Genomic DNA, 72,089 nt, shown 5'->3' with positions numbered 1-72,089 from the left:
TCAGTAAGATTCATACATACATATATAGAAAATAGCTACACATGCATGCATAAAAAAACATATACATATATCATTTAAAGTAAACAAGATAGCTGAAATACAATACAACATATGCATGAAACGTGCTGGCTCTGTTATATTAAGAAGTGAAAGTTCCAGTCATACAATACAACCATGACCAACCACTAGTTCCGATAGTGGAATGTTACAATCACTGCCACCTACTCCTCCAATGAGATATACTAGCTCTGCACAGTGGAGAAGCTAAGGCTCATTATAATACTGTCCAAGATTTCTCTAAGATACTCCTATTGGAAGCTTGGATGACCAGAAGCCTTTACAATGAGTTATGAGGTTCTATTTATAGCAAAGGGTGGGGTGGCCCTTGACATTCCCCTTTGTGACCATTCATCTACCCTCATGACTCTTCAACTACTCTATGACGGTTACATTCAACTATCGACACTTGAACTTCCACTTGATGAGACGTTCCATTCAATCTGCACATGTACCCATGTGAGTTAAAATGGATTGATCAAGCCATGCAAGACATCACTGATGCTTGGACCGTTGTGATGAGACCAACTCTTTGACATCCTTGTGATGGTCGATGGTGGTGAAATGATGCCAATCTTTCTCATCCGTGATGGTGTCCATGCACTCAATGGTGACATCCTGCTGAAAGTGAACTCTTGCCTCTGTTGCATCTGGGTACACTGATATGGATGCTCTATCCAACTCGTCTGATAACACGCGCATCATTGTCTTGATTGCAGTTGGACCAACAACATACTGATGCATAGTGTTTGTGCTGATCTCCAAATGTGTGCTGGTGACCATGCACATCAACTTGTCAAAATACATGTTCAACTCCAGTTGGACTTGCTTCTTGTCTTCGCCTCGGCAAGTGTGCCAAATGGGTGGGATTGCATGTGTGCACATAATGACATCAATGCTGCTGAATTCCCTTGCATGCGATCAACAAAATTGCTCACCTTGTATGCTCTGTGCCAGTTGCTAGGATGGATCTATAACTTGTACAGGGACATTTTCATCTGTCTGTTCATGTTGTGCCCTTGCTGTACTTGTTCCTGTTGCAACTCATTCTCTCGTTTGTATAGCTCCTTTTCTTCCTTGAGTTTCCGCTTGAGCACCTACAACTCCTTCTCCATTTCTCTCTCTTTGCCTTAATGTGATCCTCTTGTTGCGCTTTTGCCTCATAGCCTCAGTCTCCAAAGTTTCTTTCATCACAAGTGGATATGCTTGAGCTTGCAACTTTGTTCCACCTCTATGCTGTCAAAAACCTTCCTCTTGCACTTGTCGCATGCAGGTGTGCTACCTTCTACTACTGCTAATGGTGCTGCTTGCTGTGATGCTACTTCCATTACATCTTGATAGCCTTGTCCATAAACAACTTGATGTCTTCATAGGTATTCAAGTTCTCAGACACTTGATCGACTGCATCCCCTATTGTGCTTTGAAAAGTGTTGTCGACTCTGCTCTCTTGTAAGCCATTGTACCTGTGCTTCTAAGAGGCAAACGAACACTTGTGATACTTGGAGACATAACAACACTCATGGCAAGAAATTTGTCATTTGAAAACCAAAACAAACTGAAGGAATGACATGCAACATACCTGTGTTATTGTCTGTGAAGATTGCGCAATTTTCATCGGGAGGTAGGGAGATTGACTACCAAAACTATGCAAGGCACAACCTGGGATGTGAGGAGGCTGACTGATTGCTAGAACTGTGCAATGTATAGCCCAACATGGTTTGCTGAGGACTGAAACTGCGCAATTCGCAAGTTCAGTTAGCAGTGACATGCAACCAACAAACTGCATTGCGCAGTTTTTGAGGCCAGCAGGACACTACCTCCAAGAATTGCACAATGCAAGCCTGGAGGTTAGTGCTGGGCTAGACTTGCGTAATTTCTAGAGGGAACACATAGCCTTCACTTCTGGAAATGTGTAGTGCTAGCCGGGCAAGGCACGGTCTAGGCCAAGGCAGCCTAGACCGGTCGATGGGCGACTGAAAACATGAGAAGTTTGAATGCATGATGAGATGAGTGCAAAAAAGAGTGAATGATCATACATGAAAACAACAAGTGCAGGATTCAAAAAATAGGAAAGCATGCATGTGTGTGAAGTGAGTCGCCGCAACAGCGACCATCCATGCAAAAACAATGTCATGCATGCGACATCAGTGAAATGTGAACGAAAACTGAAACGATGCTTCTAAAAGATAACATACATCAAAATGACAACAAGTGCTCACTAAAATCAAGCAGACAACACTCACACAAAGCGAAACACAAAAAGCGACATAAACGTCGCGCAAGACATGAAAAGTGGGCTTACCCCGAAACAACTGAGATGAATATGCTGACGACTCCTAGATGCAATGTGGGTTGTCATAGCTATAAGGTCGATGTTAGGAATGAGATCAACATCGTCCGGTTGATGAGTTTTGATAAAATCAAGGTTGTGACGAGCATGCCACAAATCTAGGAAAAGCGACACTTGGTAGGAGGTTTTTGAAATGATCCTTGCATGTAACCTCCAACTGCTACAAATAGATCCCTGAATCAAGGGATGCATTTGCATGCTGCATAGGGAAAATCAGTCCATGCATGAAAATTAGTTTTGCTCGGTCCCGGAGGGAACCAGTCAACCTGGAGCCACATGCATTGGTCTACGAGCCTGGGATAAAAATATGCACAGTTTCTAGGCTAAGTAGAGATGGTTGTCCTAGAGGGATTGCACAATTTCTGGGAGGAATAGGTGATTGTCTCCTAGGATTGCACAATTTCTGGGTTGAGCAGCTGTCCTGGGTCAGATTGTGCAATTTTCTCAAGGAAGCCTATCTAACTGCATTGCGCAATTTCTGAGCCCAGTAGACTTCCTTGCTGATTTGCACAATTTTTGCTAGCTGCTGGGTTGGCTGTCCTAGAGGGATTGTGCAATTTCTGGAAGCAGAAGGTGACTGCTGCCCTGAATTGCGCAATTTATGGGTTGAGAAACTGCCCTAGGATGAATTGTGCAATTTTTGAGAGGAAGAATGTCATGAAGAATTCCATAATTCTGGAGCCTAGCTAGGTGTCTAGCTGGGTTTGCACAATTTCTGGAGGGAAGGCTAGTTCCCCTCCAGATTTTCAAAATTCCCAGAGGCAGCTGCTCAACCAACAACTCACACTATGTCCGGTAAGCAGCCTGTGAAGGAGGTGGAACAAACTTGCATGCACACACTGACAAGACTCTATGAAATAGCTGAAGTTGATGTGCTTGACAGTGCACGACATGTTTATGAGGATGGTTGGTAGGGAGGCTCCAAAACGAAGCTAAGGAAAAATTTTGTAGGGTGGTTGTAGCCGCTACAACACTTGGTGACACACGAGTAGAACTCCAATTCTCTAAATGGACCTTGTTTGTGAAAAGCAAGTCTAACACCTTTGGAAGTATTTCTCAGTTCTCTATTCGTCTTGGTTTCCACACTTGCTTGATTGTAAGATGTAGCATCTGCCAAGCCCTTGGTTGATTGACATACATTCCAAGCCAAGCCAACATAGTTGTTTTGATTGGGGATGAGGGGTATATTGATGCACAAGCCTTATGGTTGTCAAAGTTTAAATTTTCATCTTTGGTGCTGCTTCACTGCTAGTAGGCCTAAACGGTACCCCAGTGGAGTCACGCAGGAACACAAGCATCACTCCGCTTCCAGCGAGCCTGGTTAGTACCCTGATAGAGTTACTTGTATCACCTCTCTATGCATGAAGCCTTTCTCTTCTTTCGCCTTATCATTTTCATTTTTGAAAATTTTCACTTTTCATTTTTTTCATTTTTCATTTTCATAACTCTGCATAGCACTTATTCATTTCAGAGGCAGAAGAGGGATCCCAACTTATTGAGAGTAGAAGAGGTTGTTCTTCTAGAGAAGTAGTTTATATATACCTCTGATGTTCTTGTTAAGGTTTTCCCTCACCTTTCTCTACTTGACTGAGATGACAAGGATTAATCGAAAAACAACTGACTAGAGTAGGTGTGATACTAGTTTGCACGTAAGCATTGTGTTTTCACCATGCTTCACTGAATCAAAGAGTACGTATTTTCCATTGATGTATTATGGAATGAAGACAACAATTTCTTACATAAGAGGAAAGATGACAGATAACCAAGTATTGATAGCTGTATAAGTCCTCTTGTACTTTACCCAGGTTTGTTTCAAGAGTCGCATACAGTCCATGCGAAAATAACCTACGGAAAAAAACAAGCAAACAAACCAAAAAGCAAAGCAAGAATCAGAAGAAAATGTGTATGCAAAGTGAGTAAGAAAACAAACAAGCAAGCAAGCAAACATACAAAGAAAGCAACAAACATGCATGCAAGCAAACAACTCAAAAGCAAACACTACTACTCCGAAGCTTACAGTGGATGGGTGGTCTCATGTGAAGTGATACTTCCAATGAAGCCACCAGTGCATTGGTCAACCCATGTTGGTGAAGGCATGGTTTGCGAACATCACAGTTGCGCAAACCAGAAAGCATGAAAGATATAATGATGAACATGGACACACTCTGAGCTTACAAGCATCCACATAACAAAATTGAGTGAAAGCGCATGAAATGCACTCTGTCAACTTGCCATGGTGCTGTGCTACACTGCGTGAAGATGTTGAGTGTATGCATTCTCTTGACTGTGACATGAAACCAAACGTGAGAAAGGTAGACCACTTATGTTGTGCAAGTGTGCTTGCCGTGTAAGATTCCTCCAACACATGAGTGATGGTATCATGTAGTTCGAGTGGAGGAAGTGAAATCTGAGTGTTGGATTGATCTTGAATGCAAAGCAGAGAATGATGAGGAGCCTTGCATGTTTCAACAATTTCCTAATCGGAAGTGAAACCAACCTTAGGACAACGAAGACCTCCAAGTGTGTGTTGGTGACCATGCACATCAACTTGTCAAAATACATGTTCAGCTCCAATCGGACTTGCTTCTTGTCTTTGCCTCGGTGAGTGTGCCACATGGGTGGGATCACATGCATGCACATAATGACATCAATGTTGTTGAATTTCCTTGCATGTGATCAACAACATTACTCACCTTGTATGCTTTGTGCCAGCTACTAGGATGGATCTGTAACTTGTACAAGCACAATTTCATCTGTCTGTTCATGTTGCACCCCCTACTGTACTTGTTCCTGTTGCAACTCATTCTCTCGTTTGTGTAAATCCTTTTCTTCCTTGAGTTTCCGCTTGAGCACCTGCAACTCCTTCTCCATTTATCTCTCTTTTCCTTCGTGCGATCCTCTTATTGCACCATCGCCTCATAGTCTCAGTCTCCAAAGTTGCTTTCATCACATGTGGATATGCTTGAGCTTGCAACTTTGTTCCACCTCTATGCTATCAACAACCTTCCTCTTGCACTTGTCGCATGCAGGTGTGCTACCTTCTACTGCTACTTATGGTATTGCTTGCTGTGATGCTACTACCATTACATCTTCATATCCTTGTCCATGAACAACTTGATGTCTTCATAGATAGGCAAGTTCTCAGACACTTGATCGACTACATCCCCTATTGTGCTCTGAATGGTGTCTTCGACTCTGCTCTCTTGTAAGCCATTGTACCTGTGATTCTAAGAGGCAGACGAACACTCGTGATACCTGGAGACATAAAAACACTCATGGTAAGAAATTTGTCATTTGAAAACCAAAACAACTGAAGGAATGACATGCAACATACCTGTGTGACTGTCTGTGAAGATTGTGCAATTTTCACCAGGAGGCTGGGAGACTGACTGCCAAAACTATGAAAGGAATAGTCTGGGATGTGAGGAGGCTAGTTGATTGCTATAACTGTGCAATGAATAGTGAAACATGGCCTACTGAGGACTAAAACTACGTAATGTGAAATTTCAATCAGCAGTGACATGCAACCAGCAAACTGCATTGTGCAGTTTCTAGGGCCAGCAGGACACTACCTCTAAGAATTACGCAATGCAAGCTTGGAGGTTAGTGCTAGGCTAGACTTGCATAATTTATGGAGGGAAGGCAAAGTCTTTTCTTCCGAAAATGCATATGCTAGCCGAGCAAGGCACTGCCTAGGCCAAGGCAGCCTAGACCGGCCGACGGGCGACTGAAAACATGAGAAGTATGAATACCTGATGAGATGAGTGCAAAAAACAGTGAATGATCATACATGAAAACAACAAGTGCAGGATTCAAAAAATGGGAAAGCATGCATTTGTGTGAAGCGAGTCGCCGCAACAGGGACCATCCATGCAAAAACAATGTCATGTATGTGACAATAGTGAGATGCGAACGAAAAATGAAACGATGCTTCTACAAGATAACATACATCAAAATGACAGCAAGCACTCACTAAAATCAAGCAAACAACACTCACACAAAGTGAAAGACAAAAAGAGACATAAACGTTGCGTCAGACATGAAAATCAGGCTTACCCCGAAACAACTGAGATGAATGTGCCGATGACTCCTAGATGCAATATGGGATGTCAGAGCTATAAAGTCGATGTTAGGAATGATGTTTGTAGTGTTCGATTGATGAGTTTTGATAAAATCGAGGTTGTGATGCGCATGCCACAAATCTAGGAAAAGCGACACTTGGTAGGAGGCTTCTGAAATGATCCTTGCATGTAACCTCTAACTCCTAAAAATAGATCCCTGAATCAAGGGATGCCTTTGCATGTTGCCTTGGGAAAATTAGTCCATGCATGCAAATCAGTTTTGATCAGTCCCAGAGGGAATCGATCAACTTGAAGGCACATGCATCAGTCTACGAGCCTGGGATGAAAATATGCGCAGTTTCTAGGTTGAGCAGAGATGGTTGTCCCAGAGGGATTGCACAATTTCTGGGAGGAATAGGTGACTGTCTCCCAGGATTGCACAATTTTTGGGTTGAGCAGTTGTCCTGGGTTAGACTGTGCAATTTTCTCAAGGAAGCCTGTCTGAATGCATTGCACAATTTATGAGCCCAACAAGCTTCCTTGCTAATTTGCGCAATTTTTGCTACCTGTCCCAGAGGGATTGTGCAATTTCTGGAAGCAGCAGGTGACTGCTACCCAGAATTGCACAATTTCTGGGCTGAGCAGCTGTCCTAGGATGAATTGAGCAATTTTTGAGAGGAAGATTGTCATGAAGAATTGTGCAATTCTGGAACCTAGCTGGGTGTCTAGTTGGGTTTGCACAATTTTTGGAGGGAAGGTTGGTTCCGCTCCAGTTTTGCGGAATTCTCAGAGGGATATTTTCAACCAACAACTAACACTATGTCCAGAAAGCAACTTGTGGAGGAGGTGGAAAAATGTTGCATGCATAGGCTGACAAGACTCTATGAAATAGATGAAGTTGATGTGCTTGACAGTGCAAGACATGCTACTGAGGATGGTCAGTAGGGAGGCTCCTAAACAAAGCTAAGGAAAAATTTTGTAGGGTGGTTGTAGCCGCTACAACACTTGGCAACACACAGGTAGAACTCCAATTCTCTAAATGGACCTTGTTCGTGAAAAGCAAGTCTAACACCTCTAGAAGTATTGCTCGGTTCTTTGTTCGTCTTGGTTTCCACACTTGCTTGATTGTAAGATATGGAATTTTCCAAGCCCTTGGTCGGTTGACACACATTCCAAGCCAAGCCAACATAGTTGTTTTGATTGGGGATGAGGGGTATATTGATGCACAAGCCTTATGGTCTTCAAAGTTTAAGTTTTCATCTCTGGTGTTGCTTCACTGCTAGTAGGCCTAGACAGTACCCCAACGGAGTCATGCAGGAACACAAGCATCGCTCCGCTGCCAGCGAGCCTGGTCAAAACCCCGATAGAGTTACTTGCAACAACTCTCTACACATGAAGCCTTTCTCTTCTTTCGCCTTATCATTTTCATTTTTCACTTTTTATTTTTTCCATTTTTCATTTTCATAATTGTGCATAGCACTTATTCATTTCAGAGGCGGAAGAGGGATCCCAACTTATTGAGAGTAGAAGAGACTGTTCCTTTAGAGTAGTTTTTATATACCTTTGATGTGCTTGTTAACATTTCCCCCCTCACCTTACTCTACTTGACTGAGATGACAAGGATTAACCCAAAAGCAACTGACTAGAGTAGGTGATACTAGTTCACATGTAAGCATTGTGTTTTCACCAAGCTTCACTGAATCGAAGAGTACGTATTTTCCATTGATATATTATGGAATGAAGACAACAAATTATTACATAAGAGACAAGATGATAGATAACCAAGTACTGATAGTTGTACAAGTCCTCTTGTACTTTACCCACACTTGTTTAAAGAGTCACACACGGTCCATGTGAAAATAACCTACGGAAAAAAACAAGCAAACAAACCAAAAAGAAAAGCAAGAATCAGAAGAAAATGTGTATGCAAACTGAGTAAGCAAACAAACAAGCAAGCAATAAAATACACAAAGAAAGCATCAAACATGCATGCAAGCAAACACTACTCTTACTCCTAAGCTAATAGTGCATGGATGGTCTCATGTGAAGTGATACTTCTAATGCAGCCACTAGCACATTGGTTGACCCATGTTGGTGAAGGCATGGTTTGCGAACATCACAGTTGCACAAACTAGCAAGCATGAAAGATATAACGATGAACATGGACACACTCCGAGCTTACAAGCATCCACATAACAAAATTGAGTGAAAGCGCATGACATGCACTCTGTGGACTTGCCATGGTGTTGTGCTACACTATGTGAAGATGTTGAGTGTATGCATTCTCTTGACTGTGACATGAAACCAAATCTGAGAAAGGTAGACCACTTACGTTGTGTAAGTGTGCTTGCCGTGTAAGATTCCTCCAATGCATGAGCGATGGGATTGTCTAGTTCGAGTGGAGGAAGTGAAATATGAGTGTTGGATTGATCTTGAATGCAAAGTAGAGAGTGATGAGGAGCCTTGTGTGTTTCAAAAATTTCCTGATCAGAAGTGAAACCAACCTTGGGACAACGAATACTTGACATAACCATCAGCTTAGGATGAAGTGCCTCAACAATCTGCGGGGTTTCGACTTCGTCAACAAATATATCATCGTAGACTAGTGTTTTAGACATATTAACAACGATTGAATCAACATCATGATCAAATGGAGAAGTAGAGAGATCATGACAACGAAGATCATAAAATTTAGGATGTTTGTCAGTATCCTCATGATTTGATGAATTGGGCAGAGGGGTAGATAAGAAGCAAGGATGTTCACCCTTTGTGTTTTCAGAAATGATAGATGATAGATTGGATGGATTTTCAGAGGAAGATGTGTTCTCTCTGCAATGTAATGATAGACTGATATCCGACGTGTCCTGTGAACGATCAGAACTAGAAACATCTGGAAATGAGTTTTCATAGGGGAAATCAACAGTGGCAGAATCACAAGGGATGTCATGATAGAGCAAATGAGGCGCGGCTGGAAGGGAGTCACCCTTCACCATGGGTTCTTCTTTAGATTCCCACACACAGTCATCATGAATGATGGCGCAGGTTGGTTGCATAACACCAACTCCATCGACAACTTGATCCTCATTCACAACAAGTATGGAGTCTGGAATGGAAGAGCACAAGATAGTACAATCCAGAGGATCAACAGAACGTGGGGACAGAGGTTGAGAGAATGAATCCATGTGAAAACCAACAGGCTTGCAAGCTAAATCTACCCAGATATCAAGAGAAGGTGGGGCAAGAGGATGTGAGAGTTCAACAGATGTGTGTGCATAATCTCCCACATCAGTCTGTGCTGGTGGAGTTTCTGATGAGGTGAAGGCAGGCAGTTACTTGTGATAGCAATTGTTCTTGCTTGTGATTGTGCAGCTCCATCACTGAAGTGTGTTGAGCAGGGTTCGAGTGATTTCAAGAGTTGTGGTTTTACGGATAAGTGAAGAAGATACTCAAATCTTCCATCGAGAAATTCCCAATCAATTTCATCTTCATGAAATCGGTATGCAATATTACAAAAGTGTGTGTGAAACTGTTCAACAGATTCATCAAGTGATTTTCATAATTCCAAAATTTCTTTGTTGAGTGTTTTACGGTTAAAGTGATTGAAAGCACGGTCTATCTCTGCAACCATATGAGAAAGAGAATGAATAGATTTTTTAAGCAGCGTGGCACACCAGTGCATTGGGTGCCCTCGAAGCATGTAGACGAACAACACGCAAGTCATGTATTCTTCAAAGATTCCATGTCTTTCACATGAGCCTACAACGTCAACCATGTGCCTAACCAAGGCTAAGTAGCCTCCACCATTGTATGTTTTATGTGACAAATTATCCGAGAGATTTTCCAAGATAATGAAGTCGTTTCCATATTACATACACTCCGGAATAGAAAATCTGTAGTTAGTCATGATAGATATGTAGGGATTCAAACTAAATGTGAGGACTCAGCTTGTCATCTGGTCCTCCTTCTAGCACCAAAATTTTGACGATGCTGGACCCACCAACATGTCATAGGATCTCCTCGGTAAGAAGTCCCAACTAGACCTCAGGTCGTTTGGTGTAGGAGACCCAGCAATGGGTCGTGTAATATCGCCTTGACCGCGATTGCGCACAAAGGCAAGTAAGATGTCCTTGTTGGTAGCAAGGATGTGACATATGTAGCAAGTCAAGGAAGGTGCATGAGTAGTTCTAACACACGGAGGGTGAGGTGAGTGTGCCCCTTGGAAACCTGTGAAAGCATGAAGTTAAGAAGGGAACACGTGAGCAAAGTTGCATCACAACATGGAAGGCAAGTAAGACAGCAATCCAAAGTGATGATTAAACCAACAACACATTTCAGTAAGATTCATACATACATATACATAAAATAGCTACGCATGCACGCGTAAGCAAATAGATACATATATCATTTAGAGTAAACAAGATAGCTGAAATACAAGATGACATATGCATGAAACATGCTGGCTCTGTTATATTAAGAAGTGAAATTTCCATTCATACAATACAACCATGACCAACCATTAGTTATGACAGTGGAACATTATAGTCATTGTGGCCTGCTACTCCAAAGAGATATACTAGCTTTGCACAGTGGAGAAGCAAAGGCTCGTTACAATACTGTCCATGACTTCTCTAAGATACTCCTATTGGAAACTTGGATGACCAAAAGCCTTTACAATGAGTTATGAGGTTCTATTTGTAGAAAAGGGTGGGGTGGCCATTGACATTCCCCTTTGTGACCGTTGATCTACCCTCATGACTCTTCAACTACACTATGACTGTTACATTCAACTATCAACACTTGAACTTCCACTTGACAAGACGTTACATACAATATGCACATGTACCCATGTGAGACAAAATGGATTGAGCAAGCCATGCAAGACATCACTGACACTCAGACTATTGTGATGAGACCAACTCTTTAACATCCTTGTGATGGTCGATGGTGGCGAAATGATGCCAAGCTTGGTCGTCCGTGATGGTGTTCGTGCACTCAATGGTGGCATCCCGCTGAAAGAAAACTCTTACCTCCGTTGCATATGGGTACACTAATATGGCTCCTCTGTCCAACTAGTCTGATAACATGCGCATCATTGTCTTGAGTGCAGCTGGACCAACAACATACTGATGCATTGTGTCTGTGTTGATCTCCAAGTGTGTGCTGGTGACCATGCACATCAACTTTTCAAAATACATGTTCAGCTCAAGTCAGACTTTCTTCTTGTCTTCGCCTCGGTGAGTGTGCCAAATGGGTGGGATCACATTCATGCGCATAATGACATCCATGCTGCTGAATTCCCTTTAATGCGATCAACAACACTGCTCACCTTGTCTGCTCCATGTCAGCTGCTGGGATGGATCTATAACTTATACAGGTGCAGTTTCATCCGTATGTGCATGTTTCACCCCCTACTATACCTGTTCCTACTGCAACTCATTATCTCCTCTGTGCATCTCCCGTTCTTCCTTGAGTTTCCACTTGAGCACCTGCAACTCCTTCTCCATTTCTCTCTCTTCTCCTTCATGCGATCCTCTTGTCACAGTGTCACCTCATAGCCTCAGTCTCCAAAGTTGATTTCATCACACATGGATTTGCTTGAGCTTGCAACTTTGTTTTGCCTTTGTGCTGTCAACAACCTTCCTCTTGCACTTGTCGCATGCAGGTGTGCTACCTTTTGCTGCTACTGATGGCACTGATTGCTATGACATTGCTGCCATTATATCTTGATATCATTTTCCATAAACAACTTGATGTCTTCGTAGATAGGAAATTTCTCAGACACTTGATCGACTGCATCCCTAGTTGTGTTGTGCTCTGAATGGTGTCTTCGACTCTGCTCTCTTGTAAGCCATTGTACCTGTGCTGGTGAGAGGGAGACAAACACCCATGATACTTGGAGACATGGCAACACTCATAGAAAGCAATCTATCAGTTGAAAACCAAAAAAAACTGAAGGACTGACATGCAACATACCTATGTGACTGTCCATGAAGATTGCGCAATTTTCACTGGGAGGTTGGGACATTGACTACCAAAACTGCATAATTTATAGTGCAGGATGTTAGGAGGCTAAATGACTACTGGAACTACACAAGGGAAATTCCATCCTAGCATGTTGATGACTGAAAATGCGCAATGCGCAATTTCAATCAGCAGTGACATGCAACGAGCAAACTGCATTGCGCAGTTTCTTGGACCAGTAGGACACTGTCTCCAATAATTGCGCAATGCAAGCTTGGAGGTCAGTGCTAGGCCAGAATTGCACAATTTATGGAGGGAAGGCATAGCCTTCGCTTCTAGAAATGTGCAGTGCTAGCCGGGCAAGGCACGGTTTGGGTCGAGGCAACCCAGACCGACCGACGGGTGACTGAAAACATGAGAAGTCTGAATGCATGATGAGATGAGTACAAACAAGAGTGAATGATCATACATGTGAACAACAAGTGCATGATTCAGAAAATGGGAAAACATGCATGTGTGTGAAGCGAGTCACCGCAACGGGGACTGTCCGTGCAAAAATAGTGTCATGCATGCGGCAACAGTGAGATGCGAATGAAAACTGAAATGATGCTTTTACAAGCTAACATACATAAAAAAGACAACAAGCACTCACTGAAATCAAGTAGACAACATTCACACAAAGTGAAATACAAAAAGTGGTAGAAACGCCGCACAAGACACAAAAAACGGGTGTACCCCGAAACAACTGAGCTGAATATGCCGACGACTCCTAGATGCAATGTGGGTTGTCATAGCTGCAAGGTTGATGTGAGGAATGAGATCTGCAATGTTTTGTTGATGAGTTTTGATAAAATTGAGGTTGTGACGCGCATGCCACAATTCTAGGAAAAGCGACGCTTGGTAGGAGGTTTTTGACATGATCCTTGCATGTAACCTCCAGCTGCTAAAAATAAATACCTGAATCAAGGGATGCCTTTACACGCTACCTTGGGAAAGGCAGTCCATGCATGCAAATCAGTTTTGCTTGGTCCCGGAGGGAATCGGTCAACTTGAAGGCACATGCATTGGTCTACGAGCCTGGGATGAAAATCTGCGCAGTTTCTGGGTTGAGTAGAGATGGTTGTCCTAGAGAGATTGTGCAATTTATGGGAGGAACAGGTGATTGTCTCCCAATATTGCACAATTTTTGGGTTGAGCAGCTGTCCTTGGTCATACTGCACAATTTTCTCAGGGAAGCCTGTCTAATTGAATTGCACAATTTCTTAGCCCAACAGGTTGCCTAGCTAATTTGCACAATTTCTTCTAGCTACTGGGCTGGCTATCCTAGAGGGATTGCACAATTTCTAGGAGCAACAGGTGACTGCTGCCTAGAATTGCGCAATTTCTAGGCTGAGCAGTTGTCTTGGGATGAATTGCGCAATTTTTGAGAGGAACACTGTCATGAAGAATTGTGCAATTCTAGAGCCCAATAGGGTGTCTAGCTAGGTTTGCATAATTTCTAAAGGGAAGGCTGGTTCCCCTCCAAAATTGCATAATTCCTAGAGGGAGTTGCTCAACCAGCAACTGACACTAAGTCCGGAAAGAAACATGTGAAGGAGGTGGAACAAATTTGCATGCATAGGCTGACAAGACTCTATGAAATAGGTGATATTGATGTGCTTGACAGTGCAAGACATGCTGCTGAGGATGGTTGGTAGGGAGGCTCTAATACGAAGCTAAGGAAAAATTTTGGAGGGTGGTTATAGCTGCTACAACAAGGGGGTAAAAATTGAGAAAATTCAGATGATCCAAACATGATCAAATGCAAAAATCGAGTAGTCAAGATTTATGAAGTGTTGAAATCCGGATACTAAAATTTGTCAAGTGAGAAAGTTTAGCGACATATAGAATAAACTGATTTCTGTCAAGTATTGAAGTCTGCACATCTGAAATTTTTTGAGGGTGGAAGATCGAGGATCCAATAGTCTACCCTTTATGTTGTTTACTACAGTTTTTTTCCATTGTTTGAAAGAATTTGAATAATGAAAGATATAAAATATGTTAGTTTCCATTCCCTTAGAGTTTTCCCATCCTCTAATATAATCTAGATCTAGATATCCAAAAACCCAACTTTTTTGAAAATGCACCTTTTGGAACAACCTAGATTTGGATGTCGACATGGTTGATAGTGTAGCAATGGTCACGACATGTGATTTGGTAGCTAATGTTCCTACTTACATGTCACTAGTAACTTGGAAATATGAAAAAGGTTGGATGTTGTGGCATATTGATGTGGAACATGTAGCCCGAAGGAGCTAATGTGGCAATTGTGATACCTTCTTGGTGATGATGACATGGAATCTAAAAGTCCAAAATTTCAAAGTTTTGGAAAATTGACTTTTTATTTATATTTTTTTGGATTCGGATGAATTTAAAAGTTTTGATTTCCATATGAACCCAAAAATGTAGAAAGTCTAGGTATCCAAATGAGCAGAAATTTGATTTTGCTAAGTTGGCATGGTGTTAATGTGGAGCAAAAGTGCATTGATGCTAAGGTGGATCCCTAGCTGATATTCACTATGGAGGTAATATGGATTAGTGAACATCCCAAATTTGGAAGTTCAAAAATCTAGGATTTTATTAATGAGCATATTTGGAAATTTCTAGAATTGGATAGCTAAATATTTCACTAGATTGTTCAAATAGCCTTGATGAAATCTGGATGAATCTAGAAACACTGATAGTTTGAGAATTTGAAAGAGTGAGAAATGGAAAATAAATGAAAAACCAAGATCCAAATGTGACTGAGCTGCTAATCTGTTTGGTTTGTGAAGGTGGCAGAACATAGTGGTGACAAGTGACATAGTATTACCACATGTCAACCACATATCAAATCACATGGCATAATATTGGGCTGACACATGAGAACATGGATCCCACTTATTAGCCATGTGTTCAATGTATGGTTGTTGATGTGGCATAAGATAATGAAATTTAAGGATCATAACTCAAATTTGGATGAAATTTATATCATTAGAAAACTCTTGACAAAAACAAAATAATAATGACATTAGATAAAAAAATTCAGAGTGATAAAAACCACACAAATTTTAATAACACCATCTTCTTAAATTATTATTATATATTATTATTCCTTATCTTATATTTAATTATATTTATAAATTTTAATTTTTAATAATTAAAATATATTACGATAAACTTTAAATTTAAATTTAAAACCATATAAACCTAATTAACACCTCATAAATATAATTTATAAACTACCTATTAACATCAAGCAAATACAAATTTTGATATATATAGCTTTCCATGCAAAACACAACTAACCTCACACAAATAAAAACTTGGAATTATATAACTTTCCATGCAAAACCCATATAACCTCACGCAAGCTACTCCAACAAAACAAATTATAGCCTTCGGAAGGTTTTCAGAAGCCTCACCTTTAAAATTAAGGTTATGATATAGACAGGAGGCTCGACCAGTCGAACTCATACAGATCAACATGAGTTTGGACAAATTCCAAATGTTTTTCTCGATGCTCCATATGCAGCTTCAAGCTTTAATCGCGTGTCCTCTGATCACATCAGCCACTCTATTTTCAGCAGAAATTATTAATAAACCCTTCAAAGAATAATAAGACAGAGTTGGGCAGATATCCAGCGCAACAAAATCCCCGGGAAATCTCCCAATTGCTTTTAAGCACAATTGATAAATCCAGTTGTGTACATGTGTGGATCTCTAAATACTAAACAACAAATTATTATTATTATTATTCAATTTTAAGGTCACAGTTAAATCAGACATCAAAGTGGTGTATGAGATTTTTTTGTTTATAAGACAAGGGACCCACCTCCGCGCAGTGGTTCAAGTGCTAAATTTACTAAGGCATACATACTCTACCCTCCTGGAAACACATATTCTTAACCATTGAACCTATAAATCCCCCCAAAAAATCACGTGATTATAAACATAAAAGAAAATCATATACTTTAAATATAATTGATAAATGCATTTCAGTAAAAAATATAGTTTAATAGCCAACACAATTCATGGTGAAAAAATGTGACGGTGTCATGGTTGTTACATTTTTCTATGATGTGTTATTTGTTGTTTGAAGTGTATTTTATTGAATGAAATTTTAAAAATTAATTTAGTTATATAAATTAAATAGTTAATTATATTATTGAGGATATATTGTATTTTTTATATTTAAGTTATTTCTTAATTACTTTTAATAATATTTTTATTATTATTTTTTTTTCCATGTTATTTTTTTTTTATTCTTTTTTTTGGTTGATAAGTGGGTGAACTTGAAAATCACTCTTACCCTGTGGCTGAGAGGCCACGACTCAGGGACGTCTAACCCGTCAAAGTCGCCCGGGGATCGTACCCGGCCTGAGCCGCACCAGTGAAAACCATGCTAGATTTTTTGGTATCGGTGAGACTAGAACCGATGACCTTTGCTTACGGAGCACCTTGATAGCGCGCTCCTTCAGTGACTGTTCTAGATCTCTTTGATTTTAAATCTTATTTATTCATAATAATGGTTTTTTCTATTTTAATTTTATTTTTTTTAATTCTAATTTTTCATCTATTTTATTTTATTTTATAATAATAAGATAATTGAAATAAAATAATAATAATAAGATCACTGAAATAAAATAATGATACAAAATTAATTTTTTTAAGTGTAAAAATATCTAAAAAAATATTACAAAAAACCAAAAACACCCTTAAAAATCCTATATAGAAATAAACACTATTAAAAAAAAGTTACATAAAATATAACCGAATAAAATGAAGCATTTTTTTTAGCTGAAGCAAGAGATGTTCCTTTTATTTCATTAATCCAAAAATTATGTTACATAATATACAATGAACCATCCATCATCATGGACTTAGGAAAAAAAGGGCATCCTGCCGAAGACAAGACCCCCAGCCCTACACCAGTTGTCACCAAACCCTCAAATTACACACTATGTTGGGAAAAATGATCCCCCAACCACAAGGAAAACTCCGGAAACTCCCACACACCCACTCTAGAAAAGCTACAACAGTTACCACCGTCCTAGCTTTTCGCGCTAACAAATGGTAGCGAGGAAAAACGCCCCAACAAGACTAGTGGAGAAAAACGACCTGGCCCCACAAAACAACGTGGTCATTCCTGACCGTAGATCCGAATGGCAGGATCCAATGGCCAGGAACAATATCGCACAACCTAAGATCACTGAATGTTAGTGTGCGATGGAGGGCGGTATTCAATTCCACCCCCCTGCCACGTGTTGGAAGCTGAATGGAATCGCTTCCAAAACCCCAAAACCATTTTCCGCTTAAGAGACGTGCAATCGCTTGAAAACCATATTGGGCGCGTTTTCCTTCCCGAAAGTGGAATGCGGGCATATTACCACTGCTGGTGAAACAAACCTCCCTTCCCGCGCATTCTTTCTTCGGAACCGGAACCAGAGACTGTGGCTTACTGTGATTCGACCCACCATGTTACCGTCCGAAAAACTGAGGAAACCGGTCAACTTACACCGGGGTGTTTTGATGCCTATCTTTGCTTGCCCTCCTCCAAAGTACATATTGAAAGACTGTGGTCGATCTTGCTGAGAAAAATTCATTTCGTGCCTGTCACCCTAGCACGGTTTCAAAATACTTCTCTATCCTCAACCGCTTGGTCACCCAGAGAGCTTTTAATCTGCTTTGAGGCATCTCCTACCACTTCATCGCAATCCTGCATTCTGAATTGTTCACACCTTGGTTGGCCAGGATATCTACTAGTTTATTGGCTTTTCGTCGAACATGGTTGAAACTAACAGTTCGAAGTCCCTAGAGATGTCTTTGAATTCTTTGGTAAACCTGGATTAGTCTCCAGTGATTTGAGACTTTCTCCGGCCCAGTTCCACAACTGATTCTTTTCACAGAGTTTATGGTTATCTCTGAGTCTGCTTCTATAATGACATTTGAGCCATGGTCCTGCTTCAAAAACTCTAGGCATTGCTCCAAAGCCATTAATTCAGCCATATTGTTGGTGGCTCTTCCTAAATGGTAGTGGAAGATAAAGATAATGCCTCCTTCTTCATCTCTTAACACCCCTCCAAAACCGGCTGTTCCCGGGTTGCCTTTTGAAGCACCATCAATGTTGTATTTCAGATAGCCTTTTGGTGGAGGATGCCAGAAATCCTTCTCCGTTTCCATTGCGATTTCCTTCCTGTTTAAGCCTTGGGGAATAATCCCTTGCATTCCCAGTTGCCTGAGAGTTCTCAACTCAGACTCTGAGGGGGGATTCTTGGGGTGATTGCAAACTGTGGTGCTAGCTGTCTCCTTAAGCTATTTCAAGATCAGTTCAAACAGGTGATGAGGGATAGTCTTTTCATCCTTAAATATTCTTTTCTTCCTTTCTTTCCAAACATTCCAGATAATGAAGTTTGGTGTAAAGGCCCAAGCCAAATTAAGGAACTCATACTCCGTAAAGTTTCTTCTCCACTTGTTTAGGGTATGAATTATACTTCCTCTGTCCCTGTCTGTCTGTTGAAAAATGGTAATGAAAGAATCCCACAACCAGGAGGTGTAAGTGCAGTTGTTGAAAATATGCTCCATTGTCTCTTCTTGAGCTTCACATAGCTGGCATCTTGAAGGCCCCATAACACCCCTCTTCCTAATATTGTCCCAAGTCAATATTTTCTTGTGATGAACCAACCACATGAAAAGCTTGATCTTCATCAACCCTTGGTGCCTCCAAAGGTGTTGCCAGGTCTTATTCGGAACACAGGAATCTAGCTCAAGGAGAATACCTTTTGCTTCCTTAAGATTAAAGGTTCCTTCTTTATTGTTACCCCATCTTAACTGGTCCTGCCCCTCTGTTACCAAGATCATCCTTTGTTTTAACATGCTCATAAGTGCCTCTGCTTTTATTTTTATGGGGCTATCATCTCTGCAATCAATGTTTCTCCAGCTTCTCCACTTTCCCGAGTTATGAGAAAGATCCCAGAAATCCTTTACTTTGTTTAATCCTTGGGAATCTGTTTCCTGCTTGAGGCTTAAAAAGTCCTCTTTTAACAGCGTTGGTTCTTGTTGCCATTTTTCCTCCCAGAAGAGTGCTAGATCTCCTGCTCTGATTTCCCAGAAACTATTTTTTTGTACTAGGCTTCTGTTTTCCCAGGCTTTATTCTAGATGTATGAGCCCTTTATGTTTCCAGACATTCTTATGAGATCACTAGTGTGCTAGGAGCTGGCATATTTTTCTTTCCAGATACTTGCCCATTGAGCTTTTGGCTCTTGAACCCATCGCCACCAAAGCTTGGCTCCTAAAACTTTACTAAGAATCTCCTGATCATCTAAGCCTAGACCTCCGTGGCTCATGGGTTTATAGATTTTATCCCAAGAAACAAGGGCCCATTTCTTCCTTGTTTCCTCCTTACCCCAAAGGAAGTCTCTTTGGATATTCCTGAATTGCTGTAAGACTCCTTTGGGAGCTGGGAGGGTTGATAACATGAAAATAGGGATTGATTGAAGAACAACCTTTGTCAGAACCAACCTGCCAGCCAGGTTCAAAGATCTGATGGTCCATTTTTTGATTTTGTCTTGCATCTTATTGAGCACGGGTTCCCAGATACTTTTTTGCATTGGTCTGGCCGTGAGAGGAACTCCCAGATACTTTGAAGGGAGGGAATCCCTTTGAAAGCCCAGAATTCTGGAGATATTTCTCTAAATAGCAATGTTAGTATTTAAGAAGAAGATTTTTGATTTAGAGAGATTAACTTCCATACCTGTAGCCATGGCAAAGTCATTCAGGATTTGTTTGTAGGCTGAAGCTTCTTTGACTGTGGGGATTCCCTGCAGCATGGTATCATCTACAAATTGTTGGTGAGTCAGTGCCTGGCCATTTTCAGTTAATTGAAGGCCCTTAATCTTGCCTGTGACCTTAGCATGCTTAATGGACTGACCAAGTCCTTCCATCATAAGGATGAAGAGAAAGGGAGAGAGCGGGTCTCCCTGCCTGAGGCCTCTAGAAGGAATAAAGATCTCTGAGGGAGAGCCATTCACCAAAATTGAAAAGCTGGAAGAAGTCACTAGAGCCATAACCCATCTGACCCAGTTATGATCGAAACCAAAAGCAGTAAGAACCTTCTTGATGTAAATCCAATTCACCTTGTCATATGCTTTGGCAATATCCAATTGCATGATCATTCCAGCCTGCCTCTTGCTAGTTAGCGTGTGAACCACCTCGTGGGCTTGAATAATGTTATTTAGAATTTGTCTGCCTTCCACATAACTGGATTGTTCCCCTGAAACTAAAGAAGGAAGTAGAGGTTTGAGTCTGTTAGCCACTACCTTGGATATTATCTTGTATACCACATTGCATAAAGCTATGGGTCTGTACTTATCAGTAGTTTGAGTTGTGTCTTGTTTGGGGATCAGGGAAATGAAGGAGGTATTGAGGGCTTTCAGAATAGTTTTGTTTCTCCTGGAATCCTCCACTACATTCAAAATATCCTGTTTGACAATATTCCAGCAGGCTTTAAAAAAATCCACATTGAAACCATCTGGGCCTGGTGCTTTGCCATTCTGCATATCTTTGAGAACCTCACTAACCTCCTCTTCAGTTACTGGTCTATTTAGGTTAAAATTGTCCTCTCTAGACACCAGCTTAGGGATATGTCTTGTAACTTCCCTGATGCATTGCTCTCTGTCTGAATTGTTTTCCCGAGTGATGCCTCGGAAATGCTGGACAAACACAGCTTCGATATCCTTATGAGAGATCAGAAGCTCCCCATCCTCATCCTTTATCGAAGAGATTCTGTTGTGTGCTCTATTAGCCATGGTGGATCTATGGAAAAATCTAGTATTATGTTCTCCTTCTTTGAGCCATTGAACTCTAGACTTTTGTCTCCAAAATATTTCCTCTTGTTTGCATAAATTCTCCCATTCTTGATGGTGTTTATTAGCTTGATCACTTTTGACTTTGTCAAAGCCTTCTATGATTAGTACCTGGTTGAGTTCCTGAATTTTGATTTCCATTGATTTTTTGTCCACAAAAATGTTACCAAAATCATTCTTGTTCCATTCTTTGAGCTTGAGCTTAATGTGCTTTAGTCTTTTATGGAGGAGGAACATTTTTGTTCCTTGGATCTGCAAATCTTCTGACCACCATTTTTCAATATTGCTGATGAAATCTAGGTGGGAGAGCCAGATATTCTCAAATCTGAATGGTGTATTCCTGGGAGAATCTATACCCTTGATCTCTAGTTGAATTGGCTAGTGATCTGAGCCTCCAAAGGGGAGAACTCTTGATGTTATTTCTTTATCTATAAGCATAAGCTCCTCTAAGATCATAAATCTGTCTAACTTGGAGGCTACTAGTGCCTCACCTCCTCTTTTGTTGTTCCAAGTAAAAAGGCCATTGTTCGTTTCTGAGTCAACCAGTTTCATATTATCTGTGAAGGTTTGGAACACTAAGGAGTCTTTACTTAGCGCTCTGGTACCTCCTCTTTTTTCCGAAAGAGATTTAATCATGTTAAAATCCCCTCCCATGACCCAAGGTATTCTTGCATGTCTGTTCCTAAGATCCACAAGGGAGTCTAGAAATCTAAGTTTATCATCTATTCTTTGAGGGCCATAAACATTTGTGACCAGGAAGGTATCTGAAACCCCCACTGGTTGAATAACTACTGATAAATAATTCCTTGATGCCTCCACATCTATTATGCTAACTTTTTGGGGGTTCCAAAGAGTGAGAATGCCCCTCGCTGTGTTCTCTGCTTTAACTTCTAGAAACTCAAATCTATTGAGCCATTTGCTATGGATTTGTTTTAATTTCTGAATGGAGCATTTCGTTTCCTGGATGAAGATTATATCTGGCGTTGCTTGTTTCATTCTATTACTAAGCATTCTTTGTTTTCTTTTACTACCTAGACCTCTGATATTCCAAGATGTGAACTTCATTATTAAAGATTTGTAAAGGAGTAACTGGTTAGGTCTTTCATCTTACCTGAATCTATCATTAGCTTTCCACACTCCATCAAGAGCTCATTCTGCTTTTTCCTGCCCCTCTTCTTTCTTGGATTTCTAGTAGCTAATCCTGGAGTTGATTTCATTGTTTTCACACCTCTGTACTCCTGCTTGTCAATGGTTTTTCCTTTATCCAACCCCCTTTCCTGAGTTTTCCATAAAAACAACTGCTGTATTCTGTTGCATTCTTCTTGAGGCAATGAATCTATCCCTCCCGTGGTTCCCTGCATCAAGAACCCTTCCAGATCTAGGTGTTCCTTATCAAGAATTTCCTGTAGCTCATGGTCCTCCAGATCTATTTCACTCTGGGTCATTTCCTGATCCATCTCCAGTTCTGCTTCACTCATCATAGTCTCTTTCTGATTACCAATATCTTGTGTTTGGTTGTTGTCTTCTTCTTTCTCCTTTTCATTAGGACCTTCCTCCATAGATTGGTCTTCTTTTGTAATTTCTTCATTCTCTTCCAGTACTTGAAACTTGTTCTGACTGACCTTTTGTCCCTCATTATGATGTAGCTTTGGACCTTTTTTACCTCCTTTTCCTCTACTTACCACTTTATGAAAGCTTTCTGTGTCCTTCATAGTATTAGCTTTTCTCTTGTTGTCTTCTTTACTAAGAGGGCAATCTCTGAATAAGTGTCCATGTTCATGGCATTTACGACATCTGAACGGTATATGCTCATAGTCCACTGTTTGCACCCATTCCTCATCAAAAACTTCCAAGATAACTTCATCCGGAAGAGCTCCTGATAGATCCATTTCCACACAAATCCTTGCAAAGGAAGTATATTTCCCCCTTCTTGTGGCTTCAGAAGCTTTGACAAAATGACCTAGTTTATTGCCTATGGCAGCTAGCGATTCAGTTTGCTAGTAATCAAGAGGTAGAGAATAGAGCCTTACCCAAACTGGTACTGAAGTGAAAGTCTCCCGCTCTGGGACAAAGTTCATCATCCAAGGCCACATATAGAGACCGGCTGCTGCATAAAAGTAGGGTCCTCCTTCGAATACTCTGTCTTTATCTTTGATGTTTGTGAACACCACGGTGAAGAATCCCTTTGACCCAAGATGTAGGTCGATGCTCCCTTTGGGTTTCCAGTGATATTTGATCCATGTCTGTAAAGCTTTTTCAGTGGGCCATAATCCCATGAATTTACAGATGATAGCATAAGTCCCCATGTGTTCCTTGTGCGCCTGCAGAGCAGGATCATTTAACACTACTCTGGGAGTGATCTCTGCTTTGGGTCTGCAAGGTCCCTTTTGTTTTTTGTCTCTTGTTCCCTGACTTTTGTCTTCTTCCTCCTTGTCCTTTGTGCTACTGTTTTCCTTGGTCTTGGTCCCATCTGTCTCCTTTTCATTATTCCTTTTCCCTTCCTCCGCAGATCCTCTGACATTTACCAGTGGTGTCTTACCTCTGCTAGCTACGACATCCTTATAGGAGGGAGTGGAGCTCCCTCCTCTGCGACCCTCCATTAGGATCAACCTCTGCAACTTTCTGAAACCCTTGCTGCTTGCCTTCCGTTCTCAGTCCCGCCCTCCAGTGCACTCGAGCCTAATTGGAATATTATATTCAATGTATCCGAATAAAATGAAGTATTGGAAAGGTGTTATTATGAAATTTATTAATACAATGTGCCTATGGTTGAAATTCTTGATATATTTATATGCCTATCTATCTTAGTGGCAAACAAACTAATTCTCTTTAACAAAAATGGATACAATGAATAGTTAGGAAAATTTATGTTATTATGATGTTCATGAATATAATGTATTTATCATTGGAATTCTTGATATATTTATATGTCCATTTATCTCAATGGAAAACAATTCAAATTGGTTTCTTACAAGATTGTGATCATGTGAAATGTTCTTCATTTTTTTTAGGTTGTGTTTGTTTTTAATTCTTCGATAATCAATTAATGGTGGTTTGAGATGCGAAAAATTAGAAAAAGTTTTTTTTTATTTGATGGTTTTTTTTGTTTGGATAATTTATTAATTGTGGGTTGAGATTATAATATTAATTGTGGTTTGAGAGTATAATATTTTGTTTTTAGTTATTGGATAGTTTAGCAAGGGTGGTTTGAGATTAGAATATAGAAAATTTGGTATTATTGGAGAGGAATAAAGTTATCGAGAACTATTATTTAAAAAGAGAATTTTAGTTCAAAAAATAACAACGTAAAAATAAAAAGTATTGATGTTTGAATTTTGTTTGGGTAAATTTTCAATATTTAAAAAAAATGACAGTAAAATTAATAAAAGCTAATTTTTTTTTTGCAAAAAATATTAAAATATAAAAGCCATTTTTTTTTTGCAAAAACCATTACAACAGAAAGTGTTGATGCTACAATAACATTTTTTTTCTTGGTAATTTTTCAATTTTTTTTAATAAATTTAAATATAAAATATCATAGCTCCTAACAACTTTAAAATTTCAACAATTTTCAAGCACGACATTAATTGAAAAGCCTTAAAATTCCAATGATTTTGAATGAAATTAAAGATAAAATATCACATTTGAAAAACCTTAAAGATTCCAACAATTTATACCATGACGCTAAAGAAAAAATAGTTATAATTCTTTTCAACCATAACATTAAAGCTAATATATCATGACATTCCAACAATTTATACCATGACGCTAAAGAAAAAATAGTTATAATTGTTTTCAACCATAATATTAAAGCTAATATATCATGACTTAGAAAAACATTAAAATTTTGACAAATTTCCAATCATGGAATTAAAACCAAAGATTTTGACTAAAAATCCTTAAGTTTTCATATTTCAACCATGACATTATGAAAAAATTTTGACTAAAAAAACTTTAAAAATGAACACTTTAATGAGTAATTTTTTTAAATGCTAAAAGTATAGTGATTTTAAAATCTTAGCCTAAGATAACTTGACACATTGCAACAAAAATTTAATAATCAACTATCAAATTGACACGTAGTGTAGACGAACTCGACCAATTGTATTGAAAACTTAAAGATCGACTATGAAATTGACACATTGTGGGGCTGAACTTAATTCATTAAAACAAAAACTTTAAAAGGAACCATCAAATTGACACACAATGAGATCGAGATGCTACTCAAACATAGACATTGACTCTGCATAAAAATAAAATAAAATAAAACAAAATAATAAATAAATAAAAATACAAAATAAAACAAAAATTCAAACATTAAAAAAAAACCAGAAACATATCCAAAATTTAAAAATAATAATAACAAATAATAAAACATTAAAAAAAATCAAACATAAAAAATATATATGAAAAACCAAAAAAACAAACCTAAAATATTAGAAAACAAAATAAACTTATAAAATATAAAAATTTAAGGAAAAAAATTATAAATTAAAAAATATAAATAAATAAAATTTTAAAAGAAATATTTCAAAAAAATATAATTTAAAAATAAAAATAAAAAAATTAAATTAAAAACACTAATTAGGTAATTAAAAAAACAAAAAATGAACGAGATAAAAAACATTAAAAGAGATAAATAAATAATATATTAAAATCAAACTAAAAAATAAAAAACATAAAAATACATTCAAATAAATTTCTTTGAATAAAATTAAAATATAAAATAAATTGAAATTAAAAACATGTCATTAAAAAAATAAAAAATTAATTAGAAAATAAATAAATAAATAAATAAAAAACATTAAAAAAATCAGCCTTGGCGGGTCGTGGGTGACCAAGGTCGATTTGGAATTGACTTTGGCCGCTAGGCCAAAGGCCCTTCGACCCTAGGCAGCTAAGGTCGATTCCAGGAATCGATCTTGGTCACCCAGGGATGTGGGGCCTTAAGCCTAGGTGGGGTGGAGTTAAGTAGCTCCATTCCACTCAGGCCCAAGGCCCCACAAACCTTGGGTGGCCAAGGTCGATTCCTGGAAATGACCTTGGATGTCCAGGGCCCACTAGGCCTCTATTTTTATTTATTTTTCTTTAATTTTTTTTTTAATTGTTTTTATTTTTTATTTTGATTATTGTTTTTCCAATTTTTTTAAAAAAAATTTAATGTTTTTATTTTATTTGTTATGTTATTTATTTTCGATGGTTTTTTTTTTTTTAATTTAATTGTATTTTTAATTTTTATTTTTTAGGATTTCGTTTTTTATTTTATTTTAATGTTTTTTTTTCAATATTTTTTTTTGTTATTTTTAAATTAAAAATTTATGTGAATTATTTTTTTTAGAATTTTTCTTTTTTAGATGTCATTACCTTTGGATATAAAATTCATTAAAAAATTAAAAAATTTGGTATTTTTTTAACTTTTTTTATTTAATTTTTTCATAAAAATCTTTTATTTAAGATGTAATTTTAAGCATAAAGGTCCTAAATACATATTTTTTTTATTTATATCTATATGAAAAATGTGGATTTGTTGTCAAGTATTTAAAATTATTATTTTTTAGTAATAATTATTTAATGTGTATTGAAGTGTTAATTAATGATATATAAATATATAAGAGATCTTAACCTCAAAAATATTAATTTTATTATTATTTTTTATAACTTTTAAAAAAAAATTCATTATAAAAAACATTGCAAAGAAAATAAAAAAATACATATTTGGAAAACCCTTAAAAAACAAACATTTTAGGACTAAGACAACTTGAAAAATAGTTAAATAATCAATATTTAAAAAAATTGTGTATACTTAGGACATAAGAAAATTTAAAGTGTCGAAAATATACCTTAACAAAAAAATGTTGATGCTTTTCAAAATCCACATGAAAAAAAAATTACAATGTCAAAAATAGGCCCTTTAAAAATTTGGGTTCATGCTGCATCAACAGTTTTCAAAATCAGCATGAAAATCACTAATATTTAAAAAAAAATCATACTTGATAGATAAGAAAATTTAAAGTGTCAAAAATATGTTTATATATATATATATATATATATATATATATATATATATATATATTCTAAATCAACACTTTTTAAAATTAGATGATTTTTTTGCTACTTTAAAAAAAGGGAATCTATAAAGTTTTCTTTTGATTAGTAATTATGTTGAAAATATTTTAAAACAAATTCTTCAGTTTATGATAATTGTAATTTTCTTTATTTAATAAGTAGTTAATAATTGATTTGTACATAAAATTTACAATTAAAATATAATTTATTTGATAATTGTAATCTTATTTATTTAATAAGTACTTAGTAATTGATTCGATACATAAAATTTACAATTAAAATACAAATTTCTGTAGGTTTTAACCCTGTACAGAAATTACCCGCATACGAATTCTAAAACACATAAAATAAACAATGCGAGAGGATAACACATAAAACACATATACACAGAGATTTTCCCCTGGATCCCAAAACCGGGACTACCAGCTTGATTTTTCATTATGTTCCTTTCAATGTTACAATACATATTTATACATGCTAAAGCATTCAATACCAGGGACCGAAAACCATCGCGTCCAAAACCATGGCTCGAAAACCATCGCATCCAAAACCATGTGCGAAAATCATGCACAAAACCATAGGTGGGTCCACCCAACCTATCATAAGGTCCAAAACCAAAATTTTTCGGGGCAGACCCCATAGAGTAGGGTTACTTGCACCCCTCAAACTCCCTGTGACCCCCCTGCTACGCAATCGGCATAACGAAGGGGGGGCTCCGCCCCCCCAACCCCCCGGTTCACTATGTGGGCTAGTCGTGGAAGGAATATAACACAATCCAACATTCTCCACTTGTTGTTTTCTTTCCATAGGGGGCCACAAGAGAGCTTATTCATTTATCCAGCCCTGCAAGTCCCATTGTTTCTCTACACCAAGAGAACTTCTCAGAGCTCACAGATTTTGTTAATGCATCTGCAGTATTCTTCAAAGTGTCCACCTTTACCAACAACACCTTTTTTGTCTTCTATCATATCCCTCACAAAGTGATACTGAACATCAATGTGCTTTGTCTTTGAATGATATGCAAGGTTCTTTGCAAAGAAAATTGCATTTTGGTTGTCACAGTCTATCCTTATAGTTCCCTGTACTAACCCCATACTTGAACACAATCTCTGCAACCAAATTGCTTCCTTGCTTGCATGAGTGGCTGCCATGTATTCTTCCTTTGTAGTTGATAGTGCTACTACAGATTGTTTCTTATTCATCCAACTGACTGCACCTCCAAATAGGTTAAACACATACCCACTTGTAGATCTTCTCTGATCCAGATCTCTAGCCCGGTCTCCATCAACAAAGCCACGAATATCCAACACTCTGTCTAATCTTGGTCTTCCTTGGTAGCACAAACCATAATCACTAGTGCCATGCAAATACCTGAAAACCCTCTTCACTGCTGTCTAATGCTCCTTTCTTGGTTTTGACATAAACCTGCTCAATACTCCCACTGCATGTGCAATGTCTGGTCTAGTACAAACCATTGCATACATCAGGCTACTGACTACACTTGCATATGGAACATGGGACATGTCCTTTTCCTATTCTTGTGTCTTGGAACACTGTTCAACAGATAACTTTACACCTACAGGAATAAGAACCTTCACTGGTCTACTATTCTGCATATTAAAACTCTGCAGTATTGTCTCGACATACTTCCTCTAGTTTAACCAGAGCTTCCTCTTTTCTCGATCTCTTTTAATTTACATGCCCAAAATATAGTTTGCACCACTAAGATATTTCATGTCGAATTTGGAGGACAATTGGATCTTCAAATCCTGGATAATTTCTTTGTCATTTCCAACCAGCAACATATCATCCACATACAAGACCAGATAACTAACACGGTCACCAATTAATTTAAAATACACACAGTGATCTGCTTTGCTTCTGGTGAAGCCAAGTCCCCGTATAAATGTATCAAATTTCTGATACCACATCCTTGGTGTTTTTTTTAACCCATACAGAGACTTCTTTAACTTGCATACCAGTTCTTTCTTACCCTTCACTACAAAACCTTTAGGTTGCTTCATGTAGATCTCCTCTTCTAGATCCCTGTGAAGAAATGTTGTCTTCACATCCATCTGTTCTACCTCAAAATCAAAAGCAGCAACAACAGATAACAGTAATCTAATAGAAGTTACCTTGGCAACAGGAGAAAAAATATCACCAAAATCAATTCCCGGCACCTGGGAATAACCTTTTGCTACCAATCGAGCTTTGTATTTCTCCACATTTCCTACTGCATTTGTCTTCTTCTTGAACACCCATTTGTTGCCAATGGGTTTCCTTCTAGTCGACAACTCCACCAGATCCCAAGCCTCATTTTTGTGTAAAGATGCCATTTCATCAACCATGGCCTCTTTCCATAGTTTTCCATCCTCTGAATCTACTGCTTCCTTCACAGTTCTGGGATCATCATCAGCAATATATAAAGCAAAATTTGAACAGAAAGAAGATGGACTCTACCTTTCTGGCTACCTTCTTTCTTGAATTGATCTTCCTACACCCGAAGTTTGTGGCTCTTAATCTTCTGATTCCTCCTCTATTGTTGAGTCTAACTCTTCCTCCTTTAGCTCAAACTCTATCTTCTCAGGTTCCTTTGGTTGGAATTCATGTTTAATAACATCTTTGACCTCTCTGAACACCACATCTCAGCTGTACACAACCTTCCTTGTTACTGGATTCCAAAACTTATAACCCTTTAAACCATCCTTATACCCAATAAATATGCACTTTTCCGATTTACTATCCAACTTTGTTATTTTCTCCATTAGAACATGTACATATGCATCACATATAAATACCCTTAGATGTGAAAGAGAGGGTTTCTTACCAATCCATACCTCTTGTGGAGTCTTATCCTCCAATGCTGATGAAGGTGACCCGTTGACCAGGTAACATGTAGTCTCCACCGCCTCTGCCCAGAATTCATGTCATAACCCGGCAACACTGAGCATGCTTCTTGCCCTTTCTATCAATGTCTTGTTCATTCTTTCTGCAACTCTATTTTGCTGAGGTGTATATGGAGTAGTCTTCTGTTGTGTTATACCACTCTTCTTATAGAATTCTTCAAATTCCTTACTGCAAAACTCTACACCGTTATCTGTTCTCAACACCTTTATCTTATTTTCTGTCTGGGTTTCCACCAAAGCCTTAAATTCTTTAAACCTGTCAAAGACTTTAGATTTCTTCTTAAAGAAATATATCCATGTATTCCCTGAGAAGTCATCTATAAATGATACATAGTACACAGACTTACCCAGTGATGGAACCTTCACAGGTCCAAACACATCACTATGCACAAGCTCTATTATTTGTTTCGCCCTCTTACCACCAGAGGGGAAACCCACCCGATTCTACTTCCCATATACACAATTTTCACAGAAATCAAAATCCAGAGAGCTATTACTCATATCTTCTACCATACCTTTACCATGAAGTATTCAAAGGCCCTTCTCTCCAATATGTCCAAGCCTTTAATGCCACAACATGGTCTTCTCTCCAGAGACCACTAGATTTTCTGCTCCACTCTCAAGAACCATAGAACTGTTGCACCCATCAACAACCATGCTATCTTGCAGCTTGTACAGAGTACCAATCCAAACTCCCCACATTAATACTAGTGCTCCTCGAACCATCTTGCAGGTGTCCTTCTCGAACACTATTTTTACACTTGCATCATCCAACTTGCTTACAGAAATCAGATTACTGGCCAATGCAGGAATATGCAGAACACCCGGAAGTGTTCTAACCCTTCCACCTTGCAACTTCAACTTTACTTTTCCGCGACCAACGATTCTAGCCTTCCTATCATCTCCTAAGAAGACATCACCACCATCGTAATTCTCATACTCGCAGAACCACTCTCTATGGGGAGTGAAGTGAAAAGATGCACCTTAGTCAATCAACCATGCCTCATGATCCACATGTGTACTTGATGAAGCCAATTACACATCCCCACCTTCATCTGAGGTGGTTTTCGCCTCTACAGAAGGAGCATCATCAGATCCCTTTCCTTTATCAGGAGCTTTAGATTTACAATCCCTTTTGTAGTGCCCTTCCTTTCCACATTTCCAGTACACCACCTTTACAGGTTTTCCTAGAGATTTAGATCTCCCTTTAGATTTAGATCTCCCACTCGATGAATTATTTTTGTTTCTGTTTTGGGACCGTCCCCATATAGACAAGGCATCACCATTCCGGCTCTCCATATTTTTCTGTCTCATCTCCTCCGTCAGCAAGGATGAGACTATTTCATCAAACTGCAAGGCAGTTGTATTGCTACCTATTGCAATAACCAGACTATCCCATGAATCTGGTGGAGAACAAAACAAACTGATGCACTTATCTTCATCTGAAATTTTAATATCAACAAATTCTAGCTGACTTACCACAATATTAAATGCATTCAGATGCTCTGTCACCGAGTCTCCATCTTTCATCCTCAAGTTATACATTTTTTTTCGCAGGAACGGTTTATTCACCAAAGACTTAGATTGGTACAAAGTCCCTAACTTGTCCCACAATGCCTTCGCTATGGCTTCGCCTGATACATTTATCAATACTGAATATGAGACACATAATCGTATTGTGCTCTTTGCCTTCCGATCCAACTTCTTCCATTCTTCATCGGACACTCCTGTTGGTTTAGTAATTGGATCTACCGCGATCCACTGATCCTTATCCACCAACAGATCCTCCATCTTGAGTTTCCACAACTCAAAACTTTGACCATTAAATTTCTCGATCTTTATCTTTCTACTGCTCGCCATCTTCTTTCACCACCAAAATCGATCTCTTAGATCTCCCATTGAACAGGGTCTACCACAGGCCCGAGAAAAACCCCTCAGCAACAAAGGCGTCCCCTTGAAGCCAAAATGGCTCTGATACCAAATGTAGGTCTTAACCCCATACAGAAATTACCTGGATACAAATTATAAAACACAGAAAATAAACAATGAGAGAGCGTAACACATAAAACACATATACACAGAGATTTTCCCCTGGATCCCAAAACCGAGACTACCAACTTGATTTTTCATTATGTTTCTTTCAATGTTACAATACATATTTATACATGCCAAAGCATCCAATACCATCGACCGAAAACCATCGCGTCCAAAACCATGGACTGAAAACCATCGCGTCCAAAACCATGGACTAAAAATCATCGCGTCCAAAACCATGTGCGAATATCATGCACAAAACCGTAGGTGGGTCTGCCCAATCTAACATAGGGTCCAAAACCAAAATTTTCCGGGGCGCTGCCGAACCCCATAGAGTGGGTTAGCTGCACCTCTCAAACCCCTTGTGACCCCCCGCTACGCAATTGGCACAACAAAGGGGGGGCTCCACCCCCCCTCTGCCTATCTGTCATCACTTTCCACCTTTAGATTATATGTTAGAAGATTGAAAGATGTTAAGTCATTGGATCATCACAAGTGAAAGTAGTTGGAAGGAACGGTCTCAGATCTTCATAACCTACCGACCATAGCTTCTTTGCTTCGTGTTTCAAGCTTTAGGGTTTTTGAGTATAGAGTCTGTCATGTACGAACACGTATTTCATGTGAAAACATCATCTCTGACCTCCCCGATGATTTCAATATCATCCTCCAACCGATAAACAAGGTCTCATGTCTCGACAAAGCTCTGCGGTAAGGGAATAAGTGGCTCAAAACATTTCTCTCGCCAACCATTCACTCAGAGATTCCATTACTCTCAAAGTTTGCTAAATAATTGCTGAGGAGCCGTCATTGCCACCATTTCTCTTAAAATTGGTTGAATAATGGTCAAGGAGGGCGTTCTCAAGGAATGTAATCTAATTGGGTCTGAGTACTGACATTGTTTATTTTTCAATAAACCGGGGAATTTGTCTGAGGTTTACTTGTTTTTGTCACACTTCTTCAAAAGAAGGCCAATGTCACTTGTTGAATAGGCCTACAGTCAATGCCCTGCCCACAAGCATAGTCCAAATTTTCTTTCAGAGATTTTTCATCAACATTGGGGTTAGCAATGCTCCAAACTTTCCTTGTAGGAGGAGCTACAACAGGACGGCCAACAGGGTGTGGAGCAGCAAGAGATGGATCTGCACTTTGCCTCATTTATAGTTTCAATTAGAAATAACAACTATAGACTAATTGCAAATGATAACTATCTCATACTGCCTATCCTTCATAACAAACCACAATCATGACCAATATAGTAAGGCATTTATGTACAAAGTCTGAGAAGGGTTGAACTCCCAGTCAAGACCAAGAAAAAATAGTAGGAATTCCCCTACCCAAGATCGCATCATGCCCACATCATAATCCATTATCATATCCATTTTGAAGAGCCCAAAATTGCGCTCCATCAGATGGGGGTGCAGATGTAGAAAGTATGGCCATAGAGTGAGGTGTAGATGCGCTAATTTGCTGATCAAGTGAAGCCTCAATAAGGGCAGTGTGTAAATTCTTCAATGCAGGAAGGAGCTGAGAAACCAAAACCTTATCTGCACTGAACATCACCTCGTTCCCCATTGAGATCCCAATGATATCAGTGGCAAGAACAAAAGGAAAATGTTGTTCTTAACCTAATTCTATGCTACAGCCAGTTGGTTCAGAGATGGGATTTGGTCATTACTAAAACCTACAAGCAACCCAAATCATGTGTTAGCAAAGGTTTGAAGAATTGCAGGATCAATATATATATATAATCTTGATCTTATTGAATGTGGTTGCTTATATGCAGGTCTTTGTGGTGGCTCCCAAAGTTACTGCCATTTTCCAAATTCATTTTGCAGTTCCAATGGTAGGGGTGGTTCTCAACAACATCAACATGTGTTTATATGCTTATACTAAGGCTTTTCAATTCAATCACTGTCGCCCCAAGATTGTGCCTGTGGAATAAAATACTAAAATGTTGCCATACAAGGTGAAAAGGTGGGAAAATATGGATACGGTAAGAAGGTTCTGAGAACATGACACTTCTTCTTATCAAAGTGATTACACTGAGTTGATATAGATTCACCTTGATGTAGGGAAAAAATTGCAATCGTCTTGTTCCCATAATATGTCCTTTGCAAACATCATCCAATATGTAGACACAAATATCTCTTGGGAAAATATCAATCAAGATATGGATCATTTATGGTTCCACTATTTATTATATTACTTCATGTTTCTTTCTCTTCCATTTAAAATAGGGTAACAAAGTGTGTATACTTTCCCTGTGTCCATGCTTGGCCAAAAACACAAATAATGTAGTCTTTCTACATAGCATTTTATTACAATTACCCCAATATTCAAGGAGTTGATAGAACACCCACCCTATGCACTTCTTCCAGTGCAGTACAACTATTTAAAAGCATGTTTAGTGTACAACTATTTCAAACCTAAGAATATATGGATCATATCCTGCAATTCTTCAAGCCTTTGCTAACATAGGAATCAGGTTACTTGTAGGTATTATTAATGACCAAATCCCATCTCTGAACTAGCTAGCTATAACACAAAATTGAGTTATGAACAACATTGTTCCTTTTGTTCTTTCCATTGGTATCATTGGCATATCAGTGGGGAACGAGGTTTTGTTCAGTGGATATAGGGTTATGATTTCTCAGCGCCTTGCTACATTACAAAACTTTCACACTGCACTTGTTGAGTTGGAACTGCAGTTGGAGTTGCAAGTCTCATAGCACAGGGTCAAGCAATGATATTCCAAACTGCAGTGCCAACTGAAATTCATGCATCGATGTCAGGATCCATGTTTGAGGAAAGATCCCAAATTCCCAAGAGACGAACCAACCAAGCCAGGTTATAATAGTAGCTACAACCACATGAATGCGATCATCAGAAGTATAATTTCCCTCCAAATTTTCTTGGAATAAATAAACTGCTTGTCAAGATAATATACTTACGAAGGGAACAAAGAACCTAGAAATCCTGTCAACAATTTTTTGCACAAGTTCTGTAACCATCTAGGCAGCCTCTACAAGTTGTAAAATTTGAGATAATGCAGTTTCTAAATGCACATGCATGACTTTAATAAGAAAAAATCCATTCTCATTCATGGTTCTTCCTATGACCTTATCCCCATACCTCTTTGCAACAAGACTGGCCTCACCTGTGATCCTGCTCTCATTAACATGGCTCCGACCTCTAATCACAATCCCATCTTTTGGAACCTTAGCACCTGGAACAACCCTAATAATTTCATTACATTGCATAAGTTGACTGCCTATCTCCATCTCTGAGGTCACATTCCCATCATCATCTAAAGTTAACAACATTATAGTATCAGGTGCAAGGTCCCTAAATTTTGTAATAGCATCTGAGGTCTTTCCCTTTTCAAGAGATTCCAAATATTTCTCGAAAAGAATAAAAGAGATTAGTAGTGCACTAATTCAAAGACATCCTACCCCTTGAAAGCATTAGAAGTGAGTAATTTTAAAAGAGTATAGACTGAGTAGAAATAAGCAGCATTCGTTCCCAAGGCAATCAACACATCTATGTTTGCTGAGCCTCTGTGTAACGCATGATATGCACCAACATAAAACATGTGACCTATGATAAATTGTAAGGGAGTATAGAGAACCCATCTTAGTATGTTATCAAGGGTCAGCTTGTTAACTAATTTTAGGTCCGCCCATGGAGATATCATTGGAAAAACCATTGATAAAAAGAATACATGAACTGAGAAAACACAACTCCAAAGAAAGTATTTCTTGTAACATTTAATTTCATCTTGTCTGTCACAATCTCTTCTTCCTAGAGGACTGCATAGGCATGTTCTGTAATAATTTGGTTCCAGGCCTATCTGTTGAATGCGCTGTATTATTGACTTTGGGCCTGTTAGATTTGGGTCATATGATACACACATTGTCTAAATTTGAATCCATTTCAGCAGAGTTGACACCAACTAAGCACTATAGAGAAATCTCAATCAACTTTTCTTCTTTGTTGAAATTTACTCCTTCCAATATTAAATGAAATTTATTGGTCTCATCTCCTGCATTGATTAGGTCAGGCTCAAACCCTGCATCTCTAACTTCTTGAATTATTTGAGCAATATTTCCCTGCTTGGGATCATAGTGCACCTTTGCTTCTTCTAGGGCAAGAGAAACCACTACTTTCTTGACTCCTCAGATTTTCCCAAGTGCAGTTTCAATATATTATGAGCAACTTGTGCAATTCATTCTCCTGATTCTTATACAACATATTGCCATGGTACTATCCTCAATGTCATCCTCTGTTAGTTTTACCTCAAACCCTACATCTTCTATTGCTTCTTTAATGGAATTTTTTTGCATAACATTCAAACTAAACAATTACACCATATAGGAGTACAACCTTTTCTATGAAAATTTAAGACTCAAGGGAAAGGGATCGTGGCAGAGCCTCTATTTAGCAGGATTGGGCATTGAATCATATACCATTGAAATTTTGTATTCATCTTACTTTCTACACCTAGAAACATCTTACTTCCTACACATGGCAATTGTGTAGATACAGGATGAACTATGAAGCAATATAATATTGGGCTCCTATACATGATTCTATGAAAATGGCAGGGGGAATATGTTGGGTTCCTAGTTCCTTACTAGATCTTGATTCTGTATTAGTACAAAATTAAAATGAATACTGCTGTCCCTATATATGATTATGTGAAAATGGTAAGGGAAATCTATTGTGGTCCTAGTTCCTTACTAGATCTTCATTCTATATTACTACAAAATTAGAATGAATAGACCATAGAATTTGCAAATATAGGTCTTGTAGACTTCTAACAGTAAAAAATAAGGAATATTTATTGGCATGGGTAAATTATTGTCTTCTAGGTTGAGAAGGAAAATCAGTCTTACATCAATGAAGGCTTCCCTGTAGAATACTAAAACTTTGTTTTGAATAAGAGCTACAATTGTATCTTTAATCCTGGGAATGCCTTTGAGAGCTTTTTGTATGGCTCCTGCATAAGAAGCACATTCCATACCTCTCAACTTGAATGTCGCCTTCCTCACATCCAAAGCATCTATGTCTGCTCGTGAAGCCCAAGAAGCATAGCTTGGAACACACATGGATGAGTGTTAGTGTCAATCAATTATGCATGTCACTAGTGATCAAATATGCTTTTACCAAGTTTTGTTAGCAGTCTCAAGTCAAATTTTATCATGTCACTAGGTTTTCAGAATAAAATTTGGTCACTGGCTAGTGTGTCTAGGTCTATTGCTACTCCTTCAAGATTTTCATGTTCTGGTCACTTCCATCACTCACTTGGATGTGCCATGATTAAAAAAATAATCATCATCATCTCAGTCATGTCACCATGGTCTTCATTCAACTCAGTGTCTCCAATAGGCCATTAGGGTTAGAGTCATCAAAACTATCATTTCATTCAATAAACCGGGAAATGAAGGAGTAGTGGCAGGTTTTGATCAAAGAGTTATGTTTCTCAGTGTAATTCACTTTAAAATGATGTAATAAGTTATGTTTCAAAGCTGCATGTAAAATTTCCAAGTTACATAGTTTTATCAAAAGAAATATGAAAATTATGGCTGGCCACCCTACCATTATAAAGTTGAGTTCTATAGCCTATAAATACCACTTCATTCCACCTCTCACCCTTATGTTCATTGCCAAATAAGCTCTCATCCAAAAAAAGACAGTTTCTCAACATTTTCAGAGGTAAAAACACTCCCAAGGGTCATCAGAACCATTTCGTTGTGTTTTCGCAGCGTTTTCCTTGCATTTCGCTGCGTTTTCTAGAACCATTCATTGCTTTTTCTCATTTTCATTGCGTTTTGTTGTAATTTCGATGTGTTTTCTTGTTTCAAGCCCTAATACTGGTTTTGAAAGGTTTTTTAAGAAAATGCAAGTATCTATTAACCTCTTGCAAGTAAATTGAACACTCCTCATCTCTCTATAGCCTTGTTTCATTTGATTTCATGATGCAAAACCTATTTTGCTACCTTCGCTGCGTTTCTCTCTATTTCATTAGTTGACTATGTTTTAATTCCCTAGACCATACCCTCTGCTCATTTTATCTCATTCCACTTCCTAGGGTTCCCTAACACCCCTGCCCACCTCCCTAAATTTTCTGACCCCTCTTCCCCTTCCCTAAACCCTCCATCCCATCACATCTTTCCAATTTCCTATTTTCCTAACTAGGGTTTCACTTACAAAACAGTCAAATGGAGGAGGAGAAGAAAACCTATAACAAAGGAGGTAAAATCTTGAGGTATGAACCACTAAAAACTGAGGAGCTGATCTCTTCCCCATTGTCCAAGTAGTGCTTTGAGAATGCAGAATGTTAAATAGGGTTTTGTGAGTTGGTTGAAAGGGTCAAATACCATGATAAATTGATTAGTCTGTTTGCCACTCATTTGAGGAGGGATAAGGTTATTATTGTAGGTGTCAAATTCACTATTTCAACTGAGATCATAGCAATAGCCATAGGGATACCTAATAATGGAGAAAAATGGCTTAAGAACTTAGATTTGGTCCTGCAAAACTTTCAACCCTTCATCAAAATCCACTATAGACAAACCATTAAGAAAGTTTTTCCTTTTACATAGCTCCTTGACAATTTTTCTCCATTGATGAAGGTCATAATGAAATACTTTACATGTGAAGACAGATTCTCAAGGTTGTGCAAATACCATGTCAAATTACTCATGCATTTCAATGGAGTAAAGCCACTAAACCTAGCATATTACCTATATAAAAGTCTGGCTAAGATGGCAGAAAAGGTGCAACATAGGTAGAGTGACCATGAAAAGAGCCTTTTCCACCATGCCCTCATCAAGATTATTGTACTGCATCAGTTGAATCAGAATAATATCACTTGGGAAACTTTCATTCAATCAGATGTTTTATTGTCTTCTACTAGTCAACCAGCAAGCCCAAGTACATCATCAGCCCCACCTAAGCATGTGAAAGGTAGTTCTTCAAAGAGAACTTTAGTTGAGAAGATATCTAGGCCTGAAGTAACTCAGACTTATCAAAAGGGAAAGAGGCTTGTGTTTACTCCACATCATGTGGAAGGGGCCAAGCTCACATCAGCAACATCTACAAAACATGGATTACAATCATAGCATGAGGAAACTTGTCATCTTGACATTGACATGGTTGACTTGGAGGCTAGTAAGGAGGATAAAACAATGGAGTAGGTCATAAAGGAGAAATATGTCGAGATAGAAAATCTCAAGGACAGTTTATCAAAGGCAAACTTCATGATTTCATTTCTAGAGAAGGAAAATCAACAATTGAAGGTAAAGCAACTACTTTTGGAAAAGTATGGGGTTGATGTTGGTAAAGAGGATGTCAAGGGAAAGGCAGTGATGGATGCAGAAGTTTTAGAGGAACATTAAGAGAAAGTGACAAGGAAAATGCCAAGGACCAAAGGCCTCAAAAGATCACTTCAATAACAAAGAGAGTAGATGACTTTTGTTGACCTAATTGAAGCAGAAATAAATGAAGATAGGGAATTTTGGCTTGACAAGGTAAATTGTCACTTGGATAAGCTTCTAAGGAGGGTTAACAGAGACAAAAGATTGTATAAACACATGGCTTCCCATTATTACACAAGAAACATTATTTCTAGGGTTAAGATCAAGCAATTGAAGGAGAAGCTCAATGAAACCCTAATCAAGAAAAAAGAGTAGGAAAAGTTAGATTTTCTTGTTGATTCCTCCCTCATAGCATAGAATACCACTTGGTGACCTCACATACCAATTTTGAAGAGTTTTGGAGGAAATTTAGTTTTTTGAGAATTTTTGCATATTTTAGCACAATCATAGAGGAGAAAACGCAACATGCCCCATGCTGCACTTTAGTTGGGGAGCTCCAAATGAAGTTTGGTTTGCATTTCTAGATTCCTCATGGTCCATACATCATTTTTTCCTTGAGGGGAACATACTTTTGACAAATTTTAACAGGTGAAAAAGTAAAAAAACCATAAAAAACCACCTTTCTGCCACCCTGATGTAGGCCACAGTGTGTTTTCCATAGTACTTGTGGGAGAATGCATTTTTGATGGGCTAGGAGTAACCTTTTTGAGCTCTTAAAGAGTCCATTTTGTAGCGGTCATCCTCAGTGTTCCAATGAGCTATGAAGGTCTGGATTTGGACTTCAGGAAGGCCTTCAAAGACTAGTTTTTCCAATTTCGTTGCGTTTTCTCATAAATTCGTTGCGTTTTTGTTTGTGGTAGTTTTTATCCAGTTTGGTCAGTTGGATTCAGATTTCTATGATGTAATTAATTAATCCTAGTGTAAATATGATGTAATAGTGGGTAATTAGTCTTGTTAAAGTTGTTTTGATGTAAATTTAGCCTCATTTATGAGAGTGGTTGGAGTCAAGGTTAACTGGAGGAGTTGTTTTAACCTCCCTAGTCCTTAGGGTTTTGGTTGGAACACCTCATGGAGTAGTTCCTATGCTCATGGATTCGACCTATGAGAGAAAGAATATGTTGTTTTCATCTTTATGTATCATTTTCTCAGTCATAGAACAGGTTGGACATCAGAGGGGAGAACTATTATATCTTGTAGTTGAACATTTTTAGGAAATCAAAGGATGCAGTTTGCAGCTATTATCTAGGAATTCATGTGCAGTAAGTTTGTGATGTTTTTTTTCTCTGTTATAGCTTTATATGAAATATATTCACCTTATCTTTCCATTCATCAGTTCTTTAGTGGTTTTCCTAAAAGTTTATAAACAGAATTCTTTGCATGAAGCTCTTTTTTAATGGGAATATTATTATGTGTTAATTTCCTTCATGTTTAATGAATTCATGTGCTCATGCTGATTAAGACCCTTCTGCATCTTTCAAACACCACACTACATCGACAAACCCTAAATTTGTCATAGAATTATCGCTACCTTGCTCCTCCATATCTTTGTTGCTGTAACCATTTGATCCTTTGACCTAGAAACCTGGTTTTCATCACTTATCCAACATCAAAACTCTAAAACTTTCAAGACCTACCTGATCCTAGCATACCTAGCCTAAAATATATTCCTTTTCTAGACAATTCATTGGTTGTGATCATAGAGAGATCCCTCTCTAGTTTGGTAGGGTTAGCTACCAAACTGAAAACTTGTTCTATGGTTACCTTCGTCGATCTCCTCTCGGCCTCGGACATTGTGGAGGATAACAATGAGGACGATAAAAAGGGAGTTTTCAAGTCATTCTTGCATTCTGCCTTCGATTTCTCCCTCTCCAACATTGTGATATCTATTACTCGACTTAACATTGTGATATCTATACCTTCATAGATAGTGATGTAGTAATTAATTCATGGCCTGTCAAGCCATGCCTTCCTGTTTATGTAGTGACTAATATAATGTTTGAGAAAAATTTACAACATTTTGTTATTATTGTTCCATTTAGGAGATTAAGGGTTTGAGAAAACATTGAAGATGGATGTAAACCACCAAAATCTGTGTTCATTCTCTGCTCCTAACTGAATTTATTGAATTTGTTTTAGAAATGCCTCTTTGAATAGGAAATTAGGTTACATCATAATGGATCCCTTAGTGGTAATATAGTTTGGCTTAAAAATGTTCTTTGACGACTTCTATGTTTGGAGAACTATGGAGGATTGAGCCATTGCTAGAGGAGAGGAAGACCAAATGGTGTAGAGAGATGGCTTGGCTTCTTTCCCATGCTAATTACATAGTGGAGCTTGTTCCAGCAAGGCAAAATTATTCAAATGGAGGGAGCATTGGGGTAATGGGCATAACTATTTAATGCTTACAACATCTGATTGACATATAAAATATTGTGAAAAGCTACATATAAGATTTATATCTCATGTACTTGTAGTACATTGTTTGGGTTGGAGGAAGGTTGTTTTGATGCAATGATAGTTTAGCAAGTTTTTTCCATATTTGAATTGGTTGGTATGGGGACCTTCTTGATGTAATGATGGCATGACATGTATTTTGGTATTTTATAGATAATATATGTAACTGCTTAGTGAATATGGACAATTATAGTCCTTAATATTTCTCATCATGGATATGTATATGGAGATAATTTAAAATCGAAAACGGATGATTAGAAAAAAAATATGGAAGTAAATTAGCTGTAGAGACACCACAACTTAAAACACAAACTTTGTCAAGATGTTCCTTGGGATTAATTTTCGCAATGCAACTGACATGTGCAACAATGAAATTGCTGAAAGTGGGCATACCAAAACTTTCAACAATTATATTTTCAAAAATGACCAGAAATTAATCACAAGGAAATTTTCCCATAAAATACTACATTTCTGGCTGAATAATTAATTTCTAACATTATTTATTTCAAAATACAATTTCATTAATTTTGTGTTGGAGTTATCTTGGTGAATATAATGGCATCATGCAACTATAGCAATTCACCAATCTTTGGAATATGATATCTGTTCTTGATAGTCCTCTAGCTAAGCTCTCAACAATCAATGATCCATCTAAATTAACGACCCTTCCTAATTAACACCATAGGTGATGCAAATGGACTCTTGATAGTGAAAATGCGACCCATCTCCGAGAACTTCAACAATTTTTTTTCAATTTCATGTTTAACCTCCTAGCTTTCATGATGATGATTCATCTATAGATTTTAGGGATCTTTGTCATCTATAGCAAAAATGGAATGGAGGCATGAAATTTGCAATTGAAACTACAAATTTAGTTGTGGTTAATGTCAAGCAAGCAAACCTATTGGCAATGTTAGTGCTAAGATAGCAATAACATAGGTTATTGGTGAAACATTTTTTTGAGATGACACAAATTAAAACAACAAAAGGGGAGGATACAAAATTTCATGAATCAAGACTCTTAGTATAAAGTTTTCAAGCATAATGTGAATGAATTTGTCCTTTACTTTAACAATTGTGAGGAACAAATTGTGACACTTATTGTTGAGTCACTATGGAAAGAGAATGGTGGACACCTAGTTGAGGCTATGGAAATGATTGAGTTAGATAAAATATAATAGTCCAAAAAACCAACAAACTAATACCATTATTTTATAGTTTGGACATTTTACACGAGTGAAATAAGGATAAGAAGCAATAAGTAACTAAATTAACAAAATCATATAACAAATGATGGGGGAGTTTATTAATGTTCCCCTTACTACTAAAGTCTTTCTATTAAGCTTTCCTCATAAAATTAGACCAATATTTAATGAACAAAAAATATTATACATTGCATTGTGAATTAAGGTGATATGAGATTAGTTTGTTATGAAATGTTTGATTTAAATAATTTACTTATAAAGGTTCCATAATCTTAATGAAGATAATTTTCATAAATCCTTTGGAGTGAAGTGTTGTGCATTATATTCACTTTCAACATATTTTGAAATATTGGCCTGGTTGAAATCTCCCTTAAACATGACATATGATAAAAAAATAAACGCTAGTAAAGAAACAAAATTGCATATAAATCTGACTTATTTCTTCTCTGCTATTATTTCCTTTGCAACATGTGGTGCAATTGCTAGTTAAATATTTTTGCAAAAGAATGCAAAATCAACATGAATCAAATAAAAATATTTATTGATACAAATAATCTATTTCTTTTGTCCAAGCAACTTGCACTTGAAGAAAATAAAAAATACATTTAATTTGTACCAAAATATTAAATTCATAATTATGTTAAATTTTGATTATAATGTATTTATGTAATATAATTAATATATATATATATATATATATATATATATATATATATATATATATATATAATTAATTAATTAATTGTATATGTGAAAGTTATAAACTCATTTGATACGAGTGTCACAAAACAAGATTAAGAGGAGGAATCTGAATTTGGAAAAATCAAAACAATTCACTTATGGTTTTAGGATAGAATTACATGTATTACAATATAATTTTTATTATCTAGGTTTTAATATTAAGTATTCTTTAAATATTTTATTATAAATATAAAGGATTACTTAATAGTTTAATTTGAGTAAAAATCTGGTTTAAAAAAAAAAATCTAATTTTCATTTAAATATGGTTTATGAAAATAATGATATTTATTTTATTAATTAAAAAATAAATATTTTATTGTTTATTTATATTTATATATATATATATATATATATATATATATATATTAATTTATGTAAAATTGGGAAAAAATTGTTTATAAAAATTATAAATACGATATTTATTTATAAATAAAATATATTATTTTCTTTAAATACTTACACATATTTGAAAATATTAATTTGTGTAAAATTTAGGATTTAACATTTCTTATATTATATTATATTAAATGATTTATTTTTAGGTTTTTTTTTTTTTTTAAATAATATTGTCAATCAAGATTTTACGTGTGATTATGATTGAAAATGTTAATTTGTGTAAAATTTAGGATTCTAGTGGACCCTTAGATTTGTAAAAGACCCAGTAGACTCCAAGAATATGAAGGGTGTTTAAGTTATCCCATGCTCTTGTGGGACTCTCTACATTGGTGATATTGGTCGCTCGATTAATCAAAGGATTCCTGAGCATGCTCCTGACATCAAGCATGGCAGGGCCTGCTCCTCTGCTTTGGCGGAGCATGCAAAAAATATTAGCATCACATCTGCATTGAGGAGGCCCAAGCTGTTGCTAGGGTTACTCATTTCCATCATTGTAAATTGAGGGAGGCCCTAGAAATTGAAAAAAGACCCAATAATTTGAATAAAGATGATGGTTGGAATATTAATAGAAGTTGGGTCCTTGTCCTCTCCTCCTAGTTTTTTAGGCTTCTTTTTGGGATTTATTTTGTTTGTTTGTCTATCTATGTAGGTATTGATGTACTTTTTATAGTATTTGTTGTTGATTTATTCTTCATTAGAGTTTATTTTCTTGATCCTTTGTGTTTTTTATGTATTTTATCGTCCTATTCATTCTTAACTCCTTTTAGTATTTTTGTTATTTGTTTAATAGGCTTCAACCCCATATTTTATTGTTGACCCTATTTTGTTTATTGATTACTTTCTTTGGATATATATATATATATATATATATATATATATATATTTTGAATTGTGTATATTTTTGTTTAATTTTATTTATTTTTCCATTATTTATTTTTAAATTAGTTCATTTTATTTATCAAATGATCTTGTCTTGATTAGGGCCTTGACTCGTTTTTATAATTTTTTACTTCCCTCATTTAGAGTTTGACTTCTTTTTTTTTTTTTTTTTTTTTAAATTAATTTAAATATTATTTCTCAAAAATTAGTGGTTACTTATTAATATTTGTTTTTAATAAATTAATAAACTAATATCATAATTTAAATATTTTTTTTCAAAAACTAGTAATATTTGGTTTTATTAAATTAATTTAAATATTATTTTTGGAAAACTAGCCATTACTTATTAATATTTTTTAATAAATTAATAAATTAATAAAATAATCTCATTATTAATTTTTTTTTTCAAAAACTAGCCATTACTTAATAATATTTGTTTTTAATGTATTAGTAAATTAATATCATAATTTAAATATTATTGTTCAAATATAGCCGTTACTTGAAATTATGTCTCTAAATTGCTCTTTATTTAAGCCTTTTCCATGGTTTGCCTCTTCATCTGGTCATGATGATGAACCACACTTGTTGGTTCAAAATGCTTTGGCCAAAACTTTCTCTTATGTGATTTCTACCGAAAGACTTTGCTTAATTCATTATGGATCACAAAAGCTTGAATACAGAAATTTCCTATATCATATTGTAATAGATGTTCCATTTTCAATTTTTTTGGGGATAACATTAACAATCAAGATTTTATGTGTGATTATAATTGTTCTTTGTTGATATGAAAGTCATTGATATTTTAATATAAAAAAAATAAGATGCTAATTTTGAAATTAATTTTTTTTAAATAAAAAAAATATTAGTTTAAAACATTAAAATTAATTTATTTAATTTAAAATATATTTTAAAAATAATTCTCATGGTAAAGTTTTATGGGATTCTCTATCTTTATTATTAGAATTGAAATATTTTTATAAAAATGAATTTTATTTACATGTAAATTAACAATAATAATAGTTATTGTGTTGATTTGCGCATTCTACAACCTTGTATGTAGGTGATGTGTAATTATGTCATGTCTCCAATAAAATAAAAATAAAAAGAAAAAAATTAATGTCTATCCAAAATAAAATGAAAATAATCATGTATATTAAAAAACTATATATAATTCAACACAAAGAATCGAAAATTATGTTCCAAAATGTCTTAATATTTCTTTTAATTAAATATGTGTGGATATATCAAAATCTTTAATGACATAAATATTTCCATGTCAAAGTTGTAATATTTGAAAATATTAATTTTGTTACCATGCCACATAAAAAACATCTAATATTAATCCATCTTAAGAGTGCATCTCAAGAGATTTGATCCCTCTTAATGTTTAAAAAGAAATGAGTTATAAGATTAAATTTTCATTCCAATATTTTTAATTAAAATTTCAATCTCCATCTCCATTTCTTTATTTTTTATATGAAAATATGGAAAATATGGAAATATATTTAAGAAAAAATTTGAATAAAATAGATTATCTTGAATTATTATATATTATACTTGTTATTAAATAATTAAGGTGCGTTTAATTTTTTTATTGTATATGAGTTATGTTTGACTTTCTTCAGTATTAAATAATTAAGTTGAGTTATTATTATTATTATTATTATATATAAATTATGTTTCACTTTCTTCATTATTAAATATTATTAGGTATATTTCACTATCCCATATCGTCAATGCCTTGCCCACAAGCATAGTCCAAATTTTCTTTTAGAAATTTTTCATCAACACCAAGCTTGGCAATGCTCCAGACTTTCCCTGTAGGAGGAGCTACAATAGGATGACCAACAGGGTGTGGAGCAGAAAGAGATGGACCTGCACTTTGCCTCATTTATAGTTTCAATTAGAAATAACAACTACATACTAATTGCAATTAATAACTATGTCATATTGCCTATCCTTCGTAACAAACCACAATCAGGATCAACACATTAAGGCATTTTTGTACAAACTCTGAGAAGGGTTGAAATCTTAGTTAAGACCAAGCAAAAAAAGTAGGAATTACCTTACCTGAGTTCGCATCAAGTCCACATCATAAGCCATTGTCATATCCATTTTGAAGAGCCCAAAATTGTGCTCCAGCAAATGGGGGTGCAGATGTAGAAAGTATGGCCATAGAGTGAGGTGTAGACACCCTAATTTGTTGATTGAGTGAAGTCTTAACAAGGGCAGTGTGTAAGTTCTTCAATGGAGGAAGGAGCTGAGAAATTAAAACCTTATCTCCACTAAACAGAACCTTGTTCCCCATTGAGATCCCAATGATATCAGTGGCAAGAACAAAAGGAAAAATGTTGTTCTTAACCCAATTCTGTGCTATAGCCAGTTGGTTCAAAGATGGAATTTGATCATTACTAAAACCTACAAGTAACCCAAATCCTGTGTTAGCACAGATTTGAAGAATTGCAGGATCAATATATATATAATCTTGATCTTATTGAATGTGGTTGCTTTTATGCAGGTCTCTGTGGTTGCTCCCAACGTTACTGCAATTTCCCAAATGCATTTTGCAGCTCCAATGGCAAGGGAGGTTCTCAACAACATCAACATGTGTTTATATTCTTGAACTATGGCTTTTCAATTCAATTAGTGTCGCTCCAATATTGTGTATGTGGACTAAAATACTAAAATGTTGCTAGACAAGGTGCAAAAGTGGGAAAATATGGATACAGTAAGAAGGTTCTGAGCACAAGACACATATTTTTATCAAAGTGATTGGACTGAGATGATATAGTTTCACCTTGATGTAGGAAAAAAATTACAATCATCTTGTTCCCATAAGATACCCTTTCCAAACATCATCCAATATGTAGACACAAATATCTCTTGGCAAAAGATCATTCAAGATATGGATCATTTATGGTTCAACTATTTATTATAGTACTTCATGTTTCTTTCTCTTCCATTTAAAACATGGTGACGAAGTATGTATACTTTCCCTGTACCCATGCTTGTGCAACCACACAAATAATGTAGTCTTTCTCCATAGCATTTTATTACAATGACCCCAGTATTCAAGGAGTTGATGGAACACCCACCCTATGCACTTCTTCTAGTACAATACAACTATTTCAAAGCATGCTCAGAGTACAACTACTTCAAACCTGAGAATATATGGAGCATATCCTGCAATTCTTGAAGCCTTTGCTAACACATGAATCAGATTACTTGTAGGTATTATTAATGCCCAAATTCCATCTATGAACCAGCTAGCTATAGCACAAAATTGAGTTAATAACAACAATGTTCCTTTTGTTCCTCCCACTGGTATCATTGGGATATCAGTGGGGAACAACGTTCTATAAAATGGAGACATGGTTATGATTTCTCAGCGCTTTGCTGCATTTCAAAACTTTCACATTATGCTTGTTGAGTTAGCACTACATTTGGAGTTGCAAGTCTTAGAGAACAGGGACAAGAAATGACAAGTACTGATATTCCAAACTGCAATGCCAACTCAAATCCATTCATCGATGGTGGGATCCATGTTTGAGGAAAGATCCCAACTTCCGCTTAAACGAACCAACAAAGCGAGGTTATAATAGCAACTGCAACAACCTGAATGCCATCAACAGAAGTCCAATTTCCCTCCAAATTTTCTTGGAACAAATAAACTTCTTATCAAGATAATATACTTATGAAGCGAACAAAGGACCTAGAAATCCTATTAGCATGTTTTTTGCACAGGTGCTCTAACCATCTGGGCAACTTCTACAAGTTGTACAATTTGAGACAATGTAGTTTCTAAACCCACATGCATGACTTTAACAAGAAAAAATCCATTCTCATTCATGTTCCGTCTATGACCTTATCCCCATACCTCTTTGCAACAAGCCTAGTCTCACCTGTGATCATGCTCTGATTAACATGGCTCTGACCACTTATCACAATCCCATCTATTGGAACCTTAGTATCTTGAAGAACCCTAATAATGTCATTATGTTGGATAAGTTGACTAGTTATCTCCATCTCTGAGGTCACATTCCCATCATCATCTAAAGTTAACAAATTGTAGTATCATGTGCAAGGTCCATCAATTTTTCATTAGCATCTGAGGTCTTTCCCTTTGCAAGAGCTTCCAAATATTTCCCCAAAAGAATAAAGGTGATTAGTAGTGCACTAGTTTCAAATAAGTCCTACCCCTTGAAAGCATTAGAAGTGAATGATATTAAAAGAGTATAGACTGAATAGAAATAAGCAGTATTGGTGCCCAAGGCAATCAACACATCCATGTTTGTTGACCCTCTGTGTAATGCATGATATGCACCAACGTAAAACCTGCGAACTATGATAAATTGTACGGGAGTACAGAGAACCCATCTTAGGATGTTATCAAGGGTCAGCCTGTTAACTAATTTTAGGTCCTCCCATGGAGATATCATTGGAAAAAGCATTGATAAAAAGAAGATATGAACTGAGAAAACACAACTCCAAAGAAATTATTTCTTGTAACATTTAATTTCATCTTGTCTGTCACAATCTCTTCTTCCTAGAGGACTGCATTGGTGTGCTCTGTAATAATTTGGTTCCAGGATTGTCTTTTGAATGCACTGGATTATTAACCTTGGGCTTTTTAGATCTGGGTCATATGATATACTCACATTATCTGAATTTGAATCCATTTCAACAGAGTTCACACCAACTAAGGTCTGTAGAGAAATCTCAAACAACTTTTCTTCTTTGCTCAAACTTACTCCTTCCAATCTTAAATGCACTTTATTGGTCTCATCTCCTGCATTGATTAAGTCAGCATCAAACCCTGCATCTCTAACTTCTTGAATTATTTGAGCAATATTGACCTGGTTGGGAACATGGTGCACCTTTGCTTCTTCTAGGGCAAGAGAAACCACTGCTTTCTTAACTCCTTGGATTTTCCCAAGTGAAATTTCAATAGATTATGAGCAACTTGTGCAAGTCATTCCCCTTATTCTTATACAACATACTACCATGATACTATCCTTAGTGCCATCCTCTGTTAGTTTTACCTCAAACCCTACATTGTCTATTGCTTCTTTAATGGAATTTTTCTGGATAACATTCAAACTAAACAATTACACCATATAGGAGTACAACCTTTGTTATGAAAATTGAAGACTGAAGGGAATGGGATCGTGGCAGGGCCCCTATTTAGCAGGATTAGGCATTGAATCATATACCATTGAATTGATATCTTCATCTTACTTTCTACAGATGACAACATCTTACTTCCTACACATGGAAATTGTGTAGATGCAGGATGAACTATGAAATTGGTAGGGGAAATCTGTTGTGGTCCTAGTTCCTTACTAGATCTTGATTTTGTATTACTACAAAATTAGAATGAATAGACCATTGAATTTGGAAATATGGGTGTTGTAGTCTTCTGACAATAAAAAATAAGGAATATTTATTTGCACGGGTAAATTATTGTTTGCTAGGTTGAGAAGGAAAATTAGTCTTACATCAATGAAGGTTGGCCTATAGAATACTAAAAATTTGTTTTGAATAAGAGCCACAGTTGCATCTTTAATCCCAGGAAGGCCTTTGAGAGCTTTTTCTATGGCTCCTGCACAAGAAGCACATTCCATACCTCTCACCTCGAATGCTGCCTTCCTCACATCCAAAGCATCTATGTCTACTCGTGAAGCCTAAGAAGCATAGCTTGGAACACACATGGATGAGGACGATAAAAAGGGAGTTTTCATGTCATCCTTGCATTCTGCTTTTGTTTTCTCCCTCTTCCACATTGTGATATCTATTACTCGACTTAACATTGTGATATCTATACCTTCCCAGATAGTGATGCAATAATTAATTCATGGTCTATCAAGCCATGCCTTCTTATTTATGTAGTGACTAATATAATGTTTGAGAAAAATTTACAACATTTTGTTATTATTGTTCCATTTGGGAGATTAAGGGTTTGAGAAACATTGAAGATGGATGTAAACCACCAAACTCCATATTCATTCTCTGCTCCTAACTGAATTTATTGAATATTTTTTTAGAAATAGCTCTTTTAATGGGAAATTCGGTTACATCATAATGGATCCCCTAGTGGTAATATATTTTGGATTAATAATGTTCTTTGACAACTTCTATGTTTGGGGAATTGTGGAGGCTTGAGCCATTGCTAGAGGAGAAGAAGAACAAATCATGCAAAGAGATGGATTAGCTTCTTTCCCCTCCTAATTACATAGTGGAGCTTGTTCTAGCAAGGAAAAATTATTCAAATGGAGGGAGAATTGGGGTAATGGGCATAGCTATTTAATGCTTACCTCATCTGATTGACATAGAAAATATTGTGAAAAGCTACATATAATATTTAGATCTCATGTACTTGCAGTGCATTGATTGGGTTGGAGGAAGGTTGTTTTGATGCAATGATAGTTTAGCATGTTTTTTCCATATTTGCATTGGTTGGTAGGGGTATTTCTTGATGTAATGATGGCATAACATGTACTTTGGGATTTTCTAGACAATATATATGATTGCTTAATGAATATGGACAGTTATAGTCCTTAATATTTCTTATCGTGGATATCTACATGGAAATAATTTAAAATGGAAAACAACTAATTAGAAGAAAAAATTCCAGAAGTAAATTAGATGTAGAGATACCACAACTTAAAACACAAACTTTGTCAACGGGTTCCTTGGGATTAATTTTGGCAACACAATTGACATGCGCATTAGTGTAATTGCTGAAAATGGACATACCAACACTTTCAACAATTATATTTTCAGAAATGACCAGAAATTAATCACAAGGAAATTTTCCCATAAAATACTACATTTCTCACCGAATAGTTAATTACTAACATTATTTATTTCAAAATAGAATTTCACTATTTTTGTGTTGGAGTTATCTTGGTGAATATAATGGCATCGTGCAACTGTAGCAACTCACCAATCCTTGGAATATGATATATGTTCTTGATAGTCCTCTAGCTAAGCTCTCAACAATCAATGATAAATATGAATGAACCACCCTTCCTGATTAACACCATAGGTGATGCAAATGGACTCTTGCTAGGGAAAATGTGACCCATCTCTAAGAACTTTAACAATTTTTATTTTCAATTTCATCTTTAACCTCCTAGCTTTCATGATGAGGATTCATCTATAGTTTTTAGGGATCTTTCCCTTCTATAGCAAAAATGGAATGGAGGCATGAAATTTTTAATTGAAACTACAAACTTAGTTGTGGTTAATGTTAAGCAAGCAAACCTAATGGCAATGTCATTGCTAAGATAGCAATAACATAGGTTATTGGTGAAACATTTTTTTATGGTGACACAAATTAAAACAACAAAAGGAGAGGATACAAAATTTCATGAATCAAGACTCTTAATATAAAGTTTTCAAGCATAATGTGACTGAATTTGTCCTTTACTTTCACAATTGTGAGGAACAAATTGTGCCACTTATCATTGACTTCTTAAAGGATATTCTCATGAACAAGGATTATGATGCCAATATCATCATGGTCAAATAACAATTAGAATGGGGGATTTCATAAGTGGTGAGAAAGATTCAAGATTTAGATGACATCATCACATGGTAAGAGCAATACAATTTTATCCCAACCAATGTACACTTCTTTCTACCAAGTGAAATATATTGGTTTTCCACTAACTTTTATTAAACCAAATTTATGAAGTGCATTTGAAGACATTGAGTCACTATGGAAAGAGAATGATGGACACCTAGTTGAGGCTATGGAAACGATTGAGTTAGATAAAATATAATAGTCCAAAAAACCAACAAACTAATACCATTCTTTTATAGTTTGGACACTTTACACGAGTGAAATAAGGATAAGAATAAACAATTAACTAAATACAACATCATAGAAAAAATGATGAGGGAGTTTATTAACATTCCACTTACTACTAAAGTCTTTCTACTAAGCTTTCCTCATAAAATTAGACCAATATCTAATGAACAAAAAATATTATCCATTCCATTGTGAATTAAAGTGATATGGTATTAAATTGTTATGAAATGTTTGATTTAAATCATTTACTTATAAAGGTTCCAAAATCTTAATGAAGATAATTTTCATACATCCTTTGGAGTGAAGTGTTGTGCATTACCTTCACTTTGAACATATTTTGTAATATTGGCTTGGTTGAAATCTCCCTGAAACATAACATAGACATAAACATAGACCTAGTTGAAATCTCCCATAAACATAACATATGATAAAAAAGAAACATATCATAAAAAAGAAACGCGAGTAAATAAACAAAATTGCATATACATTTGACTTCTTTCTTCTTTGCTATTGTTTCCTTTGCAACAAGTGGTACAATTGCTAGTTAAATATTTTGCAAAAAAAATGCAAAATCAATGTGAATGAAATATAAATATTTATTAATACAAATATTCCATTTGTTTTGTTGAAACAACTTGCACTTGAAGAAAGTAAAAAAGACGTTTAATTTAATTTAACTAATTAACATTTTCAACCCAATAAAACACATACAAATGAGTATTTAAAATTTTAAATGGGAAAGTTATAAACTCATTTGATATGAGTGCAACAAAACGAGATTAAGAGAAGAGGTAATTTGAAAAAATCAAAACAATTCACTTATGGTTTTAGGATAAAATTATGAGTATTACCATATAATTTTTATCATCTAGATTTTAATATTAAGTACTATTTAAATATTTTATTACAAATATAAAGGTTTAATAGTTTAATTGGTATAAAAATCTAATTTTCATTTAAATATAATTTATGGAAAAAATAATATTTATTTAATCAAATAAAAAATAAATATTTTATTGTTTTTACATATATATTATAATATTAGTTTATATAAAATTAAAAAATTATTTATTTATAAAAAATATAAATATGATATTTATTTATAAATAAAATATATTATTGTCTTTAAAGGTTTAAAGACATTTTGAAAATTTTAATTTTTGTAAAATTTAAGATTCAACATTTTCTATATCATATTATGTTAAATGTTCCATTGTCAGTTTTTTTTTGCGATAACATTGGCGCTCAAGATTTTCTATGTGATTATGATTGAAAATGTTAATTTACGTAAAATTTAGGATTCAACATTTCTTATATCATATTGCATTAAATGTTCCATGTTCAATTTTTTTTGGGATAACATTGACCATCAAGATTTTATGTGTGATTATGATTCTTCTTTGTTGATATAAAAGTCATTGATATTTTAATAAAACAATTAGATGCTAATATTATTTATTTAATTTTAAAATTTATTTATTTTTAAATAAAAAACAATTTATTTTAAAACATTAAAATTAATTTATTTAATTTAAAAAGTATATTTAAAATAATTTTTATGGTAAAGTTTATGAGATTTTTTATTTTTATTATCAGAATTGAAATATTTTTATATAAAAGAATTTTATTTACATGTAAATTGATAATAAAAATAGTGATTATGTTGATTGGTGCATTCTACAATTTTGTATGTAGGTGATGTGTAATTATGTCATATTTCTAATAAAATAATCATAAAAATAAAAATAAAAATATTAATGCAAATCCAAAATAAATGAAAATAATCACTTAAATAAAAAAACTATATACAATTCAACACAAAGAATAAAATCATGTTCCAAAATGTTTTAATATTTTTTTAATTAAATATTTGTGATTATATCAAAATGTTTAATTACATAAATATTTCTATATTAAAATTGTAATATTTGAAAATATTAATTTTGTTATTATACCACATAAAAAAATATCTAATATTAATCAATCTTAACTATAGATATCAAAAGATTCGATCTCTCTTAATGTTTTAAAAAAAAATATTATAAAATTACATTTTTATTTCAATATTTTTAATTAAAATTTCAATCTCCATCTCCTTTTCTTTATTATTTATATGAAAATATGGAAATATATTTAAGAATAAATTAATAAGCTATCTTGAATTATTATATCGTTATTAAATAATTAAGTTGCGTTTAATTTTTTTATATTATATATAAGTTATTTTTCACTTTCTTCACTATTAAATAATTAAGTTGTGTTTTTTTTTATTATAAATAAGTTAGGTTTATTAGGTATATAAAATATTATTAAGTAGTTAGATATTTACATCATAAAATTATTATTTTATTATACTTTATTAAATTTACGAGATTCTCTACCATGTATATTAATAACAAAAACAATTATTAATTAAAAAGGAATGGTCTGGTTACATTTTTATCCAAAATTTTTAATTAAAGTTTAATATCCATTTCCTTATAATCCATATAACCATATGAAAAGTGAAGAAATATATCTAAGAGAAGGTGGATAAAATAGATCAACTTGAATTATTATATATTATATTTGTAGTTGAGTAAGTTATGGTTCACTTTGCTTTCTTATCATAAGTTATGTGTCACTTTCTTTATTATTAAATATTATTAGGGTGTTAGATAGTTATATAGAAAAAAATATTATTTATTTTTAGTGAATATTGTTTATCTTTTATGGTCCTTTTTAAAGTAATATAAATTTCATAATATTTTATTAAAGTTATAAAATATATTTTATTTTTAATTCAAAAACTATTTTTAATAAACTTTAATATTTTATTAAAATTTTCCCAAATTAATATATCTCAAATGAAAATGAATTTACCCAAATTCCTGTTGTTGAAGTTCAGTGAATCGTGTCTTTTGTTGTGTTGTGAAAATTCTGTCGTGGTCATAAGTGTGAAAAGCCATGAAGTGACCGTGGATCGAGTTGGGGAGAGGTGCGTGGAAAGTTGTTTGGGGAGGGTGGCTTTCAACGACTCTAAATTTAAAATAACATTTATTGTTTTTCTCATATGGGTCATATCACAACTAATAGTGTTTTCTGAAATTCTCTTTCTTTGAAAGAAATTAGAGCAAAAGAATTACAAACACATGCAATAAAGATCAAATCATTAATCACATGATATTTTATTATTCAACCACTAAAATGGTATAATATTGAGCTTGTGTAGTTTCAATATTCAACCACTAAAATGGTATAATATTGAGGTTGTGTCCTTAAAAGTATTTAGTAGTAGCTTAATGTTGGGGAAATTTCGGAATGAGAATCATAATAGTAAGATAAAACTTACATCAATATTTAATTTCTTTGTCCTCAATATAGGAAAATCATAAATAATTTATGATTTACCATTTTAGCATACTAGAAAGTACAAATTGGTTATTCCTTATCACTTTGTTGAAAGTACTTCCAGTACAAATTGGTTATTCCCTATTACTTTGTTGAAAGTATTCTTAGCTTATTGCAAGTATTCTATGTTATACTTGTAAGAATTATCTAGTTTAGTTTAACATTACAATTGTTTTTTTTAAAATGATATTGTTGCAAATATTCTCTATTTTATGTAGTTTGCAAAGTAAAAAGAAAATTTCATGAAACTACACCCTAATTACTATGGTACACGAGCCTTATAGATTTTGTTAAGCTCACAAGTTAACACCAAAAACCCTTATTAAGCCTTAGAGATTGAGTTGTTACATTTATATTGTTATATTATTATGTAGGATTCTGTTGTACCCTTTCATTATCACTATACCCTTTGTCTTCTATATATACTAATGATATCTAGTCTTATGATCATCATATCTTGTCTTGTCTTGTATTCATTGTAAAATGAGGCCTCATCCTTGAAGTCGATTGTATTCATTGACTTCATATCATTTTTAAGGTGCATGGTTCATAACATTTCATATTAGAGCATACAAATTTATGGTTTTCCTTATCCAAATGAGTCATCTTGGAATTTTTGCTATAAATTTCTTTCTACCATGAAATTTGGAAATTAATGAGGAGAGAAATCGAAATACATCGGTCAAAATTTGGATTTTGGTTTGTTGTACTTTTGGAGGTATACCCAATGGAAGTTATGGTTTGTAAATGTTTCTAAAATTAGTTTCAAATAAGTGATCTTGAAATTTCTACTATAATATTTTCCCTAAGACACTTTAGACCATAAATTTTTTAAAAGACTGAGTATAGATCTTGGGGTACATCTTTCTCATACAATCTCCATTCCTAAGATATATTTGGTATCTTGGAAGTTCTTAGTGTCAATTTGTGTCTAAAGAGAAGACTTCAAATCACAATTCACATCCTTACTACTACCAAGGAATAACTTATCATCTACATATAGAGTGACAACAAGAAAATAATCACCATCTTCTTCATAATACACATATTGATCTAGTTTGGATCTCAAAAATCCTAATGCATACTCAAAGAAATCAAATTTTTGGTATCATATTTTGCAAGACTATTTGAAACTATTTAAATACATTTTTAAACTTGCAAACTAGTGAATACTTACCTTTTCCAATGTAGTCCTCTAGCTATGTCATTTAGATATTCTCCTTCAATTCATCATGTAGGAATGCAATATCCACATTCATATGTTCTATCTCCAAATCAAGAGATACTACTATAGATAACATGAACCTAATAGATGTTAACTTAGCAATTGGAGAAAATATTTTACCAAATCTATCCCACAAACATGGGAATATCATTTTGCAACCAACCTTCCCTTATGCTTTTCAGCATTACCATATAAACTAATCTTCTTTTTAAACATTTATTTAAATATATATATATATATATTTTTTTTTCCATTAGGAATAAGACCAAGTTTCATGTATAAATATTTCTAAACGCAACCATTCTCTTATCCATGACCAATCTTTGGGACTCCTTATCTTCCATAAGCATTGCCTTTTTCACTATTCTAGGAACATTTATGTTAGTAGATGAAGAAAAATTACATTTAAAATTAGAAATACTATAATTATACCTATATGGTTTCCTTCTTTGCCAAGTGGAGTGACTTAAAGTTTGAGGTGGAGTTTCTTCCTCCTTTTCAAAACTCCCTGAGCCCTCCTCTCCATTGGGTTCATCATGAACTTCTCATTCATTTTTAGTTTATTTTTCTCAGTTTATGGCGGAAACTAAACCACTGACTCCTCATCGCTACACCACTATGTGAGAAAAAATTAACTTCTCAAAAATAACATTTTTTTCCATAGATTTTTTTTAACTATAGGATCCAAAATATTGTACCCTTTCACACAAACACCATAGTTAATTAAGGTACATTTCTTTACCATGTTATTCAACTTATATTGATTCTCCTTAGGCGCATGAGTAAATGGCTCAATAAAAAACCTGAATATTCTAAAGTGAGGATTTACTTCCCATACAATCCTATATAGGGGTCATATCCACAAGAGTTGTGAGGAAGATCTATTAATCAATTAACATGTAGAAGCAATGATTCTCCCCCATAACTTATTCTCTACAATAATTCCATTAAGGATACACCTAGCACTCACCATCAACATTCATTTGTTTTGCAACCTTATTTTTAAACTCAGGGGTATATAGAGTTGTGTTATGTCTTTCAATTCGATTCTACTTACAAAAGTTATCAAACTTTGTAGAACAAAATCTATTGCCATTATCAATCCTCAATGTATTAATTGTAATAGTACCTACCATCGCATTGGCTTTTCTAGGGTTGTGGGAGGTGTTACTTGTTTGCTTTAACCCAACCTTCAAATTTTGTTATGAAGATGGTGTTACCAAAACCTCACTTTACAAACTTTACAAAAAATAATTATGATACCACAATTGTGATCAAATCTTCAAGAGCTTTTTGATAGTATAAAATTTAACTTAACCCAAGTCCTGGATCAAAATTTATTCCTAATTGAAATTTTCCAATAAGAGGGGTTCACGTTGGTCTGTGGATTTCCACATGGCAACCACATGACCCTTTCCTAGCCCTTGTAGAACTGCTGCAACTGCTTATCTATCATAGAGTAATCTTCCCTATTTTGCATTGCACTAGGGTATAAATTTACCTCAACCAAACAATTGATAACTCAAACCCCCTAATGATGGTTTTGTATTTGGGGAATGGGTGCTCTATAATTAGTATCAAAGATGGGTGGATTTGTGCTAATCCCAACAGCACCACCCCTGCTCATTAAACACCAACCACAAAGACCCCCCTGCTTTAAAAAAATAAAATAATAATAATAATAAATTATATTCCTCTTTTGACTTAAGAGGTTATTTTTAGTTCAATTTATTTTAAGGTTAATATTCCCATTATCCCTAACATCATTTGAGGTATAATCCTTTATTTATTTATATATTTAATGAGTCAAAGTTATTTTTCTAGAATTTTAATTTATATTCTTATATATATTTTATTATTTAAATTATAACTAAAAGATATTTTTAATTAATTAGTTCAAGGTTAAATAAAATATATATTTATCAATATTTTAAATTAGTTCAAGACTAAATGATAATAATATCAATATTTATTTATTTATTTACATTTAACTCAATTAAGATTAAATTGATTATTTCCCTATCTTTTACCTAGTCAAAAGTAGTTGTTTCTTTTCCTTATAGCCATTAGAAAGATTTGTATCTCTCTTCAACTTGTCCTGATAATGAACCACACTGGTTGGTTCAAAACAAACTCCTCGACCAAATTTCTTAATGTGATTTCATGATTTCTACAGAAAGTGTTTCAAAAACTTCCAATTTTGTTAGTTACAGATTTTTATTAGATTTATTTCCTTTTTATTTTGATTTTTTATTATTTCCATTGTCATGAATTATAACTTTTCTCCATATTTTCAATTTAAGATAATTTATTATTATATTAAAAATATATTTTAATAACTTTTATATATATATATATATATATATAATATTAGTTAATCATATTTCTTAATTTTTGCGACATTCAACAATACAACATTTTATTAATTGTTTTATTTTTGCGATGAATTCATTGTCTTTATTATGATATTATAATAATAACTTTGTGCGCAGTCAACACATTATATTAGTATATCTTCTATCTTCTACAATCCGCCGATTTGGGCATCTTCCTGCTTCCTGGGCGTCTTCTACAGTCCGCTGCAGCACATTAAAACAGTCTTGAAGGGTTTATCTTCGTTGATCTTCCTGCTTCCTCCTGATCTTCACCGATCTTCCTACTTCCTCCTGGGCATCTTCCTCTTTCCCTTACGAGTTCATTGATCTTCTATCTTCTACAGTCCGCCGATCTAGGCATCTTCCTCTTTCCCTTACCGAAATCCATTAATCGAGAGGTCCCTTGATGAAGGCAAACTTATGAAACTGGCAAATTGTTCGCTGCAGCACATTAAAACAGTCTTGAAGGGTTTATCTTCCACATGGTTAGCTTCCTGGTTCTCTGATCCTGAGGTCATTCACACCCTGGTGTTTAGCTACCCAATCTACGATCGCATCCTCGTGCTTTGCCGTCGGTGATCTGCAAGCGGAGAGATCTAGGGTTCCCGCAGGGAACTCGTCTCTTATTCTTAATTGTACGAGGGTGTTCGCCTTTGTTATTAGCTTGCAGTTGTGTGTAAGGATCTCTCCCGTCAAATTTACAGCTAGCCTTTCAGGGTTATCTTCCGCAGGGTCCAGATGGCTCCCAGCTTCTCGAAGGTAGCTACTGGCTTAGTTCCGTTCGCCTCTGGGGGGCAAGCTCTTGCCCATATCGTCAGTGAGCGCCAACTCCCACTGTCCATGTGGTCCAGGCCTCACTCAATGAGGCTTTGAAGTTTTCTGAAAGTGTCGTAATCTGTCGGTTCAATGGTTTTTGGTTGCGGCTGACAGCTCTCCATAGTTGGATCTCAGAGGTATGGAACCCTGTCATTTATGATGAAATTAATATCTACCCATGTGCTAGGGGTTTCTTTATAGTAGATTTTGAAAACTCTGAAAACAGACAATGCATTCTAGATTCCAGCCCTTGGTTTTGGTCAGACTCAAGCCTATTCATGAAGCCATGGAACCCATCATTCGATTCCTCAACAACAGTCATAATGTCAACACTAGTTTGGGTGAGATTGCTAAACCTTCCCTTGCATCTCTGGAATTTCTCCTCGCTAAAAGCCATTGGAAATGCAATTGAGAAATTTTACTACAGGTGCCCAAAAATAGAGGAATATGCCAGAACCACCTATGCACGCATCTGTGTGGAAATGGACTTCAGCGCCGGATTCCCAGCTGAAATAAACCTAACAAGTAAAGACTATGTGTGGAACTAGAAACTCGATTATGAAAGTGTCCTCTTCAGATGTCGATCCTGCTTTGAGACAGGCCATCTAGCAAAAAATTGCCCAAAAGCCTCCCAGAAAAATTCTGCTAGAAAGAATCACCATAGATCTACATGGTGGGTAGGAGTACAAAAAGAACATTACACTGTCATCAAGGATGAATACTCTCCAGAAAAACTCTAAATCGCAAGAAATCGGGCAAGAAAGAAACAACTTTCAAGACAAGCAGGGGGATAGCCCCGCCCAACAACAAAAAAGTAAACTTGACAACTCCTCAAGCATCAACAGTTATGAGGATTCAAATACCGCACAAAATAAATCTTCATTTAACAGCAAAACAGATCTCCCAGACCAAACTTGTTCTCCGACTATCTTCAAAAAGACGAACACAACAGATCGTGAAGCTAAGACACCAATGTCTCAAGAACTAAAAGAGATGAAGGAGATGCAAGATAAAAGAAGTTGGAAGACCGTAGAGAAAAAAAAGAAAGCTACAGCGGCTAGAAAGACAAGAAGCTAGACAATTAAGAATTAAGAAAGTTATAAGTCCAATAGACCAATTTGGTCTCAGTGGACTTTAACCATCACCACCACCATCATCACTAAAAATATATTTTAATAAATTTAATTATACAAAATTATATATATTAATAAAAAATAAAAGACATAAATATATAATAAAAAATAAACATATATATTAAAGTCTATATATATGTTAAGATAAACAATATTAGTTAATCATATTTGTTAATTTTTGGTGATGACATTTAACAGTACAATATTTTATTAGTTGTTTTATTTTTATGATGAAATTTTTGTCTTTATTATTTTTTAGTTTAATTAAGCTAAGCGGAGGTACTAGCTACTATGTAGTTTTTGTTATATACACTTTATGTTTTATTTTTCATTGTTATGTTTTATTTCTTCATTATTAAATAGTATTAATATTTATTTATTATTATTTTTTAATAATATAGATTTTAATTTTTTTTTTTTAATATATAGATTTTATAATATTTTATTAAATTTATAAGATGTATTTATTTATTTTTAATAAAATTTGAATTAAGAATAAATTTATAATTTTTATAAATAAAAATGAAATACATAAAATAATAAATATTTTCAAATTGTGTTTTCTAAATTAATATAGGTGTTGACTGTTGTTTTCACAAATTTATTTGGAAGGCAGGGGTTTTTCAAATTCAAAAAATTAGAATGTTGGAGTGTTTGAATAATTTTTTTGATGGTGGAAATGGATTCAACACCATGAAAAATCCATGGGCACCCAAAATCCTGAAGCTTGAAGGCTTTAACCCAAATTTTCAAAAAAAAATGCCAGATTTATCATGAGCTTTACTAAGATATGAGTCCTTCCGGAAGCAGTGTCAAACGAAGAAGCCCAAAAAGCATTAGCTCTCCCTGAAAAGGAGGTGATCTAGCCAAGCATTAGCTCTCCCTGAAAAGGAGGTGATCCAGCCGCACCTTCCAGTACTGCTACCTTATTACGACTTCACTCCAGTCACTATCGCAGCATAATATTACTGAAATTTCTATTATTTTCTGAACTAATTTATATATATATATAGTTAAGACTACACTATTAATATATCTCAAATGAAAATGATATTACCGTGATATTTCTATGATAACGACTCCAAAACTCATGTTGTTGAATTTCAGCGAATCACGTCTTTTGTTGTGTCGAGAAAAACTGTCGTCAAGATAAGCGTGAAAAGCTGCCATGAAGTGACTGTGGATGTTGAATTTGTATGAAGTGACTGGGGATGTTGAATTTGTATGACATCGAGTTGGGGGAAGGTGCTTGGAATGTTGAATTTGTATGAGATTGAGTGAGTGGAAAGTTGTGTGAGGGGTGGCTCTAAAATACAGGACGCTTAAATTTAATAAAACATGTGTTGTTTTTACTGATACAGTGGGTCACATCAGAACTAATAGTGTTTTCCAGCATGGTTCACCTCACAGAACCATTGCAAAAGAGGTGGATATCTTCAGCCATTCATCGCCAAAAGTTGTTGACCTGCAAAAAGAGAAGAAAACGACCTGCTCATGGAGAATGGACATTAGCCTCCACCATTAAATTTTGAATGAGCAGGCGAGAGTTAAGAGCAGTCCTGAGCACATGATCTCTAGGTCAAGGTCGAGCCAGGTCACAATATGCGTGAAGGGATAATAAGTTCAATGAGGCCAAGTTTAAATTTAGTAAATAGATGGTTTATGTTTAAATTGATCTCATCTCATACCTTTTATAGTGGAATTCTCTTTATACATAGAAATAAAAAACAAAAGAATTGCAAATATATGGAATACAAATCAAATCATTTACGGCATGATATGTTTTGAAAATTTCTATTTGGGAAAAAATATTTTTTCTAAATTACACTTAATGTTTTATTGTATCTCTAAAATGTTATAGAGGTTGTGTAGTTTCAATAAGAGTGTTTAGTAGTAGGTTAATTTTGGAAAAAATTGAGAACTGTAATAGTAAGATAAAACTTACATTAATATTATTTTTTTCTATATCTAGCTTTTAATATATACCTATAATAAAATCATAAACTATTTATCATTTATCATTTTTGCATTTTAGAAATTACAAATTGGTTATTTCTGGCTATTTTTTTGAAAGTATTCTCTGTTATATTACCACATTTCAAGTATTCTATTCTATACAAGGTACTACATGCATTATCTAATCTACTTTAACAATACGATTATTATCTTCTTAACTACAGTCATGAAAATATTCTCTGCTCTATGTAGCACTACAAGGCGTATGATACACCTATCTGAGCATTCTCCCACTTATCATATATCTTGCAAGGGTACAAGGAAGATTGCATCAAGGTCAAGCTAATTGCTAGGGCCCATGAGACCTATATACTTTGTTAAGCTCACATGTTAACACTAAAACCCCTTTTTAAGCCCATTGAGTTATTACATTTATAATATTATATTATTATGTAGGCTAGAAATTTATGTTGTACCCTTTGTCTCTTTCTCTCTCTCACTCACTCTCACTCTCTCTCTCTCAGTCACTCTCTCTCAGTCTCTCTCTCACACACACACCAAGGATACTTAGCCTTATGATCATCATATTTTGTCTTGTATTGTATTCATTGTAAAATGAGGTTCCAACCTTGAAGTGGATTGTATTCATTGACTTCTTATCATTTTAAAGGCGCACGGTTCATAACAATTCGTATCAGAGTATACACACTTACGTGTGTTATTGTTCATATGAATCATCGTGGAATTTTTTCTCTAACTTTTTTATGAGAAGATTCATAACATGAAATTTGGAAATTATTAAAGAGAGATATTGAAGTACATCTGGTCAAAATTTGGTTTATGGTTTGTTATGCTTGTGGAGATATACCCCATGGAAGTTACGGTTTATGAATATTTCTAAAATTAGTTTGAAATAAGCAATCTTGGAATTTCTGCTATAATTTTATCCCTAGGACACTTCAAACCATGAAATTTTTAAAAGACTTTAGATAGATCTTGGGGCGCATATGGTAAAATTTTTGCAGTTGTCTATAATGCGACTTTTTGGAAGCTTTTCTGGTGGGTTTTTCCAGTCAAAATTCGGTAGCAATTTATTGGAATCGCAAGTTTGATAGCTAGTTTCTGCACAATCAAAGCGTCCTAGGGGTTTTTCAGGGTGCTGAATCCAAATATGCAGTTAAAAAACCATTTTAAATAATACAAATCAAGATTTAACCTCAATTTTTTCCGCCAGATTCCATCACCGGAATCTCCAAAAAGTCGCATTATAGACAACTCCAAAAATTTTAGATTATGAATTAAATTATAGAGTTCTGAAGATATAGCCATTTTAAATGAGTGATCTTGGAATTTTTCATAAAAGTTTCAGACCATGAATTTTTCAACTATTTGAGGAGAGATAAGAAGGTACCTTAGGTAAAATTTTTAGAATCATATTTGAAAAATTGGACACGCGACATGTTATTTAAATTTGGTTTGGGGAGGCAAAACATAAATAATTTTTTTGAAAGCTACCAGAACTTTCACTTGGTACATAAAATTTGGGCTAGACATATGCATTTGGTTTGGGGAAGAGGCAAAACATAAATAATTTTTTAGAAAGATACCATAATTTTCACTTGGCACATAAAATTTCGTTTAGAAATATGCAATTGTACAGAAGACACATTATAGTACTATAGTATGAAATTTTATATTTTTGAGGACTCAAATTTTAGAGATATATCAAGACAAAAGTCAACCATCCAAATAATCTACAAATTAGGGTTTTTAAAGGTATATAACTTATAGTTGGAATAAATTTTGATTGGAAGATCTATTTGTGGTGATTCAAAATGTGTGATAAAGAGGAAAAATATGAGCATTATTATTTACACACATGGCTCCTAAGGATTCTCAAAAGTAGCTTCATCACTTAAACCTCCACAAAGATCACCCATGACTCATGAAATAAAAGATGTCATGTACCAAGTATCCAAGTTGGAAAGTCAGTGAACTATAGTTAAAATTTCAAAGAAAAGATGGATTAAAATAAGGATATGTACAAAAAGATATCAAGTTAATGGAAAATATTTTCTTGGATAAAATTCCCAAAAACGATATGATGATCCTAGTAAATAATGAAAATAAGGAGAAAAAATTTGTTGATACTCAAACACATATTACGAGTATTTTATCACATTTCTAGTTCACACATACTGAATCACAAAACCATAATAATTATTTTTCAATCTAACATGTACATCAACATTTATTTAAGTTAGCATCAAGGAACTACTTCATTCCAAAGATCAATATGAAGAATTTTGATGGTAATGATCTTATAACATGGATATTTCAAATGGAGCAATGCTTTAATCTACACCAAGTGACATCCTTAAAAAAGGTAAATATGGCATCCATGTATTTATAATAAGATCAATTTGTATTATATCAATGGATTTATAAAAGGAATTTTTATTTTTTTATTTTGGTCCATTTTTATAGAGGAATTGATAATATATTATGGAGATACTAAGAGAAATACATTTTTTTTATTGAATTAGTATTTTTTGGAAAAAATTACAATTATATAGAATATTCAATAATTCCAAAAGTTGAGTATCAGGGTAAATAATATTTCAGAGGATAATTTGTTAGACCTCTTTATGAGAACTTCAAAGAAAATCATCTAACATGAGGTGTCTCTCTTTGAACCTAAATCTCTAGTGCATGCGTTTAGTCTGACAAGGAATGTTGAAAGTAAAAATATGGCTACTAGAAGTGTGTTCACTAACATCTATAGATAACATCATGCTCGCTCTCCTAACCTCAATCAACCAAAAAGTTTGACACCTAAGAAAATGGATGAAAGTAAAAAAAATTTACTACGTTTTAATTATGAAAGCAAGTACAATAAGGGGCATAAATGTGGCAAGAAGAAATTTCTCTACATAGACTATCAAGAGGAAGAAGATTAAGAATTTGAATCATAATAACATCTAGCACTAGAAGAGACCACTCCAATAATATTTTTTAATTCATTAGCTAGAATCAATACTCCACAAACCCTCAAGATAGAATGATATATCAAAAAGAAAAAAGAAAAAATGTTGGTTGATTTAGGTAGTAACCATAACTTAATCAATTACAAATTGGAAAACTTTTCATTTTCTCTGTATTTCCAACATTGTAATTTCAAGTAATAATTATAGATGAAGGTATGATAAGTTCTTCATGAAAGTTCCATGGTATCAAGTTGAATATGGGTGAGTATTTATTGGATAGTTCCATGATTACAATCCAAATGGGTGGTGCTAATGTTGTATTAGGGGTCCAATGGCTACACTAATTTATATCAATGGCCCTTAATTTTCAAGATATTTTTCATGAGATTTTCCTTGAAACGTAAGGAATTTGAGCTTAGAGGTACTCAAGGGAAACCCTTTAAATTTATAAGCTCTAATAACATGAAAAAATAACTTAAAAAGGGAGACCATGGTATAATTTCACAATTGTGTTCATTAGGTGTTCAAACATCTACATCCTCTCCTCCAGTTGATCTCCATAAAGTTTTTTTTTAATGGTAATTGGAGAATTGTATTGAGAAAAATATGAGAAATGTAGTGGGGTTATATCAAAAATTCATATCTTCCCATTTTTGTTTTTGTTCGCAAACTAATGTGAATCCTAAGATGACTGACACGCCTAGCCTATGGCTTGAGTAACCGTGACCCAGAAGCATCTAAGCCATTAAAATCACTTGGTGATCACACCTAGCCTAGGTGACACCAGCCTTTAGCGTGGCTGGATTTTTTCACACAAAATTTCAAACCATTGAATTTTTCACCATTGATTGCCTTAAAAAAAAAAACCCTCTCACCATGGGATATCTTCCAAAATTTAGAGGTAGGAAAGTCTAATTCATATTTTTTCATCATGCCCATGAAGAATATAGTTGACTTAATTTTCTAAATATTTAAAATATTTATAGCACAAAATGTATTACATGAGTATATTCTCATGAATTGATTACATAATAATAGGAAAAAGTAATAAATGAATAATCTGGTTTTAGGATATGACTTCTTGTGACCATTGGGTGGGATTCTACTAGATATTTTTTCTTCTTCCTTCCTACTTATGTCTATAGTTCTTTTGAAGTAGGTGGAGTACTTACTAGTTTATTTAGAATTGGAGTGTCTCATGCTGTGGATTATTTGTATTCTCAACATTTGACTTCATAGGCTTGATCTTCCTAACTCTTTGTTATTTGAGGGATTCAATTACCATGCCATTCATGACCCAAATCTAATGGGACTTGATCTACTTTTGATGGACATTGAGAAACTTTATCTTGTTATTTTTCTTGGGATATTGGATTCACTTGAGGAAGAGGAGGAGCTAGAGGAGATTTATCATTTAGAACTAAATGATGATCCTCAGAGGAACCTATGCACGAAGTTAATTTTTGTTTTCAAATTTAATAGTTCTTTAAACCATTTGGAAAATGAAAATTTTTATAAACTATATCAAAACAATCCCTACATTGCAAGGAGACACACTCATAATTTTATTTTTTGAGTCCATGATAAATATTTGGTAGTCAAAATAATTTCAGCTACAAATTCTATTATAACCTTATTTGTCACTCCACTATAGTGAGAGAGTCCCTGATTCAACTTACCACAAATTTTGGCTAGATTGCATCCCATTTCAACCTTGTCTTATCTCATGTGGGTATTTCAAGGAAGTTATTAGATGGTATATGGTTGAAATTAAATAATTGAGTAATTTTTCATAATTATTTTGTCACAATTTCATAATTATGAAATTATTTCATAATTAAGAAGAATGTTCATATTGAATTGGGAAAAGCTCATAATTTATCATGAAACTTGGGCATGACTGGTAATTTCTTGGTCCACATGCCATCAATTCTACCCACGACTTGTACCCATCCAATTGAAGCAAAATTTCAAGGATGGAAATTTATCTTAAAGTTTAGAGACATTGACGAATCTTAGTAGTCCCTAATATGTAAATTGTAAAATGTTTGGCGATATTTTTGTAAAAATATTCAAATTTATAATTATTTGAAATAATATCTATAATATTTTGGCAATTTTTAAGGTAAAATAATTTTATCCTATAAGATTTGGGCAAATATGTTTTAGAAAAAATGGGAATCAACGAATCTTTTTTTAGAAAAAAGATGGGAAATTAGCCCAACTGAGAATATTAGCCCCTAAAATTTTCCTTCACAATTATCATGCCATCAAGCCTCACTTATCTTAAGCCTAAATGTCTAAATATATCCTCCCAAATCTAGGAAAATCATATATAACAAAACACTGTCGTGGGTGGATGAGAGGATAAATTAATTAGAATACCATGTAACACTAGAGAAATTCCACCAAAATAGGTTGTTTTCTGCATCATGAAGTATCCTAGTTCGTGAGTAATTCTGGGGAGGACTAGATACAAGGGATCAGTAGTGAGTACTCTAAATTGAAAGGTATACTTTTTCTATTGTATTATTATTTACATGGAATGACAATTTGGTTTCCCTATGTACATTATTTTTCTTTATTATATCATATTGTATGTGTTATGATTAGATCATTTTTCAACCTAACTTGCCGTCCTAGAAATGTAAATACATTGTCTTTGTTCATTTGTGCATGTGTGTAGGTATTGGGATTAAGGAATTGGGGAAAGGTCTTCCCGTAGGAGCAACACCTTAAATTACTATTGTGGGTTTACAATATTCATCAACATGTGTGGATGATAAGATATGTTATCACCCTTGCCATTTCTATTCTATGAAAGGAAGAGATTGAAATATATCTAAGAAGCTTTATTGTTCATTGTATCCATATTTTGGCAAATTCTAAAGTCATATCTTTGGAACAATAGTCCCTTATTTTTGTGCCTAATTTAGGAAAAAATTCTAGATTGAAACCCATTTTTAACAAAATCTAGTATAAGTAACAATACATATTCATTGAGTTTCATGAGAGACAAAATAGAGCTTTATTAAAGAAGATACAATGGCCTAAAGAGAGAGAAAATACCATAAATGAAGTGTTATATTTGCAAGCTTCATGCAAACAAGAGTATAGGTTAGAAATTCTGTTAATGGATTGAAAAGATGAGATCAAGGCTTCAAGCATAGACTAACATTACCCAAAAACCATGGAGTTGAGTTAAATATTAAATATTTATCAGAAACCCTATAAAAATCAAGGAAAAAAAAACATTTACACAAGGGTGGATGAAGATGTTTGCTTGATCACAAGGAGCCAATTTTAGGCAATCCAAGAATGAAGATATGAAAGCCATAACCAAAACCCAAAGAAACAATAAATTAAATTGATAGATATGAGGAAATCTACTTCCTCATTAGCTTTCGAGCTAATGTGAAGGAAATGGAAGGAGATTTGAAAACTACAATAGAGGAAGAATAGGAAGAATATTGTTGAAGCACAACATTCTTGAAAGAGAAAAATCTAGGAGATCCTAGGGCTACCTAGAAGATCAGAGAGAGACATAGAATTAGAAATTGATGAAATATGGGGGGCATGTCAAAGGAAGGAATAGGCCTAGTAGGGGAGACATAGGTAGAATGAGCTAAAGGCATCAACTAGGGAGAGAACTACTTTTGAGAGGATAGGGATGAGGGGAGGGAGACCATCTTAAGGTGTGACTAGATTCCAAGGGGGGAGGTGCATAAGATTTTATGGGAAAATCCTAAGCATTATAGAAAAGAGCATGATGTCCATTTAATGGATATTCAAAATGTTATCAACAATCTTTTCAAGGTATTGAGAGGGATACCTAAGGTCCTTTCACCTCCTCTAGACCATGGACATGCTAGTCATTTTCAATCTAGAAATGTACCATCTAAAATCAGGCTTTATAAGTATCCATACACATAGAAGAGTGAGATTAAGTTTATGGTTCAAGAAATTTTATATTCTAGCATCATTCAATCTAACAAAAGTTCTTTCACTTCACTGATGGTGATGGTTATATAAAATGATGGTTCATGGTGTAAGTTCATAGATTATAGACAACTCAACAAAATGACAATCAAATATAAGTTTCCTATTCATGTCATAGATGAATTGAACAAAACAATTTTACTTACTACGTTGGATTTCCATTTAATATATTATCAAATTATAATGAGGTAAGAATACATTTCCAAATGGCCTTTGGAGCACATGAAGGTCAGTATGGGTTTTTGGTTATGCCATTTGGACTTACTAATACACCTTCAAAATTTCAAATTTTGATGAATTTTATTTTCAAACATTTAGAAAATTTGTGTTAGTATATTTTGATGATAGAGAAATCTACAATAAATCCTCAAAAGAGCATGTACAATATATTCAAAACATTTCAAATGTTCCTTTGGGGTTCAAGATGTGGAATATTGGGGTCATATTGTGTCTCTTGAGGGTGTCAAAGTGGACCCTAACAAAATTAAGGCTATGACTAAATAATCAATCATTAAAAACTTGAAGAAATTGATAGGAATTTCAGGATTGATAGGATATTACCACATGTTTTTCAATTATGGTAAAATGGAGCCACATCTAACAACATTATTAAATAAAGAATCATTTTCTTGGACTTAAGAAGCAATTAAGGATTTTGAAAAACTTGAAGAGGCTATGCGTACAATTCCCATCCTAGCATACCTGACGTCACACAAACCTTCATTGTGAAGTGTGATACCTCAAACCATGACATTGGTGTAGTTTTGATGCAAGAAGGAAGGCTCGTTGCCTTTGAAATTATCTAACTTAAATTAGGTAACTTACTCAAACCCATCTACAAAAAATAAATTTTGACCATACTACATGAAATTATGAAATGCTATCCATTACTAATATGAAGACACTTCAAAGTAGTAGTTCTTCTTGGAGAAAATATTATCTTCAAAAGAGAAACATAAATGGGTTAGAATGATTCTTTGTTAAGGCTTTGAAATTTTCTATAGAAAGGGAAAAAAGAAT

The 72,089-nt window shown here is 34.9% G+C and overlaps 2 pseudogenes; both read right to left on the bottom strand.

The window, feature by feature from the left end:
• Positions 1-34,979: 34,979 nt before the first annotated feature.
• On the bottom strand, positions 34,980-37,426 carry LOC149226905 (copper-transporting ATPase HMA4-like; annotated as a pseudogene).
• Positions 37,427-48,789: 11,363 nt separating this feature from the next.
• Positions 48,790-51,182, bottom strand: LOC149226904 (copper-transporting ATPase HMA4-like; annotated as a pseudogene).
• Positions 51,183-72,089: the final 20,907 nt, after the last annotated feature.

Source organism: Pinus tabuliformis, chromosome J, assembly GCF_031772625.1.
Source record: "Pinus tabuliformis cultivar Carrire ecotype Pingquan chromosome J, CPIR1, whole genome shotgun sequence".
NCBI lineage: Eukaryota > Viridiplantae > Streptophyta > Pinopsida > Pinales > Pinaceae > Pinus > Pinus tabuliformis.
This window is presented reverse-complemented; position numbering and strand designations above follow the sequence as displayed.